Genomic DNA, 71806 nt, shown 5'->3' on the forward strand with positions numbered 1-71806 from the left:
GCATGAACCAGAACCCACGGACAGACCCCACCACCCAAAGCCCAGAGCGAGATCACCCCAGGATATGATGTTCTCAAAGCACATGCCAGCAGGTGCTTCACTATTAACGTCAGTGGGGCCCAATAGAGAAAGCCACAGCAGATCACTCTCTGAGTCTCCCACTGGCTCTCAAGCATCTAAGCTCCTGGGCCAGAGATTTTACACTGGGGCCAAAGCGTTGTGGCGTTTTCGTTTGGAAGGCTTTCTGCAGTTGGGGGCAGTGGAGTCGGGTGGACAGGGCATTGACCGGGGAATGGAAAAGACACCAGTTCTCTTCCCGACTGACTGTCTGCTCTCACTGCTTCCTTTGCCACCCATGTCTGCCTTGGCTAGACTGAAAGCTCTTAGGGGCAGGGGCTCTTAGTATTGTATGTATCTGCCCTGATTCTTCTCACCTCTCCTTTTACTAGTCATAGCCCCTGGCTGTCTTAGTAGGGAGGTCAGGTGCCTGATTTTTGACTGGAAAGTCCGCTCAAAAAGGGGACCTGACAGTGTCTGGTCTGCTCTACTGACCAGCTACCCAAAGTCTGGTTACTGCAGGTGGGGGAAGCCGGGACCATCACCAGCACCAGCCCCTACTCAGCTGGGGCCACCTCCTACCTTCACTGGGTGGCGTCAGCTCCCAGCCCTGTCTCTGCAGGCAAGTCCCTCCTGACGTGGATGGGGCTGGGAGGGGAAAAGTAGCACGCAACAGGGGAGAGGGAGGAAGAGGTGTGGATTGGGACAGGGCCTCCGGCAAAGAGGCGGGGCTGGGGCAGAGGCAGGGGCTCGGTGGGACAGGGGAGGGGCTTTGGGGGGGTGGGTTGAGGTCTCAGGGGGAAGAGATGAGGCAGGGGAGGTCCCAGCACCCCGGCTGGAATGTCTGGTTTTTAAATATTACCAAGTTGGCAGCCCTATGATTTAGCTGTAATGTTGGTACAGTGATTTGGAGAGGTAAAGCACCGTATAAGTGCTAAACGGTATTAGTCGCATATGCTCATGTTCCCATGGGAGCTGCTAATGTGCAGCCATTTTGTGATGACATCAAAGAGGAACTGGATTTGAAATTATACTACTCCTTCCTGTAAGCCAGGAAACATTGGGTTTAATTGGTTGTGTGGGACTTTTATGACCCAAATCACAGAGTCCTTACCTTTCATCTCAGCGATCTAAAAGAGAACGTGGAGGAAAGGAAATCGAAAGCACTAATCCAGCTGCAGTGTACTTCCTTTTGTTGTAGAGCCTGAAGTAGGCCATTGGAGGTTAGACGTAATGGAATTCTGCTTGCCACAGCCCCTCTCTCCCCCACCTTGTACCTCCTTTCCGGCCATGATCCTGATGCCGCCACCAGTTTTGCACCAGCACGCTGTTCCTTTAGGCGAGGAAATTTTCTGATGGCTACTTACAGCTGGATGCTAGCTCCTTTGTGGCACCTGGGTGATGCAAAGGGCTTTGAGCTCAGTAATGGATCTGATTGGCTTCGTTAAATGCTTTTTTGATCCTCATTTGTCACCCCCTTGCTGGAGTTCATCCCAAGGTTGTTGGTAAGATTGTCTGTGCAGACTGACTTGAGGGGAGACCCATGTGAGGAGATCTTCCTTTCTTTCTTTCTTTCTTTCTTCCTTTCTTTCTTTCTTTCTCTTAGAAAATCTAGGCAAAGAACTACAGGAAAAATGGTTCCATGTTTGCTAACTTGCTGTCCATCACCTTAAAATTTATGGAGTTTCCTTTTTATATAAAAAAATCTGCCTACCACAGTGAACATTTTGAAATATTTTCTGGTAAATTAAAGTGGTGACATGTTTGTAGGGTTCATTGTTAATTTCATTTCCTTTTGCTCAGCCAGTCAGACAAACTGTCAAGTCATTAATCTTTGTTTAAAAGACGATCCTTTGCTGAACAATCATGAATGATCTTGATAGATTTGTGAGGAAAATGAATGATAATCATTTGCTGATAGACACAAGCCTAGCAGGGATGATAAATAAGAAAATACACATTGGCATGATTAATAATGTCTGCTGCCAATGGACTTGTGTACCCATTACAATTCTGAATGCAATGCAGTCTTTTTAGGATATTGCCATTTATCACAAGCTCTGAACAACAAGGATGTACAAGGCCTTGCAATGCAGACAAGTTATTCCGTGAGAAATGCTGGCCTGGAAGATAAAGCTTTACCCGTTCAAGGATGGATCTGTGTGTATTTTTCATCTCTCCTTTTTCATCCTTCCCCCTTTCCTAGGCCACTTGAACGCGTTACGTACACAGGTCCAATTGTACTAGTCTCTAACCTGGAGCAGTTCTCTGTTAAAGCGTTTCTGAAGCACCCACGGGCTTCATCTGGGCACCGTTCTGCACAACCGCAACTGCTCGGGCTTGAGCCACGACTGGTGTAAATCCACATAGCTCCTTTGACGGTAGTGGAGCATTGCCAATTTGCACCAGCTGAGCAACCGAAGCCTAGGTGAAAATAGCTCAGCTCTCAGTGTTTGCCAACACGCCGTCCTGTGTGCTACCCCCGACGCGTAGGTCACAAAAAGCTCCCACCAAGCTCTGCCCCAGAAGTTTAAGCGCTCGTGTGTCTTCCTCTCTCACAAGTAAAAGCATCTCTACTTTCTTGGACATACAATGTTCTGAGAGGCAGAACGCCTCCGTGTCGCAGTGACATTGGGGCTTGTGGTGAGTCCGAGAATCTCTATTCCTTCCCAGTTGTATTTATTCCTGCCTAATAATCATGCCACTGGTGAAAGACACACTTGGGAATTGTCTTTTACAAACCTGTCACGCACTCTCTTAAATTGCACCAGTCTTTCTCCACTCATCGTTGACTCCTTACGCAGTCATATCTGAATCCCGGCCGTGTTACCTTGCCTTTGTCTGAGCTCAGGCTAGGGCCAGTACGCTATGTCCCAGCCCCAGATAAGGTAGGAAAAGAAAACACCCCATTGCATGGCACTGCTCTGATACTTGTAAGGATGGCCTGTTCCATCCCCCTCCTAGTACGACTGAGAGGGCTAGCACGGGCTTATTGGCAACATGCGGCGTCCCTGGCCCCCGCTGCCGTAACACAGAGAAACCTGGCTCAGATGCAGAACTGGCATTCGGCTGCTAGGAGGCCACCACAGGGCTAGATGAGTCCCAGAGCGGATGGTCCTGGTTCCCCAGTGGGAGTGCTGGCCGCACAGGGGCTCAGTGAGCTGCAAAGCCCCTACGTGCAAGCATTGCACACTGTCTCTTAAGTAAGGCCACCCAAGCGCAGCGAGATGTCTCAGCAGGCGGCCCCCTCCCCTCCCCCCCTTCCCGGGATTGCAAAGCCCGGCCCAGCAGCCTGTGCAGCATAACCAGCCAGCGCAAAATATGCTCATTTTAATATGAAAAGCACAGGCCCTAGCCCACCTGTCTGTGATAAGCATGGCAGCCCAGCAGACTGTCTGGCTGCAGCTCTGGCCCTGGGTCTGGTTATATCACGCTGGGTGCAGAATGTTTAGCTGCGAGGCCGGATAAGTTGCTTCATTCACCATCCCAGTGCTGACAGCAGCAGGAACCAGACGCTCTAAAAACCCTCTTAAATTTTTGTTTTAAAGCACCATTATTTCCAATAGGGAGTCTTGGTAATTACATAATGATGCAGCTCTAGACAGGAGCGTGACCCCCTTCCCCGGAAGCCCCACAATACCGGCTGGCTAAGGGCCCCCCACACTGTAACTCATTTCAGGCCTGACACATTAATTGCCCCCACAATATAGGTGAGTATTAGAATCAGACTCTGAGGATGAAGGTGTTGTAGGAAGAGAGCCTGAGACATAAGCCTTTTTATTAGAGGCTTGCTATGAGGCAGGACCTGCTCTCAGAATCTGGCAAGAACAGGGCAGATATTGTAGAAATACACATTCCTAAGAAGTCACAGAGTACTCACACAAATACATCCTGATATCAAGTGGTACCAGAACATCCTGATATCAAGCATGGTACAAAAACATTCCCCAAGGATAACAGGAACACACTGACCCCTCCTAAAACATAAGGTCAGGATGACAGTACGTAATAGAAATGCTTTGATTGAACCAATGTCTGCAAGGTAATGGGTAAGACTAACTATGTCAGGGGGCAGTAACTAACTGTGTCAGAAGGGCAGTATGTAACTTGTTTGTATCGGGGTATAAAGATGTATCTCAGAGGGAATATTTTTGTCTGGCACAGGAATGGAAAATCCCACCGTTCACTGACCCGGTCCATTGTTATGGGCATACATGTATTAGTGGTCCGGGATACTAGTACCGTGCTTCATTGACAATAAACCTGGCTGGGTGCCTTCGTCCCTTACTGGATCTTGTGGTCATTGGGTGGTTCGCTTGAGGTCTGCCGTGCCAGCTGTCTGCGCAGGGCTGGGGTGGCACACAGAGGGAGCACACACGCAGCCAAACATCTATCAACATCTAACCACAGAAGGTACCGATAATAGTGCATTGCTATTGCCAAGAGCAGCAAGAGAAAGGCAGATCCACATCAGCCAAAGACAATGAGGAGGAAGTGTCACAGTTTTTCAATCACACGTGCATATGTTTGTCACGAAAACAACGCCAGAACTAAAACAATCTGAAAACTGCAGAACTGTTTTATGGCTGTACTATTCCCTTTTCAGTGACTGAACATCCACTTTTTTCAAGCACTGATCAGCTGCTTAAGGCCAGGCTACAAAGCACCCAGCTGAAAGCAGGTAAACGGTTAGATGCAGTTACTGATGGCTTAAAGGTGGAAGCACACAACAAATTATATGGAAAAGCAGTTCCATGACTACAAGATGGCTGGCATAACGTCCACATTGTCCCAGTGATAGCTGACTGTGGTTTCCTTGCAGCAGTTGATATAAGAAGACTGGAAAGTATTGTGCTACACCGATAAGAGAAGCCAAGGCATTAGCAACGAACGGTATGGTTGTGTTAAGAGCTACCCGACAGACAATGAGGAAAAAATGCCAAGTATGGGCAGTGATTTGGAACAAGCTAACCACACTGGCTAAGTATGGATGTGCATCACATTGGCTCAATCGACTTGGACAAGCCCTTACATTGAGTGCTTTGAAGAAACATGTTGGCGATTTACAAAAGTATTTTCGTAATCACCTGGAGCCTGGTTAAAAGACTGTCAAGTTCTGTAAATCCCTGGTAACACATACTGAAACAGTCAAACAACATGTCTGGAAACATATATTCAAAAATTGGCCACATTATCTCAGGATTATGAGTGAGCTAGAGGCGGAATTTCAAGATAGAGTGGTCAGTGAAATTAATAATCAAAGGATTTACCAAGAAGCAAATAACTTGATCAGTCAATTCAATTCAGTTTCTGCAGCACTTAACATACTCTAAAAGGGACATGAGACGGATCTATTGATAAATGAAGATCTTGCCCCACATAAAGCAGACGTACCAAAGAGATTTCATGAGGCAATTACAAATGTTGGCCGACCTCCTTCAGCCAAAATATGCAGGCAAGAAATGTGTCATCGGAACAAGAAGAAATTGCAAGCAGTAGCTGCTGAGCAAAAATCCCGACTTTCTGCCATATTTACTTGCATTTAACATAGAAGACTCACTGTAGCTAAAATTGACGTTTTCATCCGCTACAAGGAAAAAATATTCCCCTTTAGCATGGTGGAAAAAAATCTGAAGAATGCCAAGAGTCCCCCTGATGTCACAGAACCGGTGGTGCAAGTCCATCGGTGTCCAGCCAGCTCAGCAAGCATAGAATGAATCTTTTCAGACTTTGGATACATCCATTCAAAACGGAGAAATAGGTTCCGTCTACCCACTGCATCCAAGTTGGTCTGCTACAGCAGGCTCCGTGGCCAACCAGACCTGTACAGGTTGTCTGCAGCGCTGCATGCTTCTGATTGCTTAATGCTTCGTGGCTACAACTCTGCATTATTGTCACTGAAGGCTTTTGACTTTGGGTTATAGAATATAGAAAACTGAAAGTTGTCATGGCCTGTATAACTTCCTGGAGAAAACACCAAACTAAACTGTTTACAGACATTCTGACACTATTCTCATTACATATATTTGTATTATGCTCACTGCAATTTTACTTGTTTATTTGTACAACCCTAAATTAATCTCCTAATCGAGTGCCTTATTTGACTACATAATGCAATTTGACTATGTAACTACAACTAAGTGTGATGTGTGTGATAGTAAAACAATTTTAAAAACAGAAAATATCATAAACTGGGCCCAATTCATTTTTCCCTAGGTGACAAAAAACATGATTTTACCTGATAAAAATGCTCCCTGGTAAATGCTATGCTATCCCTGCCCACTAGGTTTGGTCTTCTAGATTGTAAGCTCTTTGGGGCAGGGAATTCCATTTACTGTATGCGTGGCATCAAGAACAACGTGGTCCTGACCTGCTTGAAGTCTCTAAGCATTACTGCTATATTCTAAATCAAAGCCAAGCCAGCCGAGTACTGTCTGCAGCCCCGTCTTCAGCCAAAGTATCCCCACAGAAAGACGTTAAAAGCTAGCAGGATTATAGCATTAATGTTGCAAACAATCTTTGATAAGTGCTTTTCCACAATGCTGGTGAGCTTCCTTTCCAGGACTGCTTTCTCTTCCTTGGTCAGTGTGGGTCCTGGGCTGCTGGAGATCCCGCAGAACCAGAAATATAACTTCTTCCAGCAAGGAGGGCTCACTGCTGTAGGAAATACATACAGAGAGGGGGAATTAGTCCCATATTCTAAACGCTGGGGTATTCCACTCGCCTCACCTCTGTCCCATGCCCTAAATGCACCATGTCACCTGTCTGCACATCTCCCATGCAGCATTACTGCTTGAGGTGTACGGGGTGAAAACCAGCCACACTGAGCCACATCCTCAATGGAAGGGAACGCTTCACCCTCTCAGCTGATGATAGGTCCAGGAACCAATGGTTGCAGCTCAGGAACGGCTCTGCGCAGGGGTATGCCCACCCACTTTTTACTGGCCGTAAATGCGAGCGATGCGGGGGGGTTTGGGGAGAAGAGGCAACACGAGGGCGGGGTTTGGAGGGAATGGGTGCCCATGGACCCCCCCACTTTTAGGGACATTCCAGCGCCCCTGGCTCCGCATTAAAGGATTCACCCCAACCAGAGGAATTAATAGTCCAAAAATGACCATGATTGTGGTTAAAAAGTTGTTCTCTTCTAAGAGCACAGAGCAAAAGCCAGACCTAGTCAGTGCTGCAAAGGAAGTGAACGGGTAAGCTGGTTAAACAGCACGGCCCTGTTCACCCTCACAGCACAAGTAAGCTAGCTGAAACCCAGATGAAAGGACATTTAAAATAGCACATTGCATCAGTAGCACTTGATATTTTCCAAGTGCTGGGCAAGCATGAATCAGTCCTTTTCATGGGCTGGAGGTAGCCAAGTGAGTATAACGTTGTACAGAAACTGAGCTGCAAAGAGGTTCGGTGATTTGCCAAAGTGGCTGCTGATTTTCCGCACCTACGTTTTTGGATGCACCTCTTGAACCATTTCAAGAAGTTCCACGTGCCCATATCTCCCAGAAGCTGACCCGACGCTACAGGTACTCAGCTACTTGGACAATCAGGCATAAAGAATCTCAACGTGAGCATCCCAAAACCAGTGGTCACTTTTGAAAATAGTTGTCCTAAATCAGTGGCCCAGCCACCATTAGGATTGAGATGTTCCTGGATCCCAGCCCTGCACTCAGGCCCCAAATCCAACCTGCCCTATTTTGCCCCAGCATTCTTAAAATGAAACTAAAAATGACAACGAAAATCTGTCCTCCAAAGAGGTTAAATAAGCCCTGTCGATTGACATATAAAGCATTTGTTGTTTAATGAATAAAAACCCTTCTTATTTCTCCACTGTCCAACTTCCACCAAGCTCCACAAAACTTGTAGGATTTCATGGTCTCTGACACAGAACTCATGGCTTGTTTATCAGGCGTGAAGTGCTGTGTGAATTATGCCTTTTACTTGTCACTTGCTGTTCCTTCCACGCTTTGAAAGGTAGCCTGTCTTAAAAGCTTGAAAAAAGATGTTACCAAAACCTCATTAAACTGTTGTATAAGCTGTTCTGCATTTCCTTTCCCATCATTGCTAATTACCAAATTACCAAGACGTCAGGCTATAAAAAGATGAGCTGGGTCAGGTATAATAAGAATTGATAAGAAACAACATCAGCACCCTGAACAGCTACACTAAACTTGAATCCCAACTGCTGCCATTTCCAAAAAATGGAGGAGAACTTTTGTAGTTTCTCACTTCTTCATTCTGAGGCTGTGGCGAGAACTAATTCAAGCATGGCCAGTCTAGACTAAGCAAATGTAGAAAAATCTCACAAGAGAGTTCCCATCTCGCGAGATCTCCAGTTTTGTGGACTCAGGAGGGTTAGGTTCAAAATGGGCGCCTGAAATTTTGGATGGTTTTCCAAAGGAAACCTCTGACCATGTTGAGAAGGAGTGGGGGGCTATTTTCGTTCTAATAAACTAATAATTAGAAATGTGCTAATGGAATTCGCTGATACAGTTGGCAGGCCTTGTCAATACGGAGGAGGATCGGAATATCAGACAGGACAATCGGGATGACCATGAAGGCTTGAGTAACAGAAACGGGATGAAATTCAACAGTGCAAAGTGCACAGTTATGCATTTAGGTCTAATAATAAGAATTTTATTACACAAACTGGGGGCTCATCAGTTGGAAGTGATAGAGGAGAAGGAAGACCTGGGTATGGGGGTTGATCTCAGGATGACTATGAGCCACTAATACAATGCAGGTGGAAAAAAGACCAATGCGCTCCTAGGAAATACCTGGCGAGGCATTTCCAGTAGAGACAGGGCCATATTAATGCCATTGTACAAGGCACTGGTAAGACCATATTTGGAATACTGTGTACCATACTGGTCACCCGTGTTCAAGAAAGATTAATTCAAACTGGCACAGGTGCAGAGAAGAGGATGATCAAGGGAATGGAGGACCTAGCTTATGAGAAGGGACTGAAAAAGTTTGGCTTTTATAGCCTAGCAAAAAGAAGACTGAGAGGGACTATGATTACCCTCTGTAAATACCAGGGAGGGTGAAGAGCGATTTAAGCTAAATAGTTGGTTAACCACTGGAACAAATTACCTTGTGGCGTCTCTATCATTGGAGGCTTTTAGCAGCAAGTTAGACAAACATCTGTCTGGGATGGTATAGATCAGTGGTTCTCAACTGAGGGGGGGGGATGCGAGCTATTTCAGGGGGGACCACGGACCCCGCAGATGAAGCCCGGTGCCCCAAGTCCTGGCACCCCAAAAACCTCAACAAATTACCTAAAACGGCGTGTCTGCATCTAAAAATGTCCTGGCTTTAAAGTCCATATCTCAGGCCCTTTAGAGCTTAAAAGCAAGTGCTTGGTTGGTCTATCTCAGTGGTTCTCTGGTCCCCATCATTGGTCCATCTCAGGCTCTGCTGGGAAGTTTCTGCATCCAGCTGGCCTGGCAGATGCAGGGATCTGCCAGGCCAGAAAAGCTGGGATACTTTTAAAGTTTAAAAATGCTGTTGCTGAACCTGGTTCTGAGGCCGAGGCCATGTGGGAGAGGGAAATTCCACATTTCGGGGGAGAAGGAGGAAACACGTCTCTGGAAAGTTGGGGGTTTTTTTGGTTTTAAATGGAAGCTCTCTGGAATGAAACAGAGGGTTGGAATGTTAGAATAAACCCGAGGGGGGATGGGGTATCAGGCAGAGTGCAGGTGTGGTGGTCTAAGATAAATTAATTTAGCATGTAGCTGTCACCGCCACAAACGTGGTACCATCAGATCCATGGAACGGATGCCACTGAAGACACTGGAAGGGTGCTGGTGGGCCTTGGACCAGGTCCCCTACGCCCACCCATGCACATATTTGGAAGACCCAGCTAACCTACCTCCATGTTCTTTGCTCCCTGAATCCGTGTTCTCCCACGTCGGCACGTCCCCGTCACTCTCGCCCACTGAAGGATTTACCTCCGGCGACTCGCTCTTGTAGCTCACCAGGTCAATTGCGGGAGGTTTGCTGTGTCTAGTCCACCACGTCAGGCTAGCCAGCTGGATGCAGCGATGCAAAACAAGACAGGGAAAGCAATTTAAACAGCTGTCAGTTCATCGAACAAGACCAGTGTTGGTGACTCGGCTGGGAACAGGAGCTGTGATTAGAATGGAGAGGGTTTGACCTCACAAAAATCTGTGTTCCTTTTTTCCAACAGTTCTTGTATTTTCAGTTGACTTGTGCCATTTTAATCCTTTTGAGACGAGCACACCTTTCTGTGTGAAGGCTCCTCAATTTGGGAAATTACTTGATCAGTACAGGTCGAGATCTGGATTGGGGGCCCAAAACATGTATGTGTTGATGATGTAGGCAGGGCCAGTACACTTTGTAGTCATATATGGTGCCCCCTTCTCAGATACTCCCTTCTCCCCAAAATATGATCCAGTTAAAGCCAGGAAATATTCAGCTTTAATTAATTAAGTTGCTGAATTCTCCCCCCCTCCCCGCAATCTGCCAAATCACGGTCTACAGCACAGGTTATTAACTGCTGGTGAAGCAGGCTTCCAGTACAATAACACAAATGGCTGGCTCTCCATAGAGATGCAAAGGGACAACAGCCGTGTCCAGCACCTCAATCCTGCTGATATGGAATGACCTTTCACAGTGGAACCCGATCAAAGGAACCAAGCCCAAATCCTAGGCACAAAGGTCCAGAAGCTCAAGGTTACAGCAAAGGAACAACCAACGGAAGAAATAACAACGGGCTAGGGCATGGCAGAGACAGGACCTTCTACCCCTCCCACACCCAGGGCACTGGGCCAAGACAGACCTTGACAACATCATGTTCATTCAGGGTCCCTTATTTGGGCACATAGGAGAGACAGAGAGAATGTCCCTCAGATCCCCTGCCTGGCTTGTGACTCCAGCCACAATATGCCCTGCTGTGATGGGGGTGGAGGGCGAGGGGCTGGGAGTGGGGCCAGCCCTGGCCTCCCCCTCTTTCTTGCTGGCTATGTGCTCTCCTCCCCTGGAGCAAGAGTAAAGCAGTGGGGAGCAAGTGGGACTGCTGGAAACACAATCCACTCTCTGCTAAGGCTATGTGCTGTCCCTTGTGCAAGACAGATTATAAAGTTACAGCCTAGGTGTCCTAGTGTAGGGCAACTTCACCTGTATTCCCCATGGTCCAGCAAAGGCACCCACTCTAGGGTCCTGGTTACCCCACCATCACCTCTCTTGGGCAGAGACTTGCCTGTCTCTGTCTCTCCCTCCTGATTGGGACTTTTCCAGGCTGCGCAGTTCCTTATCTACACTCTGCTATTCCCAGCAAGCAACACTAGCTGACTGGGCCAGCATCTGCACTTAGCTTTCTATTCGAAGGCTTACGAATAGCCTACGTGCCCACAGTTATAAGTTACCACATAGCCTTTTCTAAGCAAGCACATTTTATTCTTAAGGTGAAAGCACGACAGAGAAATCATATTAGAAACAACAAAAGAACCTACATGCATGCTAGAAAACTGATGAGAGACCAGCTCCCCCACTACAAGCTCTGGTAGGTATCAGTGCTTCCAACCCTTCCTTAAGGATTTGGGGTCCCCTGGCCCTTGGACAAAAGGTCCTGCCCATTTGCTGGATCAGAAAGCAGGTCCTGTGTCCATTTAAATGCTGGCTATTAATCCACAAGTCTGTTGGCCTCTGTAGAATCCGGTTTGAACCAGTAAAGGTGAGCCTCCCCAGGAGGAGGGATCTCTCTGGAGGTGATACAATCTGAGTCAACTTGCCTAATTCTCTCTCTCTGTCTCTCTCTCTCTCTCTCTCACACACACACAGGTCACCTGCCCCCCATGGAATTATATACAGTCCCTGGCCCACAACAATCCACGAATGTAAGGCAGTCAGATCTCCCAGACATGTTGTAGGAAATTGCCATATCTGCCACACTAGGCCTCAGGGAAAGTCGGCAACCGGGACAGGGACCTGACACTATACAGACCCACTGGCCATTCCCAGCAAAAGGGCGGCAGTGTTGGCATCACAGAGGATGCTGCAACTGCTCTTTGACAACTTGGTGCGGAGGAGTCCTCTCTTTCCTATCTGTCCGTGGCACCCACCCAGGCCCAATATGCACCCAGGGATTCAAGGCACCCTGGCATTTTGTGCTAAGTTCTGGAAAAGTGCTAATAGCCGGTAGGAATTGGTTGCAGATAAAGGAGAAAGCTGCATCATCATTGTAACTTTACAGAACAGCATCTTGGCCTGGCACTTTGCGTGTGCATTGACTTGGCACAAACAAAAGAGACATTCAGATAAGCAATCTCTTGCTTTCAACAGAGCCAGCTGATGTCTGCCCACCTGCTTTTTATTAAAAGCCGGGAGGTTTTACACTTGCAGCCTAGGACTTGCCACTTCCCCATTTCTCACTGGCTTTTGGCAGGCCTGGGAGGCCTTCTCCTGCCTCAGCAAGGAGCAGAGCAGCTGCTGACTCCAGAAACGTGTGCTCTCATTCCCCCTCCCTTTCGATGCACATTGCAATGCCAGGATGGTCCATAAAACTCAGCTCGTAGCAAGAGACTCGACGCCCGGCTCATGTGTGTGGTGTGTAAGCACAGGAGTCAAAAAGTCTGGACCTTCCAGGGAAATGCACAGTGGGGGCTTGAACTGGGCTAGGATTTTAATGGACCTGGGTCCTTAACTATCAACACACTGTGGTTTATATGGTCATACCCTACACAGCCCAGCTGGAGGTGTTGGTGTTTGCACTTCCTTCCCATTCTGTCCTGGAGTGGTGGGGGAAGGGAATTGCTGCTTTCCTCTGGCATCCCTTCCCACGTAACATTACTGAGAGAGAGATGGTGGAGTTAATTCTGATCTGCTGAATTCCCATGTGTTTGTGAGAGGGGAAAAGAAGCCACTGGGAGCAGCTGACACTGGCCAACTACACCCATCGGAGCGGCTCTTCTGCCAGACAGCTCAGGAGAGGGCAAAGTCACTCATTTCTCCCGACAGCAGATTTCTCCTCTCTGCCTCCATGGAAATTAAGTTCTCCACTGGGTTGCACACACAGTATCACCAGTAAAAATGTAGATTTTTTTTTTTTTGTAAACACGCAAAATCTAGATGGCAATTTCCAACTGACACAAAATGTTCCAGAAGATTTATAGCTTTATTTAAATCATTTTCAACCAAGATGAGCATCAGGCAAGGCTAATCTTTCTTGTCACATTTTGCTAAATTACTTTGATTTGATGATCCACATCTTTACTGAGGATTTTTTTTTAAATCACTTAGGAAATGTCACTGGAATGTTGCAAAGTTTCTGAGCACAAAAGAATTCAAGAAACTATGCAGATCCCATCACCCCCACTTCCTCCCCAAACACAAATGGCTGCTTGTGCATGAGCTTTCTCTTGGAATTAATGTATTAAGGCCAGAATTTTCCTAAGAGCTCAGAACTAATCGCCTATTTTCAAAACAGTCCCATTTCAATTTAGGCCTCAAAATATGGCCAGATTTTCAAAAGAACTCGGAAGATTGGAGCTAAGGCCCAGATCCTCAAAGGTAGGCTCCTAACTTTCATTGAAATCAGTGCAAATTCAGAGCCTACCTTTGGCCTGAGTGCCGGCGATGCTATATACCTCTTTTGAAAGCCTGGGATGGAGGGTGTGTGTGTCTGAAATCCTGGCCCCTCACTGAAGTCAATGGGAGTTTTGCCCTTGACGTCAAGATTTCACTCCTGACCTTTACCTCCCTGCCTAAATGAAAGCGAAGCTTTGTGGAGAGCTGCTGGTGCTGAACACTTGAGAAATCTGTTTCTCAATTTTTGGGAAGGGCAGAAACCCAGTTTGGTAGAGAGGGGAAGGAAGGGGAAGTTACAGAGCAGAGCCTAGATATTCAAGGTGCATTGAGCTTCGTGCTCCCCCCCAAAAAACTTTACTTTCAGAAGTAAAGTTTTTAAGGGCAAGAGTTGCTAAGTCACTAATGGGAGTTCAGTGCCTAACTCCCATGGCCAGTCATTTGGAATTAGGCGCCTTGAAAATGTTCCCTTTCAGATTTAGCTGATTTGCCATGAAATGCCTTCCCCTGCATCCCTGAGCCCCAATTCTCCCTCCACCTCTCACCTTTACACTCAGGAGCTTGTCGACAGGCTGTCATGTTGGGGACAAGCCTTATCGTGTGTCCTACATGCCCAGCAATGTCCTAAAAACTGCAACTGCAGCAGCTTGCCTTCAACACTGACAAACCAAGGACACAGCAGTGGCATATCTAGTGAGCTGTAATCTCATTAAGCTCAGTCGGCAGGGATTTACTAAAGGGAGATCATGTCTAACAGGGCAGCTATTTTGGAGTAAGCAAAAAAAACCAAACCAACAACTGCTGACGGGGGAAAGTTAGCAGCATAATTTACATGGACTTTAGGACAGTATTTGACTCAATAGACTGGGTGTAGCAGAAGAGCTGGAATGCAGAGAGAACAGACTTGAACACGGAAGGCAGGTGGTATTTCTGATCGGAAGCTGGGCATGAATCAGTAGAGCTACAAAGAGCACTTTGTTTTAGCATCGCGGCAGGGTCTAGATCTGCTCAGGGGACCTAGATTCAGTGTTGCAGCGCCTTGCTTTTAGGCCGCCTGCCACTTAGTGGAAGCTGCAGCCCCACGTTAGACACCCAGGCTCCCTACGCACGACATGGAGGCCGTTAGGTGCCTAAGAATGGGATTCACAAAAGCCAGCACAAGTTGAGTAGGAAACTGCTTAAGCTAGCCAACAGGAAATGCTGAGGAGAGGGGCATGACTGAAGCTCCTGCCCTCAAAGGGAGTTAGGCGCGTACCAGAAGGTGCCTCCCTCCACTTAGGATTCACAACTGTGAACCCTCTCTGGGAGTTAGGCACCTAAGCCAGGTCAGTCCTGTCTCACAAATAACAAGGAGGAGTTAGTAGTGCCTGCCTTATACCCAATGGCCCAGTGGTTAGCTCACTCACCCAGGCTGGGGGAGACCTGGGTTCAAATCCTTCCTCTGCCAAATGTAGAGGAGGGGCTTGACCCCAGGTCCCCCAAGCGAGAGCCCTAACAACTGGGCTATAGCGTGTTCTCATAGGGATCTCTCGCTCAATCTCTCCTGTGAAAGCTGGTCTATACACCTCCACTCTGGGAGCATTTGGATCCCAGACTTTAGTCTGAGCCCGTGTCTCCTCTGCACACTTTTGAAGGGCTGATTTTCAGAGGAAAGGAGCATTTCCAGCTCCCATTGGCTGCACCTGGCACTGTGGGAACTCAGCAACTTGGAAAACAAGCCACCTAATGTATCAATCTCACTCTCTGGAGCAGAACAGTTGAAGTTCCCAGTGCACTAGGCCTCTAGACAAGCACAGGCCTTGGGAGTGTAGCAGGCGGATCAGCCCAGGTGGCCCTGTTCATTTGCAGAACATTGCCATGTTACTGTACCATTTCCTTCCCTCCGTGGCCCCTCTCCCCCACGTTCTCCTTGCCCGAGGGACTTTGAGAGACGTTGGCAAAGTGAGAATAAATCCTTCTGTTCCAAAATGCCATCTGGCACCTGACAGTTGCATTTCAGCTTCACCGTCTCAAATTTAATTGTAAGCTCTTTTGCAAGGTTTTCAAGGACGGCGTGACACAATATGGACTACCTACAATGAAGACATATGAACTTCGGAGCATACCAAACAAATTCTTTGCATATTTGTTTCCCAGCACAGCATCAATCACCCACAGGGATGGGAGAGTGTCCAAAACAGCAGGGAGAAATGCTACTGCTGGCAGTTCTTGGATTGTAATTCATTTAAAGCCTCAGCACATTAACTGTACCACTCCAACATCAGCTACAAATCGCTCTTTCCCCTTCTATGTGTAAAGCACTGAGTCATTAAAGGTGGCTGGGCTCCATCCTCCACTGGTATAAATCGTCATAGCTTCACTGAAGTGCTGGTTTTAGTATTTTAAATCAATGCAGCTATGCCAATGTACACCAGAGCTGAGAGTCTGACTTGTTGGTATTTTTCTTGGGCTTTTTGGTGGCATGTCTTTTTTAGTTCACTTGACAGAATAATAATAATTCCTAGCTCTTATGTGGCAGTTTTCCTCAGTAGATCTCGATGCATTTTACAAAGGAGCTGAGCAGCAAGCAGAGCTCTCTCTAATGCATCACACTGCCTTCCAGTGATACTAGCTGGGTTGGGCCTGGTAAGGAGATATGGAGCCCTTTTATCACACGGTTTATTCATAGATTCATAGATATTTAGGTCAGAAGGGACCATTATGATCATCTAGTCTGACCTCCTGCACAACGCAGGCCACAGAATTTCACCCACCCACTCCTGCGAAAAACCTCTCGCCTATGTCTGAGCTATTGAAGTCCTCAGATCGTGGTTTGAAGACTTCAAGGAGCAGAGAATCCTCCAGCAAGTGACCCATGTCCCATGCTACAGAGGAAGGCGAAAAACCTCCAGGGCCTCTTCCAATCTGCCCTGGAGGAAAATTCCTTCCCGACCCCAAATATGGCGATCAGCTAAACCCTGAGCATATGGGCAAGATTCATCAGCCAGATACTACAGAAAATTCTTTCCTGGATAACTCGGATCTCACCCCATCTAATAGCCCATCACAAGCCATTGGGCCTATTTACCATGAATATTTAATTACCAAAACCATGTTATCCCATCATACCATGTCCTCCATAAACTTATCGAGTTTAATCTTAAAGCCAGATAGATCTTTTGCCTCCACTGCTTCCCTTGGAAGGCTATTCCAAAACTTCACTCCTCTGATGGTTAAAACCTTCCTGTAATTTCTAGTCTAAATTTCCTAGTGGCCAGTTTATATCCATTTGTTCTTGTGTCCACATTGGTACTGAGCTTAAATAATTCCTCTCCCTCTCTGGTATTTATCCCTCTGATATATTTATAGAGAGCAATCATATCTCCCCTCAACCTTCTTTTAGTTAGGCTAAACAAGCCAAGCTCCCTGAGTCTCCTTTCATAAGACAAGTTTTCCATTCCTCGGATCATGCTAGTAGCCCTTCTCTGTACCTGTTCCAGTTTGAATTCATCCTTCTTAAACATGGGAGACCAGAATCGCACACAGTATTCCAGATGAGGTCTCACCAGTGCCTTGTATAATGGTACTAAAACCTCCTTATCCCTACTGGAAATACCTCTCCTGATGCATCCCAAGACCGCATTAGCTTTTTTCACGGCCATATCACATTGGCAGCTCATAGTCATCCGATGATCAACCAATACTCCAAGGTCCTTTTCCTCCTCCGTTACTTCTAATTGATGCGTCCCTAGCTTATAACTAAAAGTCTTGTTATTAATCCCTAAATGCATGACCTTACACTTCTCACTATTAAATTTCATCCTATTACTATTACTCCAGTTTACAAGGTCATCCAGATCCTCCTGTAGGGTATCCCTCTCCTTCTCTAAATTGGCAATACCTCCCAGCTTTGTATCATCCGCAAACTTCATTAGCACACTCCCACTTTTTGTGCCAAGGTCAATAATAAAAAGATTAAATAGGATTGGTCCCAAAACCGATCCTTGAGGAACTCCACTGGTAACCTCCCTCCAGCCTGACAGTTCACCTTTCAGTAGGACCCATTGTAGTCTCCCCTTTAACCAATTCCTTATCCACCTTTCAATTTTCCTATTGATCCCCATCTTATCCAATTTAACTAATAATTCCCCATGTGGCACGGTATCAAATGCCTTACTAAAATCTAGGTAAATTAGATCCACTGCATTTCCTTTGTCTAAAAAATCTGTTACTTTCTCAAAGAAAGGTTTCAGAGTAACAGCCGTGTTAGTCTGTATTCGCAAAAAGAAAAGGAGTACTTGTGGAACCTTAGAGACTAACCAATTTATTTGAGCATGAGCTTTCATGAGCTACAGCTCACTTCATCGGATGCATACCGTGGAAACTGCAGAAGACATTATATACACACAGAGACCATGAAACAATACCTCCTCCCACCCCACTCTCCTGCTGGTAATAGCTTATCTAAAGTGATCATCAAGTTGGGCCATTTCCAGCACAAATCCAGGTTTTCTCACCCTCTGCCCCCCCCACACAAACTCACTCTCCTGCTGGTAATAGCCCATCCAAAGTGACCACTCTCTTCACAATGTGTATGATAATCAAGGTGGGCCATTTCCTGCATAAATCCAGGTTCTCTCACTCCCTCACCCCCCTCCAAAAACCCCACACACAAACTCACTCTCCTGCTGGTAATAGCTTATCCAAAGTGACCACTCTCCCCACAATGTGCACGACAATCAAGGTGGGCCATTTCCAGTACAAATCCAGGTTTTCTCACCCCCCCACACCAGGAAATGGCCCACCCTGATTAAGCTCACGAAAGCTTATGCTCAAATAAATTGGTTAGTCTCTAAGGTGCCACAAGTACTCCTTTTCTTTTTTCTAAAAGAAGGAGATCAGGTTGGTTTGGCACGATCTACCTTTTGTAAAATCATGTTGTATTTTGTCCCATTTACCATTGACTTCAATGTCCTTAACTACCTTCTCCTTCAAAATTTTTTTCAAGACTTTGCATACTACAGATTCATAGATATTTAGGTCAGAAGGGACCATTATGATCATCTAGTCTGACCTCCTGCACAACGCAGGCCACAGAATTTCACCCACCACTCCTACAAAAAAAACCTCACACCTATATCTGTGCTATTGAAGTCCTCAAATTGTAGTTTAAAGACCTCAAGGAGCAGAGAATCCTCCAGCAAGTGACAGATGTCAAACTAACAGGCCTATAATTACCCAGATCACTTTTTTTCCCTTTCTTAAAAATAGGAACTATGTTAGCAATTCTCCAATCATACGGTACAACCCCTGAGTTTACAGATTCATTAAAAATTCTTGCTAATGGGCTTGCAATTTCTTGTGCCAATTCCTTTAATATTCTTGGATGAAGATTATCTGGGCCGCCCGATTTAGTCCCATTAAGCTGTTTGAGTTTTGCTTCTACCTCAAATATGGTAATATCTACCTCCATTTCTTCATTCCCATTTGTCATGCTACCATTATCCCTAAGATCCTCTTTAGTCTTATTAAAGACTGAGGCAAAGTATTTGTTTAGATATTGGGCCATGTCTAGATTATCCTTGACCTCCACTCCATCCTCAGTGTTTAGCGGTCCCACTTCTTCTTTCTTTGTTTTCTTCTTATTTATATGACTATAGAACCTTTTACTATTGGTTTTAATTCCCTTTGCAAGGTCCAACTCTACTTGACTTTTAGCCTGTCTCACTTTATCCCTACATGTTCTGACCTCAATAAGGTAGCTTTCCTTGCTGATCCCTCCCTTCTTCCACTCCCTATATGCTTTCTGCTTTTTCTTAATCACCTCTCTGAGTTGCTTGCTCATCCAGCTTGGTCTGCAACTCCTGCCTATGAATTTTTTCCCCTTACTTGAGATGCAGGCTTCCGATAGCTTCTGCAGCTTTGATTTAAAATAATCCCAGGCCTTCTCTACCTTTAGATCCATAAATTCTTCAGTCCAATCCACTTCCCTAACTAATTTCCTTAATTTTTGAAAGTCAGCCCTTTTGAAATCAAAAACCCTAGCTGCAGATTTATTTTTATTAATCCTTCCATTCAGTTTGAACTGAATTAGCTCATGATCACTTGAGCCAAGATTATCCCCTACAACCATTTCTTCTATGAGGTCCTCACTACTCACCAAAACCAAATCTAAAATGGCATCCCCTCTAGTTGGTTCAGCAACTACTTGCTGAAGGAATCCATCAGCTATCACATCTAGGAAAAGCTGAGCCCTATTGTTATTACTAGCACTCATCCTCCAGTCTATATCTGGGAAGTTAAAGTCTCTCATGATCACACAGTTTCCATTAGTATTTACTTTATTAAAAACATTAAAAAACATTTAAAAATGTTATTGGTTCAAACCCATGCCAGGCAGGGGGCATAAAAAAATCAATGTTTAAATAAAATATTTTTAAAAATCCAGGTTTCCAAATTGTTTTTTAATTTAAATTAAATATACATTTTTTTTTAAAACCGACCTATTTAAAACGAGATTTGAAATAATGACAACCTGTGTTAAGGCCGAAATTTGTCATGACTCTATTAAAACATTTAAATTGAATGCAAAAAATAATAACATTGAGTCATATACATGCCAGCTTTTAAAGCATGTCTGGTGGACGTCACTGGCTAAGAACCTGGAACAAGCGTATGAAGTGCGAAACCAACTTTTGACAGCCGTAGCCTTTTCTACAAACACAGGGAGAATATTTTCTTCATCTCAGTTTATTCAGCTAGCTCAGTTCAGTGACTGGTTCAATCAAAGTTAAGAAACCAAGGAAAACCTGTGTGTCTCTTTCAATCAGTGAATAAAATCTAAGTGTGAGAGGACCAGATCAGCTAGTTCTAAAATCTTAAAGGATACGGTGGCAAGAAATAATCAGTTCAGTTCCCTAACTACCGATAATGCAGCCTTTGTGGAATAAAGCAGTTAGTTTTAAATGCAAAACCATGTTTTGAAAAACATTTTTCGTATGCATCCAGCACATGTAAGGTAGCTGTATTTAATAATAAATAACAAATAAAATATCATTATAATACAAATTAATAATAATACAAAATTTAAAATGCTGGTTTGGAGCATTTTAACTGAATTTGAAGTTCCATCCAAATAGAGTTTGACACAAATCACAAGTAAAAAATGAAGCATCATCTAGAAAATAAAAAATGCATCATTTTCTAACATAATGTCCAAATTAAGAATCTGAATAAAAGCACGTTAAGCTATATAATTAAGGCTAAGTTTTTGTCACGGATATTTTTAGTAAAAGTCAGGGACCGGTCACGGGAAATAAACAAAAATTCATGGCAGCCCATGACTGGTCCCTGACTTTCACTAAAAATATTGCTGTCAAAAGGGAGAGGTGGGGTCAGCACCCACTGCTGTTGGGGCTCCCGGGTCCCCCTCTGATGCAATGCCTGGGAGCTCCAGGGTTCCCCTGCCCCTGGGGCTGGGCTGCTGCGGGGGTGCCCTCGCCTGGGCAGCTGGTAGCTGCGGGGTCCCCCAGCTGCTGGCCCTGGCCAGCCTATTTAGTCTGCAGAATCTATCCCCCTGAAGCCAGGCTGCAGTAACCAAAAGTCACTATCATCTGAATACTCCTCTATGGCCTATGTCCAGACAGTGGTCTCGGCTCAGTGAGCACTTAACAGGCAATTCCATCTCTATCGACACTTCCCATGCCACCTGCCCAGTTCCAACACATAGCCCACAGACTGACTCTGACAGGGAAAAAGCTCCCTTCTGAATACCCCTGAAGCACCGGGGTGGGATAATGTAGGGAAGCAGTCGACTCTGTGCAGGGCTGTTGGGCCACCACCCATCCTAGTGAAACCCAACCGGACTGCCCTGGCCAAGCCCCGCTGACTCAAACCTCTGGGAATGTCACAAGGGCCATGTCATGGGATCGGAGGAGGCACTGGGTGGAAGATTCACTTTCCCAGGGGAGGTCAGTGGAGATGAGAATGAAACGAGTTAGGGATCGAGTGTCACAGCCCTGACCCAGCCAGGCAGAGGCCCCGCTAATTCCCCAACTCATTGTTATACTGGCTGCAGCCTAGATTCCCACGGTGAGCAAAAGGGTTGAGTGGGGCAGTGAAGGAAGAGCCCTGTCTGCACTGCCCCCTTACTCACCGGCCAGAGTAGCTGGCCAGGTGCACAATGGGGAGCCACCACAAGGGCTCCAGAGCAAAGGGGTGAGGAAGTGAGGGACAGGAAGGAATTGGGACTCAGAGTGTAGAGCTGCGCTGGAGATGGAGGAGACTTACCTGCGCTAGCTCTGCCAGAGACGACACGCTAAAAATAGAAGTGTAGCTGTGCCAGCAGGATCTAGCCTCTCCCAGTACAATCCCATCCGAGGCTGTAGGGATGTACCTGGGCGGTCAGTCCCTCCTGCTGCTTGCCCTGCCACAGCTGCCCTTCTAGCTCTAGTGCGCTAACTAGTGTGGGTACGTCCCCTAGAGCTAGAAATGGCCCCTGCCAGCCCCTGTGTTCCCTGGGGCTCCATTCTTGCTCTGCTCTGCTCCTGCCTCAGGGCACCGCCCCTTACTCGGGGCAGATTGTAAGGTTACCGTTTAGCCCATCGGGTTGATTCACTCGCTGCTCATACACAATTGCCATAATTCCTGGCAGGATTTACACTCAGGAGAAAAGAGGGGTGGATTCTTCATCACTGACCACTTTGAAATCAAGACTGGATGTTTTTCTAAAAGATCTGCTCTCGGAATTATTTTGGGGAAGTTCTATGGCCTGCGGTCTACAGGAGGTTACAGTGGTCCCTTCTGGCCTTGGCATCTATGAAGGTCATTTTATCCTCCTCCACATGGGATCAAATTCACCCCCACTTAACTCCATTGAAGACAATGGAGATACACCAGGGCTACAAGTGGCCCAGATAATCTCTATATCCCAGACCCCATTAAGAAGTTCGTTTAAAAAAACACTCATGGAACATGGTTGCACTTGATATTTTTTTTCCTTTTCCTGAGCTCAATTTTTATGCAAACACTCAGTAAACCAAACATCCTTAGACCCTAAACTACTTGACAGTATCTCTTTAAGCTGACACTCAATAAAACCTTAACCTTTATGCACAGTTCTGTTTTAATACAGTAAGTAAAAGAAAGTTGCTTTCTTCTGTCCCGTGACACTATGTTGTTAAATGTAATTTAGATCACATTGGGCTGGAATGTTATTTCTCTAAATGCCAGTGTTGCAAAGATATTAATCTTGTTTGCTTGCAAGATTGATGGGGGCTTTGCTGAAATAGGGCAGAAACTTCAATCAGATCCATTTAATTGCTTCTCAGCAACACACTGTAATATGATCCCCCCCCACACACACACACTTCTTTTCCTTCTCTCCCAGATATGATGTGCTGCGGTGTGTGTGTGCAGAGCTGTACACACAGCATGAGAACTCACACTCCATTGCAAGAGTTCATTGAGCCCCAGGCAGTGTTAATTCTCTCAGCCCTGGAAAACAGACGGGCTTGGGAAAGGTGCTTCTTTGTAGACGTACATTATAGGCCCTGAGACCTCAGCAATAGGAGAGACAGGCCTGTACAGATCAGAGAGTCCTCTTGGACCCTATGGTGGGGAGAGGCTTGCAAGATTTGAACTGGAGAGCCGCTTACCTTTTCCTCTGGGATTGGTGGGGTGCAGAGACTAATCAGGATAATGGCGATGGCAGTGAGCACGCAGAGAATGAGGGCAAAGTACAGGTAGTGTACATCCTTTAGGACAGCTGGTCTTGGGTCCTCCTCGCCACAGGAGGGCACCCCATAGGAAAACTCCATGATCATTCGAATGCCACCTACTACCAGCCCGAACATGAGGCCCCAGAAAGCACCCTGTGAAGAAAACATGGGAAGAGATGCATAAGGAAGTGAGGGATCATTGAAAGCATCTTTGTGTGTGGGGTTTGTATAGTCCCTTTCTGGGAATGAGCCCTTCTCTCCTGGATGGAGTCAACAGAGCAGGACAGCAAGGGAGGGGAATTCATTCTTGCTCGATACCTTTAATGGCCCTCAGAATTTGTAATCCACACATCCCCCCCCCCGCCCCAACTGCAAGACAGACACATCAGACCCGACTGAGCTAAGGTCCTTCCATTGATTTCAGTGAGGCTCTCTGTGGGTGCAAGGTTCCACTGAGGTTCATCTCATTGCAGGATTGGGACCCATTGGTCCATCTAGTCCAATGGTGTGTCTCAGACAGTGTCCGCCCCACATGCTTCAGAAACAGGGGTAACTCTGCAGTCCTTCCCAGGGGGAGACATTTGATTCTGGCCTCACCATAAAGGGGGAGAGACCAAACCATAAGAAAGGTTAGAAAGAAACCTTCCTTAAAGGTTTTTAAGATCAGGCTTGACAAAGCCCTGGCTGGCATGATTTAGTTGGGGATTGGTCCTGCTTTGAGCAGGTGGTTGGACTAGATGACCTCCTGAGGTCCCTTCCAACCCTGATATTCTATGTTCTGTGATGGTTTGAGCTTCATATGGGGCTGTCACTGGAAAAGGGAGGGAGGGTTCATTTTCACTTCCATCTTTGTTTTCAAGGGGTCCAGCAAAAAGGTCTGATTTTCCAGAAATAATTGGGACCCTGAGCTAGGGTCGGAAATAGAGTCGGAAATCCTTTATGGGGTTTCTCCTGCCTCAAAGGCTGAGCTTGTGTCTGGAGCAGAACGAGACTCCTGTGGAAGTTTCAAAACAATGGAATTAAACAGCCTCAGTGATGCTCCCCCTTCTTGCTGACAGTGGAAAGAAGAGGGCACAGAGAGACACAAGGGAACGGTAGAAGTTTGAGTCTCCACCTCTGCATATTGGACTGGAGGGAAGCCAAACATGGTAGGTGTTTTATAAATGAATTTCGAGCTCGTGAAAGGTGCTGGATGGACAGACTTCAATGGAGCTAGAACAAGTTTCACCAGCTGAGGATCTGTCTCCTAGAGACTAAGGCCAGATCCTCAAAGTTATGGGATTTAGGAACCCGGGTACCTTTGAAGATCTAGGCCTAAGGCCCTCTCTGTACTTAGAGCAGTTACAGCACAGACAATGGGAGTGCAAGTTTGCCCCTCACTGACTTAGACCTAGAGGGACCACTTCTAGGAGTACAAAGCTGGTTGAGTTTCCATGGCCCCTCTGCCGAGGCTGCCAATTAGCCCGAGTTGTGGTGGCTTCTGCGAAGCTGACACCCATCCAACAGAAACAGGCGTAAGGCCCACTAACTCATGCCACTAAGCCACTTGGTGATAGTCACAGCTTTGCTGGGCTGTGTTTGAATGGGTGACCTAGAGATGAAAGGTTCTATAGATCAGTCCCAGTCCCCCAACCATCCTGTCCTGTGAAATTTCCTGTTTAAAATCATTTTATTGTTAATCCCAAATGACTGGAACCAGTTCTAACTCCTCTGATTTCTAATTTTTCCAGTTAGTGGTAAGCAACAATCCACTTGCGTGTTTGCTAAGAACCCGAACACCCACACCCACACCCACCCTGAGGTGGTATTACTATTCAGACTGGCCCGGTCACTGATTCCTCACTTACGGGCTCATTGATCCTCTTGCAGAAGATTGCCAGGACGAAGAGGGCAGTAATTGGTGGGGCCAGATAACTGGTTATGGACTGAATGTAGTCAAAGAGCTGACCGCTGTTGGACATCTGAATGATGGGAATCCAGAGAATACTGATGACAATGAGGATGAGAACAAACACTCTGGAAGACCGGAGATTGGAACAAAGAGTATTAGCTCTGCATGCTTTAGAATCCACCTGGAAATGCAATCCCCAATTAAGAGAAACTTCCTTGGGTTTTCAATGAATTCTAGGGAAAATCATTGTGCACCCTGAGTGAATTCCTCATCTGAAGTGAAATCTAGGACAGGTTTCTCCTGGTAATTGCAAGCAGGAAGTAAATTTCACTCTCCTAAGGAGGATGGCTAACAACCCTTTGCTGAGATCTGGTCAGAGTGCACAAATTAAGCTGTGTGGGGCCTTGTAAGGACCTGAATGGGAGAGATCCGAGGAGAATCCAGAGTGCTGCAGGAAGTGGTACAGGTGGTTCAGTGCCTGGCAATCTCAGGGCTAGCTGACCCATTACTGCCCCATAGCCTGACATGGTTTTAGTGAGAACTGCTGGAGGCACTCACTCTTGGATGAGACAGAGACCCTGACAACCTGTGATCATGAAAATCCCACAGCCACCTTTCAGAAGAGTAGAGGTGTTTAGTGCCTTCACCAAATTCCAACAAAGTCATTACCTCCTACTTAATAAAATTCCCACCGAAGTTTCAGCGGCATACAATATCCTCCTTCATTTCTGCCTTGAGCTGGTGTGCCATGTTGCTTTCGCCCCTCTCTATCCTTCACCTAACTCACAGGGATGTTTTGAAGCTTACTTGATGTGTTAATATGTGTGACCTCAGATAAAAGGCTCTACAGACCTGCAGATTATTATTAACAGTGTTAGTGGGAAGGGAACTGTTTTACAGCCTTGGTGTAATGCAGTATTGGCATCTGCCAATAGAGGGTGCCATGATTTCACTATGGATTGTGTTTAGGACAGGAGTCTATGACACATTTAGAGAACACAGAAGAAATAGTCTCTGCAGGTCAGTGGCAAATTGAGCCTGTGTATGTAATTGAATCTACTCCAGGTAAAGATGGGAAACATAACTCATCTCAGGTTTTACTTTTTTCATTAATATGCATGTTAATTTTCACCTGTTTTTTCCCTCCCTCTAAAAGATACACTCTTGTTCAAATAAGAATTGATTCAAGGCAGTTCTTTGGCCTGTGCTGTACAGGAGGTCAGATGAGATGATCACAATGGTCTCTCCTGGACTTGGAATCTATGAATCCCGGAGCCCAGATTAGGACATTTTGGAGAGTTTAAGACCTGCCATCAAAATAACAACAAAAAATGGTCTCTGCCTAAAACACTCAGTGAAGCCATAAGGAAGTGAGAGGACCTGCCAACAATCATGAGCTCCTGCTCCGTGGCTTTCTTGCGGATCCGCTGCCAGATATCTATGGCGAAGAGCGTGCTGCTGCTGTTGAAGATCGAGGTGAGGGAACTCATCAGGGCTGCCATCATCACAGCTATCATCAAACCCCGTAGTCCTGGGAAACCAACAAGGAAAATTTGGTTCAGATCGTTGGTCTTTTAGCTCCTGCATCATGTGCTGCAGATTAACATAAACAGAGTCCAGAGAGCTCTTTGGATCTGTGGCTCTGGTCCAGGCCCATCTTGACTTTTTAGAACTAGTGTCAGGGTTCCTTCCCCACTCTGAACTCTAGGGTACAGATGTGGGGACCCGCATGAAAGACCCCCTAAGCTTATTCTTACCAGCTTAGGTTAAAAACTTCCCCAAGGTACAAACTTTGCCTTCTTCTTAACCAGTATGCTGCCACCACCAAGCGTTTTAAACAAAGAACAGGGAAAGAGACCACTTGGAGACGTCTTCCCCCAAAATATACCCCCCAAGCCCTACACACCCCCTTTCCTGGGGAGGCTTGAGAATAATATCCTAACCAATTTATTACAAAATCATCAAAGACCCAAACCCCTGGATCTTGGAACAATGGAAAAATCAGTCAGGTTCTTAAAAGAAGAATTTTATTAAAAAAAAAGAAAGGTAAAAGAATCATCTCTGTAAAATCAGGGTGGAAAATACTTTACAGGGTATTCAGATTTAAAACACAGAGGATCTGGGCAAAACCTTAAAGTTACAGAAAACAGGAATAAACCTCCCTCTTAACACAGGGAAAATTCACATAAAACAAAAGATAAACTAATCTCTCTTGCCTGGCTTACCTCTACTGGTTGCAATATTGGAGACTTGGATTAGGATGGGTTGGAGAAGATGGATTGCTGTCTGGCCTCTCTCAGTCCCAAGAGAGAATAACCATGTAAACAAAGAGCACAAACAAAAGCCTTTCCCCCGCCCCAAGATTTGAAAGTATCTTGTCCCCTTATTGGTCCTTTGGGTCAGGTGCCAGCCAGGTTAGCTGAGCTTCTTAACCCTTTACAGGTAACAGGATGTTGCCTCTGGCCAGGAGGGATTTTATTGCACTGTATACAGAAAGGTGGTTACCCTTCCCTTTATATTTATGACAGCTAGTCATAAATATAAAGGTCAAAATTGTTTAAGGTCAAATTCTTTTTTTTTTAATGTCCTTTATTCAAAATAAAAAATTTCCAGGAACATTTTTTTTCTTTAGAATTTTAATCTTTCAATTAAAAATGTGAAAACTAAAAACTTTAGTTGAAAAATTGGAAAATTTCCATAACATTTTTTGAAAAATATGTTGGTTTTTTTGGTTTCTTTTGATATTTTGCCATAGCAAACACTTTATTCTTTTCCGTTCAGTGCGGCTACTTCTATTTATCTATCTATTTATCCATCTGTTTGTCAAACACACACATACACACTTGCCTGCTACATAATGGAAAAGAAAACTTTGCTATCTTTTAATTTGTTTACCAATCCAACTGATAGTTGCAGGGCATTAGTTCCTCATATGGATAGCTCAAAAGACTACTTCATTCCAAGGACTCAGCTGTTCAGCACTAGTACAAGCCCAGACCCCTTGGAATACAGCTTTCTCACCTACAGGCATGAGTCCCATTACGAGCTTAGGATAGGCAATGTTAGAACAACCCACTTTAGCTCCGCAGACGGTTTCACAGACTTTCGGGTCCACACATCCCACTTCATCTGTAGCAGAGAGGAAAGATTAGAAACCGAACAAGCCAGCTTAAACTTCCTTTGTGGCATATCTACTCCAGCTATTGGAAACTGTCTTAAAGGAGTGGATTTCTTGATACCTTATTATTTAATATAAGTCAGTAAAACAGCAAGAACAGAGTTTTCCAAGTTATAGCAATGGGAGCCAAAGAACATTTTGGGTCCCCAAATAGAGGGGGAGCCTCATGATGACACACTGCAAACTTGGCTCAGAGCAGATGGAACGCTTCACCCCTAGATGGGTTGGTGGCAGCTGGGATTGAACCTGGGACATCTGGTTCTAAACGCATGAGTCTTGACTGACTATGCTAAAAGAGCCAGCTCATCCATCTCTCTTTGTGGCCCAGCCATCACTAGAGGAGGACAGAGGAAACATGCACTGCAGCCCAGCTTGGCTCCCCCTTCACCTAGTGCATTCACAGCAATCCCATCCAAAGCAACAGTGAGAATCTGAGGACTCACAGTTGCCTACCCTGCAGAACACATGACAAAGCGGGAGGAAGAGGGTGACTCAGGTGAAATACTTTTTACTATTACATCAACGTCATAATGGAACAAACCAGATTCCATGTCTGACTCAAAGACCTGCCCCTAAAGTCTGTATGGGTCTGTCTACACTGCATTGTAAACTCAGGTCTGTGGGACCTGGGCTTGTGGACTCAGTGTTTCCAAGCCCATGCTTGAGCACCCACACTGCATTGTAAACCTGGGCTTACAGTTGCTGGATGTGCTGACATGTCCATACTGCATTATGTAGACCTTCAGACTTGGGTTTGCGGCTTTACCTGCCTCCACACTACAAATTGACAGGGCTAGGACCCAAGTCACAGCAGGATTTGGGCTCTGATCCACCCCCAGTAGGAGGTTTCTAGGACCCGGGTCCTGAGTACTTCTTGACCTGAGTCAGACAGATTTGTGTGTGGATGGAAGGGGGAGTTGGCTCAAACCTGAGTCAGAGCCTGGGCTTAGGATGCAGTCTAAACATACCCTATGTCTCCATGTCTCTCTCTAGCCTACTCCCTTTTGTCTCCTATTAGATACATGCAGTGTCCACAAGATGGCATCCTGACACCTGCCCCTTGCAACTTTCCCAATGGCTTCTGCCACAGGTGTCCTAAAGCAGCACCCCAAACCTGGAAGTGGAGTCAGGGGCTGGGAAGCTCCATCTGAATAGCTAACGGATGTGAGCACTATCTGGAGATAAACCTTGGGACAAGATTGCTGAGCTCTGGCAGGTCTGCACTGACACAAGGACATTGTATTCACAACCCCGAACAGTCCAACTGTAAGGAACAGCAGCTTACCTGGGTAAAGAGCTCTGCTGATCATACCAGGCATGACAATGAAAAACATCGAGAGCATTTTCAAATAACCCGCCAGCACCGATCCACCCTTGGCATGGGAGAGGTTCTTGGCAGAGAGAGACCTTTGCACTATAACCTGCCGTCAGCATAAAAATGGAAAGTGTTAAAAGAAAACCCTGCAGAGAGAAAACAGAGTCATCATCTAATGCAGGATACTTTCATCTCAAAGGATCCCAAAGCACTGTGCAAGCCTATGGGAAAATTCTCCTCTCTGATCTGCACTGCAGATCTCTGTTGCATGGTTCGCTCTTGCTGACACCAGCGAGGGTCTGATTGCAGGAAATTTTCCCTTGTCCTTCACAGGCATCACTTCATGGTGATGATAGCTGCTCCCCACCATCAAAACAAGCCCCCCACCCGCAACACTCAGAAGCATTGAGCTGCACAAGCTTGAGTAGCGGAAAGAATGGGCAGAGGCGGTGGCCCCCCAAAGACAGACAGACGGACACACACATTCATCATTTTACTGACTCTGCGAACAGTGCAGCAGCCTGGAAAGGAAGATACTGGGATGAAAGGCGGAAGGGGAGAAGAGAGAGAGAGAGAGAGAGAGAAAAGAGACTTACTTTACCTGATCAGTGCACCAACACCAAGTAGCCAGCACAGAGAGGCCAAAGATAAGCCCAGGCCAAGGAATGTCCCCAGTGACAGGGTTCCTGAGCATGTGGAAGGCGTCAGCGCGTGGGAGGTGACAGGTGGTGTTTGGGACGATGACACTGGGTATCATGGTGCTGTATTTCTCTTTAAGTCCTTCAAACCAGCCGACTTTTTCAAACCCTGAGAAGGAAGCAGGCAGTGGTTTAGGTTTGATGCCCTGCTACAAGGTCTTTCATCCATCTTGTTCTCTCCCCTTCTTGCTTTTTTCCCCCTCCTCTCTTCCTTGCTGTCCTCTCACGTAGGTTTTCGTGGCCCAGTTGGCATGTGTGATGGGGGTAGCAGTACTGCACCCAGAAACGCTGGGATGCGAATGGGATCTGTGGAATTCTGCAGTGCATTCTGGGGGAGACAGCATCAGCACCGCGGAATTCCCTTAGCAGTGGCATCATTACCCGGACTGGCAAGAAAGTGCCCCTGGAAGCCAGAGTCGCTGATCAAAACCCTTTGGAAGAGCCTCGGAAGGAAAACATGAAACCACGGGAGGCAGCATTTGGGTTACTGTTTGGTAGGCAGGGCTTAGAGCAAAGTGCTTAGGGTCCGTTTTTGTTTCCAATGATTCCCTTGTAAATCCAGAGTAACTCCACTAGAGGAAAGCAGAAGAGATGGCTGAAACTCAAAGGAGTTAAGGGGCACCAGAGCAGAGTTTGACTCCGAGGATCTGATCCAGCAAGCTGCTCCGTCAACTCCCAAAGGGAGCAAAAGGCGTTCAACACCTTGTTTGACTCAGACTGTAGGTAACACAGTCCCTCGTTCCTCTTACCTATAAAGGCGAGAACCGAAGCCCCGAGTACCATGATCACAGTCTGCAGCACATCTGTGTACATCACAGCCGTTAAACCACCTGTAGGGAGAATGGCAAACAACAGAGTAAGAGAGAGCCAAAGGGTGAGGTAATATCCTTCCAACAGAATTTGGTCAGTTACAGATATTACCTCACCTATCACATCCTTCGACCAACATGGCTACAATCACAGAGTAAGCAGGTCACCATATTTATATAAATGGCCAACTCTTCTGTGTTACCTGTGGGGGAGCTCTCCCCCCTATGAGGACTGCTTCCTAGGTCTCAGTTCTGGCATTCTGAAAGGGGCAACCAGGAGAATCCTAGGTTGGTATTTATCTGGCCCCAATTATTGCACTGCCTGACCACCTCATAGTCACTAATGGATCTGAGTCCCACAACACCTCTGTGAAGCACAGGAACATCATCTCCAATTTACCGGAGGGGAACTGAGGCACATATTAAGTCCCTTGCCCACAGTCACACCAGGAGTTGGTGGCTGAGCTGGGAAGCCAGGTCTCCAGAGGCACAGTCTGGTGCCCTACCCACTAGACCATCATCAAAGGACCAGCAAATGATGCAAACACCTGGGCTAGGGTCGGGATAGGAGTTTTCAGCCTTCTATGGGGACCAAGGAGCCTTCTGTAACCTCAGAAGCACCCTGCAGAAATTATCTGTTCCTAGAGCTCTTCAAAGACTGACTTCCAACTTGGGGAGGCAGGAAGAGCAGGAGAAGTCTTTGCTTCTTGGAGCCAAATGTTCAAAGGCTCATGCAATGGCTGAGCCATGCAAAATTAATAATTGTTATTATTATATGCTTGTTTCACATGCTGCTGTTCAGGGACTGCCTCCCCTCCCTCTCTTTGTGCAGTCCTGCCCTGGAGAGGCATAACTGAGCCCTAGCATTGCCCTGTTGATCTGCACGTAAGGTTTTTCACCTTAAGTCCATTACTAGGGAGCCTGATCCAAAGCTCAAAGTCAATGGAATTCTGTCCATTAACTCCAATGGCCTTTGGATTGGGCCCAGAATGCACAGAAGTAAAATGCATGGGGGAAGCGAGTCTTCACTAGACTCCAGATCAGTGTGCTGCTTTTAAGGCAGTATCATTACCAGCTATAGTGTAGACAGCTGTCACGGCTAGCAAGATCACGGTGGACAGGTAAAGGTTCCAGCCCAGGGAGACTTGGATGAACAGCGCTCCAGAGAAAATATCTGTCTGGAATAAGAGCAAGGAGAATTTGAGTCTCTAGTGGGTTGCATTTATCAGCACTTCCCTGACATAATCGCCAGCCCACCGGAAGGCTCAAAACCCATTAGATGGGCAACCAGAAGAGAGGATGCTTTGAAAGTGAGGGAGGGGGAGACAGAGGGGAAAAGGACAGACACAAGAGGATCAAGAAGGTGCACTGGGCTGTGGAGAGCATTGGGCCTGATTCAGTATTGCACTGTGGCTCCGTGTGCCAGGCCTGAGACAAGCAAAAACCCTCCCCTTCAGGTTAATACCCCTAGTGTGGGGGGCCTTCTGGGGTGAGATCAGGTTGGCCTGTCCCTCAGCAGCTCTATATCCATGCAGTGGCTTTCAGAAACCATTACAGCACAACTTAGAGCAGCCTGCGAGGGTTGTAAGTGGTTGGCACTTCATTCAGACAGGGTCAGAACTCCCTGCGCTTTAAGTGGGAAACGGCTTCTGGCACTGGAAGGGGCAACTAAATGAATGCACTGACAAAAGCATGAGTCACTGGGAAACAAGGGAGGGTCCCAAGCACTGTGGGTGTCGTGAATAGTTAGTCTGAGCTCACTTTTCTAGTAGGTGGGGTCATCGGCATCTGTTAAAACAGAACATCTTGGTATCACCCTGGGCTTGGGAGACTACATGATCTAATGGTCAGAGTGATGGACTATCAGCTGGACAGACCATGTGTGAGTAGCCAGTGTCTTGTGCTTCAACCTATCTATCTCAAAATGGACCCTAGTCAGCTCCTCACTGGTGTAGATCAGGGCTTCAATAACATTAGGCCTATTTATGCAGGCTGGAGATCTGAATTAGAGCTGCAGAAGCTACTTGGGTTTTACTTTGTGGAGGGGGATAGTAAATGAGGCCAGATTGAAAAAAAGCAGCATTAAAATTGAGATGCATCCATTGTAAATACAGAAGGTGGCACATAACAAGTGGGGAGGTTTTGTTCTGTATTAATCAACTCAAAAGAAATCTGTAAACCTGGGATGTGGAAAGATGCAGGCACTGTCCATGGGAAAGCGAGACATAATGGAATGGTAAAGAGAGTGTTCCTCTCTGTCCCCAAATCATCTCCCTAAAATCCAACTTCCATTAGACCGCCTGATCTTTACAGCCCTCAGATACACAAAGTGGTGAGGCGGCTGGCGGGGTGTGTGAAGAGCCTCCTGTACATAATGGAGTATGAGCTTTGTCTTCCCAGCAGGAAATATAAAGAGAACTGCATCCACACACTTTGACCCCATCTCTCACTCAGCTCTCCACTCTTCCTGGCAAGCAGGAGGATTATGAAACTGAGCAGCAAAGTTATTAACCTACTTTCCAGCAGGAAGTGCGGCATGAAAAATCCCCCTCATAACCAAACCTCCTGCTGTCGAACCAGCCACTAAATACGCACTCTGAAAACAAAAGGTGTTACCTTAGAGAAAACACCTCTGAGACCAATAAGCTGAACCAGACACGCCTGTCAGACACGTATGAATTAGCCTTAGAAGAGAGGTCTCTGAGAATAAGCAGTGAATACTAAGCACACACCACTGAACCAAAATGCATTGGAAAATACTGCTTCCCCCAAAGCCACCTTGTAGCTGTGATGAGCCTTGGGTAGCTGTAGGCTCCCTCCCTCCCAGTATCTGGTACCCTGCTGTGCAGAGGAGCCTGCAGGTGACCAGGCTGTGGTTAACCTCCGATGGGGAGGTGAATGTGAGCTCCATGTGCCAGAGTCCTTAGGGCAGGACCTTGGAGCGAGGCCTTTGATGCCACAGAACCAGAGCCCTAGAGACTGAAGCTCTGTATTTGCCTATGGAATAGGCATGACACAGGCAGCCGCAGTGCAAGCTTACCCAGACTGCCCCACCAGTCTGGTCCACCCCTGGCCTTTAGGGACCACTTCTAGGGTGAAAACGTAGCCCTGTGTCCATGGCCCATTCATTCCTACTTCTCTCAGCCCAGTCTGCTAACCAAATAGCTCCTACTCTGCTGATGGCACCTACGACATACTGTACGGAGGCCAGCAACTCCTCTCACAGAAGCTGACCAGAAGTCATCAGCCCAGAAGGGCATTTGGGCCCAGATTCTCAAAGGTATTTAGGCTCCAAACTTCCACTGGCAGAAGGATCTGTGAGGATCCGGGCCTTAGTCACTACAGATGTGGGCTGGAAGTAAACTTAGAGATATTGGCTTTGAGACAAAAGACTGTAGTTCCCGTTACCAGTCCCTTGAACTGGCTAGTCCCCTGGGTAATGAATATCTCCTGTGCCTAAGACTTCGCACTCTAATCCTCCCTCCGGGTGCACAGGTAACTCCCGTTAATGCACTGAGCAGAGAATATACTCCTTTCTTTGCAGCATGCAAATGATCAGAAGCTGATATTCCTTCATGTGCCATAAAATGCTACTGGCTTGTAACTAATAACGCTTTAAGAACGCTGTGCTTCTTTGCCTTAAGGTGGAATACATTTCCCATTCATCTTACAGATTGAAATAATAGAAGCAATTCGTGAAGATGGAGGGACTAGAGATAACACTAGCTGTTTCCTTAAAATACAATTCTTAAATCTAGAAATTTCAGTAAAGAAAATAATCATAGAAATACTATTACTCTAAGATTATTTTGCAAAGAATTTAATCAACACAAGATGCAATGGATCAGCTCCGCAGACGGTGTACATTACTTTGGTGTACATGGAAGTCAGTTTGGAGCTAAGCCAATTTATACCAGCTGAGGATCTTGTCTGATCTATGGGAAGGAGTATGGGGGAAGCAAGAGGGCATTTATGGTGCATAATGTGTTCCTTAATTATTTGTAACATTACTGTAAGGTTCACAGAGTGATTACTCTGCCTCTGTCTATGAAGCCAGCTTGCTGGAGACACAATGTTGCTTTCCAATGGGATACATACTGATATCTTGGTGAATATATAGAGAATGAGGGACAGTACGGACATGTAGACTTGAATCCTCTGTCCTCCAAATCTCTTCTTCAGGTACTCGGGCATTGTGACAACTCCTGCAGCAATGTAAACAGGCACAAAAATCCAGCCGAGGGCCAGCAGCGCCCAGGTAGCCTGGCAATGGGGAGGAAGGAAAAAAAAGGGCCATAATTAAACACATGTGACAGACTCTCCACAATGGAAATTCTCTGTACATGCCATGACAGTATCAGACAGCATGAAAATATGGTATCTCTAAGGGAGAGTATTGCTCTGCCATACAGACAGGAAAATCCAGGGACTTGGGGGTTACAAGGTGGTAGATGGGTGAATGAGAACAGGATAAACATGGCTGTCAGTACAGTGACAAGCCTTTGGAGATCTCTTGTCTCTCTCTTTTTTATAGGATGTCAGATCCTGTTCCACTTCCTTGCCTCCTTGGTAAGATTTCCACTTCATTGCACTAGGTCTGTAAAAGGAGATGTAGTATTTGGTGACCTTTGGTACCAGCAGCATTACCACTTATGCCAAGGATCTAAGGCCCGGGAAGTTAGGAGCCTAAATACTTTTGAGGATCTGGGTCTAACTGACCTTCAGGCTCCCGGCTTCAGAGAAGCCTTTGAGCATCTCTTGATTTTTGCAGGACGGTATGACTTGGTTAGCAGATGAGGATGCTGAATGAACAGAATCTCTCTGAGCAGCAGAAAGAGAAGCAACAGAAAGACTCTGATGGACTTTTGGACAACTTTCTGTGTGATTGAACTGGATTTGCGCCCGCACATGGTAAAACCAGTGGCAATGCAGATCCAGCATGACATGGATTATTTGGTTTGGATGAAGTGTCTTTTGGGAGTCTTTTGGGAGTCTTTTGGGAGAATAAAGTCTTCTCTCTCCCATCACACTCTGCTGCTCCAAAATCCAGCCCAGGCCAAAATGGAGAAGTTACAATGAGTGGAGTCACGTTTGTTCTCCATGGTCATCAAAATATATCGATATGTCTGACGGTGCACTGGCCTGCACTTAGACGCCATGTTCTCCTGAAAGGGCTTGTTAGTGCAAATTGGAATTCGCAACGGGACCCAAATCCCAATTCCCGTAGGCGCCTTGAAAATACCAGTTGCAGTGAAAATATATACAAGAAAACTGATCTTGGGTGGATTCCTACTTGCCCCTTGGGGATAAATTGGCACCATTACCAGGCTCTGCTCAAGGGAGGCCTTGGAATGGAACAGCAGAAATTCCGAGTTATCAGATTGATGAGTACTGCAGGAAAGCTAGCACCAGACTCACTCCTAGCCAGTGCAGCTAGTAATTCCTCTTGAGTTGTACATGCTACACCTCGTATTCATGCTCTTAGAAGGGTCAGCGGCTAACCTCCAATTGATTTCAATAGGCCCCAATTCACACCCAGTTGTTGAACACAGAAACACACACTTTGGAACCTGAAATGTTATTACAGTGTTGCTAGCTCTTGTGGTTTTATGGTGTGTGTAGGGTTGTGTGGGTGTGTAGGGCTGCCAACAGTCCCTTATTACAGGGTTTCGCAACCTTTTTCTTTCTGAGGCCCCCCGCAACGTGCTATAAAAACTCCACAGCCCACCTGTGCCACAACTGGTTTTCTGCATATAAAAGCCAGTGTTATGGATTAGTAAGCAGGGCAATTGCCTGCGGCCCCACACCACAGGGGGCCACGTGAAACTAAGATGCTCAGGCTTTGAGGGGCCTCAGACTTCAGCGGGGGCCCAGACTTCAGCCCTGCATGGTGGGGCTTTCACTTTTTGCCCTGGGCCCCAGTGAGTCTAATATCAGCCCTGCTTGGTGGCCCACTAAAACCTGCTCGTGGCCTGGATGAGAATTACTGCCTTGTTACAAGGGATGTCCCTTATTTTTTCATCTCTGTACAACAAGATTGGGAGTTGCTGAGCACTGCAAAAAGCAGGAATAAATACCCCTGGCAAATGTAGGCAAGTACTGCTTATTATTAATTATAATAAAAAACAATAATATCAGGAGGAAGGGTGGGGAGGGGGTGCTAAGGACACAGTCCCTTATTTTGAAATACAATGTTGGCAACCCTACGTTTGCGAGATGTGTTGTTTTCCCTAAAGCCCCAGGTCCTGGAATCCTGTAGCTATGTGAGAATTTCAACTTTTATTTAGCCTTCATGGCTGCAAAGCACAGCCTAAAAACATAACTTGGGAGCTCCCTGAAGGTTCAGTAAGCAGCAGTTTAAAGAAAAAGAACCACAACATTTACATATTTTAAGTCTCTTGATTTTTAAGACAATCTCATGATTTTTAGGGGGCCTGATTCAGGAGTTGTGAGCACGGGAAAGCGGGGGGTGTGACAATACTGTTAATAACAGATTCATGGAACCCACACCCCGTCCCCTTGTAAACTGTAACTCCAGGGCAGCCTGGATTCTTACATTCCACTCAAAGCCCCCGACGGCGAGGCCCCCAGCTGCTCCTGTGCCTGCTAGGCCGATGAACAAGCCACTGCCCACGTTGCTTGACATCAGGGAGGCTCCAATCTGGAAGACACCGCACAGGCAGAGAATGCAGAGAGTCATTGCAAGTCGTTTCTAAGCAACATAAAGCACTTCCCTATGGCCCATCCTGCTGTCACGTTGGAGCTGCTGTCTGATGGATTTTTTTTTTAAAGGATACAGTGCTTTGACTTCTTAAAGTACTCTACCATATGTGAGTCTGCCCCCTGGTGCCGCCCCTCATCCAGTCAGTTTTCATTCAGTCACTGACTTCAGTGGGAGTTTTCCCTTCGACAGACACCACGGCGGAGTTGTCTTCGTGAATTCCAAGGAGCTCAGATACACCAGTGAGGGATACCACAGCAGTTACATAGGTAAATAGATGGATAAGGTCCGAGCACAGATTCAGGATGGGGCCCATTTGAAACAAGCTCTTGTTCCCTTTTAAGTTTATGTATTGTAAACATGTACATTATTGCGGACCCTCTTTATGGCTTATTCCAATCTATGGGTATTCCATGAAGTGCAAGGAATCTCCCCACACATTTATTGCTTTGCCCCCAGAGTATCGATGCAGGCTGCGGGACCCGCCCCAGACGCTGTTGCTCCCTTGGGATCCATCCCACTGGAGATCCCCTTCCTCTGCTGCAGCTGTTGCCCTATGTGCCACCCTGACAAAGTGGGTGAGATGGGAGTCGTGTTAACAGGGGTGCCCTCGGTTCACCTCTAAAGGGGGATCCCCAACCACAGCAGAGTCCCCAGGGAAGAATGAATGCAGCTCCAGGTGGTGGCATGTTTTCTGGACGAGGTCTGCAAGCTTGGGGTGAGGGAGGTGCATGTGTGAGAGCAATTTGCATCCTTAAACTCCACCTACACCTCCCTTGGTCTATTCAGTCCCCACCCACTGTGCAGGTCCCGCCTCCCAGACTAGCAGAGGGGCTAGTTGCAATGTCTGGGGAACGGGCTGGCACCATGGCAGTGTCTGAGATGCCCTACAGGGAGGGAAGGCCCCCTCCATGTGTGATCAGCGTTTGAGTTTAGCTGCTGGTTTGTAAAGCACTTTCAGCTTCAAAGTGTGACATAAATGCACCATGTGCAACGTAGCCTCATGTGATCACTCCTCATGCTTATGCCCAGGGCGTGACTCTGCTCCTCTTATTCGCGAGGTGCCCCATTGAAATGCAACCCAACGGGAGTGATGGATGCAGAACTGCCCACATTTGTGAGTGCCTTTCACGTTAGCAGGTGTTGGGCTGATACCACATCTGCAGGGCAGCGCCGCTCGACCTCCCTGGGCTGTCTTATTGGCTGCTGTCCGTGCGGCTCAGCAAGATAACCGGAGGGGCAGTTATAAAAATGTCCATTCAGCAGAGGTTATGCAGATCAAACACTCCCTTGCAGCTGGGGCCCTGGCTGGTGATAGCAGACACCGTGCCCCTGGGGCTCCCTTAAGTTCTGTTCCTTTCGTCACCCTTTGTTAGCAGAAAGGCTCATGTTTGACAAAGATCGATGAAACGCAGGAGGCTTGGATACGCGGGGTGAAAAGGGAGGGTCTTGCGGGCAGACCTTATTCAAATCTCCCTGCTCTCAGAATCTCACAAAGTCAGGGGGTGCAGGCATTTGGCACTTTCCTCTGGAAATACTGTGAGACCAACCCCCTTTCTCCCGGTGGGCCAAACTCTGATGTCCTTACAGGCCCAGAGCCCCCTGCCCTGGTCAGATCTACACAGGGGATTGTGAGGGAGGAAATCTTTGTGAGGATCCCCACACTGAAACCCCACCTCCCACAGCATTTCTCTTCCCCCCACCCTTATCCCCACCCAACAGTCTGTGAAGACCTGTCCCCAAACCTAGCATCTCTCTCGGGAGCAGGCCCTGAGCCTCTGCATTGGGCCTTGTGCCCCACCCCAGCTTCCTGGCCACATGGATCTATCAGAGCTGAAACAACAGAGTGTCCCCATTGTGCCCCAGAGGGAACCATGCTGAGATGACACAGTTTCAGCCTTAAACTCCAAGGGATTAGAGGGATGACATTATGTGTAACCTCCTCACGGGTCCCCTCCATCTCCACCCCGTCCCTGTATGGCCCCCAAACCCATGGAGACGCCATTGCAGGGTCTAGGATGGGGTTAGGGAGGAGACGGCAGCTGGGATGTGGCTGAAGGAAAGCAGAGGAGCCTCACCTACAGTGTGCCCTCCATCTATGGGGCAGCTGAGGATCATCTGGGCCTTAGTTTTTCCTCCGGAAAAAGCCAATGGACTTCTGACCAAGTAGGAATGGAGGTGAAATCCTGTCTACATGGAATTGAACGGCAAAACTCCCACTGATTTCAATGGGAACAATGTTGCCCCCTGAGTAGTTATCATGCCAGTATTCCCACTGGGGTAGCCAGGAAGTGAAGGCTTGCAAAAAGAAAAAAAGAAAAAAGGACTTTTGCATTTATAACCTGAGAGAATCCAGTACCTTTCTATAGGCAAATATTTACACTCCAAGCCCGGATCTTGCGTGGTTCAAGAAACACTTGCGTGGAAAGAATGTTGCATGGATCTTAAAGAATGTGTGACCCTGGGAAGGCTGCAACCCATGCATAAATGTGGGTTCAAACACATATAGATGGAAAACTGCAGCAGTCTGGAAAATGCTAACACCTCAGGTTAATTTAACACTGCCCCTAGCATGGTCCAGTGATCCCTTAACTAGATGAAAGCAGGATACGCTGCTCTTCCCATAGAATAAAGCACCCCTGGCTTTAAGTATCACTCTCCTTTGGGACAAAGACTTGCCACACCTCTACACAGGCCGAATTCATCCCAGGTGGCCACTGACATCAGTGGAGATACACCAGGGATAAATCTGGCCGTGCATTGCCAAAGCTTTGGCTTCCCTCCTGCGGAAAGTTTGCTTTCCAACCACACCTTGTCTGAACAGCAGATTCCTAATATGAGCTCTGAGCAAAGAGTAATAGAGTTTGACCTGCTCCTCACCTTCTGAGAAAGTTAAAATATTAATATTGCATGAAGCCGGAAGCCGTGGCCAGAACGAACACTGCCCTGCTTCTCCATATAGTAAACTGCCGATTAAAAGGCTGACTGGTGTAACGTGAAATTGTATCTTGGGTAAATATACTGATTCCCAAGGAACGTAAATACCTTCTCTAATCCACACATCCGACTGTATCGGACACCGATGTAAGAAACACAGAAGATGTAGAGCAGTGAGACAGTGGCCCTGTTATTTATTCTGGTAGTGCGTGTGTCCAACTCACAGGAAGACACAGATGCTCCAAGAAAAATAATCCTGAAGCCCTGGAAATGGTTGTCTGCGGTTCCACGGCCCATCACGAGACCATGGGGAGGGTGCCCATTTGACCCTTGTCGCCACTGTATTTACCCTACGGCTTATCCCGGGGTGGACAAACTTTTTGGCCCGAGGGCCACATCTGGGAATAGAAATTGTATGGCAGGCCATGAATGCTCACGAAATTGGGGTTGGGGTGCAGGAGGGGGTGAGGGCTGTGGTTGGGGGTGCGGGCTCTGGGGTGGGACCAGAACTGAGGAGTTCAGGGTACAGGAGGGGGCTCCAGGCTGGGGCAGGGGGTTGGGGTGCGGGGGGATGAGGGCTCTGGCTGCAGGCTCTGGGGTGGGGCTGGGGATGAGGGGTTTGGGGTGCAGGAGGGTGCTCTGGGCTGGGACTGAGGAATTCAGGGCACAGGAGGGGGATCAGGGCTGGGGCAGGGTTTGGGGCACGGCAGGGAGCTAGGGGTGCAGGCTCCAGGCGGCGCTTTTCTCCAGCAGCTCCCAGAAACAGTGGCATGTCCCCCCGCCAGCTCCTATGCAGAGGCACAGCCAGGCAGCTCTGTGCACTGCCCCATCTGCAGACACCGCCCCTGCAGCTCCCATTGGCCATAGTTCCTGGCCAATGGGAGCTGTGGGGGTGGTGCTTGGGGTGGGGGCAGCGTGCGGAGCCCCCTTGCTGTCCCTACACGTAGGAGCCGGAGGGGGCACATGCCGTTGCTTCCGGGAGCTGCGGCATGCGCGTGCGGAGTGGCCCCCGACCCTACTCCCAGCTGGAGTGGGGCAAGCTCCAGACACTGCTCCCCAGCAGGAACTCAAGGGCCAGATTAAATCAGATGGAGGGCGGGATGGGGCCAGTGGGCTGTAGTTTGCCCACCCCTTGTTTATCCTCAAACCCCACTCCAGCTCCCATTAAAGTCAATGGAGAAAAACTTCAGTGGGAGAGGGATCATGCCCTCTGTTACACTAATGTAAAATCATGAGTAACATCATCAAACTCAATGGAGATACATGGGGCGGGGGTTGGAATCAGTGATAGAGGAAAGGCAGGTTCTGTGGGTCTGACTGCCTTCACTGAGAGTGGTTTTTACACAGAGAGGACTGCAGGCTTCACTGGAGTTACTCCTGGTTTACATTGGTGGAAGAGAACAAAAGCTATAGGCCAAAATCTTCAAATCTGGCTTCCTACCATCAGGCTCCTAAGGCCATGCTTAGACAGCTAAATAAATGAGACTTGACCTTCAGGGTAGCTGAAGCTCGCACCTCAGTCAATGGGAACTTCAGGGCCCCTAAGCCTCTGAAAGGCCACATTGATTTAAGTGCCTGAATCTGGATTCAGGAGCCTCACTTTGGGTTGTTTGCCATTTTTCTTCCACCTTCAGGCTGTTGGCTATGGGATGGAAATACTGTAAACAAATATGGGCTCTGTCAGATCAGGAGGGGAGATTAGTTCCAAAGTTGGGGGGTCATTAGGTGGCAATGCGGTTTGGCCAACCCTTTTGGTTAAACTGGAGGGGCTATTGGCACCTCAGCTGATCTCAGCTGCTGTGATATCACATGAGAGGCCTGCCCTGGAGACCATCTCTCATGACCAAACCCTTTAGGGTGTTATTGCTCAAAGCTGAAACCCTGAAGTTGCCAGAATGTTGCCACCCAAACTGGAATTTAGCTGGGACGCTGGGGTTAACCTCCCAACTCCTGCAGAGAGTGCCGGGATGCTTCAGTTGTCAAAAGTGGTCAGAGGACAGCACCTTCAGCAGCAGAGCAGACCTCCTGCCATGTTGCATCATATGTTTCCTCAGGTGTCAGTATTAAAACAGTCACACCTGGACTCAAGTGGGGCTCAGCGCCTCTGAGAATCAAGCCCAAAGTATCTCAGGTTGGGCCTGGAAAACAGAAGCAGGCAAACTCAGAGGCTGCTTTTGATCTAAGCAACTTGCCAGATAGTGAATCAGTAGGAGATCCAAGGCTGGAACCCAGCCCTCCTAGCACCCACTCATGTGTTCTAACCACTTGGCCATATTAGCTCCTGGAGTGAGCCGAGCCACCAGACACAATGAGAAATAAGAACAGTAAGGATCCTGGGAAAAGCCAGTTTCCTTTCAATATCTTTTAAACCTTCCACGCTCTAGTCACAAAAACACCCCCTACGCTTTTCCCTAAACGTCACCTGGGAGAAATTGGAGCACAGAGCACATGAAAGCAATGACAGTTGTTATATATACGTACGCCTCTCCAAGAGAAGAGGTTGAAAACATAGCCTAGAGGATTTATGGGCACTGTGTACACAGAGAAAGAAGTTTTTGGTTGAAAACTGTATTCTGATACCAGCGACTCACTAGAGAGAGATATGGCTGTATATTTTGCAATTGGAGGAAAAGATTATTTATTCCTGTGACACCTTTATTCTTTTAAAACTTTTAAATAACTTTGAGGTGTACCTTTCGTTCCCACAAAAGCATGCCCTTTTAGAGCTTTGTTCCTTTCTCGTGAATCATTTTGGAGATTTGTATTTTTGTGGTTTGGAGCCGAGTTTTAGTCCTCGCACAGTCAATAGCGTAGACTTTCCCCCACCCGGGGAGGGTAGAGGCAAAGGGCTCTGCTATACTATTGTTTTCTTTGTAGTTTCTACATGATTTTTACAGCATCATGCAGACCTGAGTCATTTAATGCTCCCATGGCTGTTCTGCAGCTGTATGTGAAGTGAGTTGGGAACAGGGGGAGGATCTAAATCCAGCTCCTCATGGGCAGCTGGGGCTGCATCACAGAAGCCACATCACCAGGTATCCCCTTGCCTCTGACCTGAGCAAAAAAGCTAAGAATTGAAAAGACCAGAGAGACTGAACTGTCTGTTTTCTCCAAGTAGGGGTCTCTGTAGCTCAGGGCTTAGGCTCCTGGGCAGAGCTGTGGGGGGAGGGTACTTTGTGGTTGGGGGTCCCTGTAGCTCAGGGCTGAGACTCCTGGGCAGAGCTGTGTGGGGTGGGTACCGCCTTGCTGTGCCTGTCCCCAGACCTTTCTATCAGGTACCTGGATTCGCTTGAAACCCAATTTTTAAGTAACAAGTGGAAGCGTCAGACTCACAGGCAACCATGTCATGGACCGTCCAGCCAGGAAATACCCTCCAACTGTCCCCCGGCTTGCCCGTATGGATGACTGAAAAACAGAACAAACATTAAGTGCTTCCCCCCCACGGGTTCCCGTCCATCACACTGGCCCCGCTCTCCAGTCGTCCTGCCAGCAACATGCTGGGAGTCATCCCAGGTCTGCCCTCCCAGCAACTGCTAGAATTAACTACCTCTCCGTGTCCAGGCCATCCAGTGCTTTGGCTTCTGGAGGATTCAATAAACCATTTGGCAGACGCTCAAGGTGCAGTTAAAACAGGGGAATAATGCACAGTGCTCCAGTACCGTCCAGCGGGATGAAACCTCCGGCTGTAGCCCATCCATTCCTGGGACGTCGGAGAGATCACCTTGTCGGAGACCCCAGACTGCGTACTACATAGTTCACATGGGATTGCACTGGGGCACTGAAGAGTTGCCCCATTCTAGGGGGAACTCTGAGTGGAACTGAGCCTTAGGAAGACCAATCCTTCCCGAGCTTCCCAGGAAACGTACAGCTTGTCCCCTGCATGTTCCCAGCCAACGCTTCTGGCCAGTGAGAAGGGGAATGCTTCCTGTTAGCTCATTATTAACACTAGCCTGAGCTAACAAGCCTCATTGGTTTCTGAGCTGGAGGCCTGCTTGTTACTTTGCAAGTCGGAAAGCCCCTTGGTTTGTCAGGACATTGTACCCAGAAGTTACCAACCAGCAGTGAGTTGTTGCTCCGCTCTGATTTGTGCGGCAACCTCATCTGCATCTTGGTACCCAGGATATGGAGCAGCATTGCCACTCGGAGGAGTCAAAAGGTTTGGTCCATGCTTGCAGCAGATGCATGGGGAACCTGAGACTGGGGTGTGAAGGCCTACGTTTTCCATTTTCCTTCTCCCCATTCCTATGTATGCTGGCTGCCGGCTTGGATAGAAGCTACCCTCTGACTGGGTGATGGGGCTTCTGAATCCATTTAACAATCTCCCAGTGAGTGCGCATGTGAGGAGTACAAAAAGACTTCCCCAGCCAGGCCGCTAGGTCACTCTTCCAAGTAGGCTGGGTCAAAGAAAATAGGGATCAAATAATCATCTTTCCAAATTTTCCAATGCCTGATTCAGTCCTTTTCTCTTCATTCCCCCTCTTACGCCAGGCAAGTCTCCCAGCTCGTCATTCTGCAGCCATTCCATGGGGAGCCTCACCCCTTCTCCCCAGTCCATTATGGGATACTTTGCAATTCTGGTGGCACTAACCTTCCCTCAATGCCGTTCAGGGGATTGCAGGGAATGGAATCAGAGCTGCCTGGGAGTGTAGGGGAAAATGTTCCTACTCTCAACGCCCTAGCATACCAGTCAAGTCCTGCTACTATCTGGCCCTACATAAGTGCTATGTACATATAAAACAGCAGGCTGATTATAAGCAGATATCTTTGCACACACACGAGGCCCATAGCTGATTACACACACTGCTTGTCTTCTGTCCCCTAATGGAAGCAAATCATTGAGCTCCCGGACTCACCCATATCCCAACGGCAAGGACGAAGACAAAATAAATGATGACAACAATGATGTCCACAACCTCGAAGGTAAGGTTCCTCTGTCCAGGCTGGCCAGGTGGCTCTGTGGTGGCTGGGGTGGGCTGGCTCATGGCTGCAAATGAACTGCTGATTGTCTCTCTCTCACACTGGACTTTGATGTGTGTTTTCCTTCATTATTCTCCTTTAATAATTAACAGGGTTGGGAGAGTGTCAGTGGGGGAGATCGAGAAACACAGGGTGGCAGATAACACTGTTGGCACACGGGCAATTGGTGGATCCCTGCCTGCAGCATACATCGGCATCCTGTACTGAGCCGGTCATCTCAGTCCTGCCTTGTAATATGCCAAGCTAAGGATGGGCAAACCCTCACAGGGTCTGGAAGGTGGCTCAGATAAGCGAGTTCAGGGAATCAGGATTAAAGGGACTTGAAAGACCTTGAATTAACGAATAAATGGACTTAGGATGTCACGTTTATTTTGATGGGTACCAAACAGGAATCACTCCGAGAATATGGGCTGGGGAAATATAATTGAACCTACAACATGCTGGGACTAGATCTTCCCACAACATACTTAGACTGGGGTAGGGGCCAACTTTCTGCACTCTGAGGTTCCATCACAATACAAAGAATAAATTGTACAGGGCCTGTTCTGGCTTGGGTTGCCAATTGTCTAATCACACAAAACCAAACACGCTGCAGTTGTTTGCAGGGGTGCGGGCTCTGGGAGGGAGTTTGGGGCAGGAGGGGGCTCTGGGCTGGGGCAGGGGGTTGGGGTGCAGGTGGGGGTGCGGGGTACAGGCTCTGGGAGGGAGGTTGGGTGTGGGAGGGGGCTCAGGGCTGGGGCAGGAGGGGTCGGGGTGTGGGCTGTGGCAGGGAGCTGCTTACTTCGGGAGGCGCCCGGTTGACGGTGCTGCAGGGCTAAGGCAGGCTCCCTGACAGGCACTGCCCCCGCAGCTCCCATTGGCCACAGTTCACAGCCAATGGGAGCTGCGGAGTCAGTGCTGGGGCAGTGCGCAGAGACCCCCTGCCTCCCCAGGGGCCGCAGGGATGTGCAGGCTGCTTCTGGGAGCAGCGCAGAGCCAGGGCAGGCAGGGAGCCTGTCTTAGCCCTGCTGCACTGCCGGACTTTTAGTGGCCTAAAAATCTCATGGATTAGCTTCAGTAGCCTCCGGGAAATAGGACCTGATTCTGGGAGGTTGGCAACCGGGAGGGTTGGCAACCTTAGTTCCGACTGCTGTTGAAGTGACATCGTCAACACTCATGATTCTATCCCCAGCTGCTGGAGTCCCGAGATTAAGTGAGAACAGCAGCAGTTATTATAAAAAGAGGACATTTCCCGCCATCGTGGCTGCAGAGAAAAGCTTGAAAACATGACCCAAGGGTGATTTATAGGCTCAAAAATTAGAAGGAGAATAAAAAGAACCCAAGAGTTATTATTTTTTTTAAATTCATGATTTTAAAGACAAGCTTATTTGTTGGGGGAAGGGGGGCTGAAGTGATTTTGGAATGCTTGTGGTTGGCCTTTCCATTCTACAGGAGTTGGATCAGGCTCAGGGTCCCGAAAGCTGCAGAGTGCATATTTAAAACAGCCACACCGGCTCTGGGACCCAAATTTAGCTTTTTTTTTTTTTCTTTTTTTCAAGATAAACTCCATCAACTTCTTTTTTCAAATAACTGGCAGGTGAAATAAAAATGTACCCCTGCGTGCCGCTGGCACGTATTCATACATGGCACAATGCCACCTGGTGCACGAAGAGAACAGAGAGTTGAATTGAACGAGAGTCCAGGACCTGTTATTTAGATAAGCAAATTTTCTTTCAAGCCCTTCATAAGCAAAGAGTCTTGTTGGCAAATCACCCAAGTTAATGAGACACAAACCTGAGGGCCTAGCCACCTGCAGTCATTAAAGATCCCCGGGCACTGTTCTCCACAGCAGGGCCATACATCCTGCCTTAAACGGCCGTGTGCTGGTTTTATGTGCTGCAGAAAACTGCAGCATTCCATGCCAGAACCAGCTGCATTTCAGCAGCGGGAAAAGTATTATTAGGACAATTTATTATTAAAGTGATTTCTGTGCAGTTTGCAAGGTGCTTCCTGATCTCTCAGGAGGAAAATTGCTATATGTATAAATATAAGCTCTTAATTATTATTGTATTTTCCTACCTGACATCAAATCAAACCGCACACGGCGACCCTGGACCACTCGATATGAGCTTCTAAATTCCATTCCCATCAACAGGAATTAAATGCAGATAGCGAGGAGTAACATTTGTATTACCCTGTCTTGGGAGCCTGTCACATACATATTTGGCACTGACGGAGTTAACTCGCCTGACTTGCATGAGCATCAAGTACAGTCACCAGCAAAGAGCTGGGGAATGAACCTGGGAAAGCAGCTGTCTCTGGGCGTTACTAGGGGGAGCAGGCATAGATCACTCTGGGTTTGTCAGGGAGCTGTAATTGCTCTCAGGTGTGGCAAGCTGGTAACTCCAGTTCCTTCACTACATCCTGTCAGTGCCATGTACCACCTGGTGCAGCTCGGGACATTCCCTGGCTGGCAGGTGGGACTTCTGCATTTATGGGCGTGCAGCCCTGTATCCTGTCAATCTCAAGCCAAGCAGGACCTGGCTGCTGCTCCCATTATCTTCAGGGTAGCCCTCCCCGCAGGGGAAAGGAACGAAAGGAATCCAACACATTCAAAGAGCAGCTGATTCCTCCAGCTTCTGGAACTGCCCTGAAACATCTGCTGCTCGCGCAACGCAAGGAGAATGAAGGCGAGGGAGCAAGGTTCGTGGCTAGAGCAGGAAACCAGCCCTTGCCATTCCTGATTCTTAACAAGTGTGCCACTGACAAAGGGGGAGTCACTTCAATGGGTTGCCTCAGTTTCACCAGCTGTAGGCACGTAGGGAAAAATAAGGAATGTATCTGAGACCCTTTAAGAGCTGAAGGGAGGGAGGGAAGTGAAGTGAAGGGAGGAAGCAAAAAGAGCTGGGAGCTCCTGGGGCGTGAGACCATAAAGATGTGGGAGTAAGTTGCTGTGTGGGTCGCTCTCAAACCATCATGGATGTCAGCTTGATTTTTCACAATGGGGAAGTCTCCCCAGCCATCATGGAACTGATGGGCTTGTATGACAGCCTGGCCACCTTCTTGGCTGACACATCATGGAGTGAGCCAGGGACCTCCAGAGTGTAGTGTGAGTGGCTACAGCTTGAGCGAAAGAGCCAAGCCACTCCAGCGAGGGCAGGAACAGACTCACATCCTCTGCAAATGAGGCACAGAGAGGCCACCTGGTAACATGCACTCGAGAGTGGGTTACACTTGCACAGAAGATTTTCACTGTAGTGATTCAAAGTGCCAACAAAACCTCTTCCCTAGCACCTCACTGGCTAAGAATAAGGGCTTGTGTGCACCCCGGCTTGAACGCCGGCACCTCCAATTAGCTCCATGACTGAAATGACAGTGTTCAAAGATGTCCAAGCTGCTGTGTCAATCCAGTCTCCAGTGGCTACTTCTCCTTCTCCCAAAGTCACGTAACACGGATACCACGTAACCCACATCTGGGATGTGACTGGTCGGGGGATTTGGATAAAATAGCAGGGTGCTGGGTCAGGATGCAGGCATATTGCCAGAGCTCACACACTAATGTGTGGTTGTAGCCAAGAGGTACTCAGCCCTTGTTTCAAGGAGCTCAGTCCCCAGCAATTTTAATAATAAGAGGTCCAGTTGGTTGCTATTCCAGATTTGTAAGCTTCCCTCCCAGCAGCAAAGATGACCTGTAACTTACCCTACCACAGCAAGGGGTTTTGCCTGCATAGAATGAGAAGAGTTTACTGCTCTGGCCAAGTAATGGGGAGTGCTGGGGGAGATACTATTCCTGTCCCAGGAGGATTTTCAAGATTTTGAAGTGTTTCCCATCCAGAAACAACCCCCCCTCCCCACCCCAAATCTCCATCCAAGTGTTTAATTTCCTTTTCAACCTTTTACTTCTTTTTTTTTTAACTATAAATTAAATTTCATTGTGAAACAAAAAATCATTTTGGATCCTAAAAATGGGTTTCAAAATGGGACGTTTCAACAATTTTGAAACTTGAAAAAAAAAATCATACTGGGGGAGTGGTCAGAGCTGACCCTTGCCCAGGAAAAGATTCGGTTCCGACAAATTGCCCTTTTCCGGCTAACAATGCTTGTTGAAGAATTCCCGACTGTGGAGCTGCTCCCTTCCTGCAGGTGGAAGAGTCTTGTGCTGAGGTCCCCGGGTTCAGGATCTGCCATGCCTCTCGAGAGAGTGCCCCAGAGGCTTGAATTTTCAATAATGCCTGCAAACTTTTGTGCATACCTGGTTGTATACAGGGTCCCTGCTTGAGTCTGCACATTGCGCAGTGGGTACACGCTTGCCAGGCACATTCTCTCTCTCTCACACACACACACAGAGATGCACATGCCCACACACTCATTAGAAACCCTGTCTCAAAGTGTCCAGGTGAGTAACAACGATCCCAGACATGCTGGGTGGCTCTAAACTCCAAAGAACCAGCTTCTCAGCACATAGGGCAAAATCCAGCCTGGACATAAGCGAGTACCATTCAATTGGCTTTGGCACAGTTGTGCTTGAGGATACCAGGGCTGTATGGTTCCTGTAATCTTCAGGCTCACAGACTCTGCTATGACCAAGCGGGCCACTGAGAGCCATGCAGTCCAGTATCCTTGCCCCAACACCCATTGACTACACAGCATTCCAGCTCCAGAATGCACTTTGCTAACTGGGCAACACTAGACAATCGACCAAGTGGGTGGATTTCCCTCCTGGCCCCGGCAGGCAACTCTAGTGCACCCTTGTGCATGAGATTTGAGTCCATTTATCTTATGCTGTGCATAAGGGCCTAATCTGGAGACATGCCAAGCAGCTGCAGCTCCCACTGAATTAAATCCTGTACCTACAGCGCCTAGCACAACGGGGTCCTGGCCCATGAGCAGGGCTGCAAGGCATTACAGAAACCACAAAATAAAAACAAGAGTCTCCCCCAAATCAATGGACTTCAGGAATTGGCCCAGAGTGGCTCCCCGATGCTCAGCATCTCTCAGGACCAGCCATTTCCTAAAAAGAAAAGTTCCTCTGTTGCTCCATTACGGGCGTGACCCCTCTCTAAGGGTAGCCCACTCACACACACACAGAGCCCTAGAGCAGGGCAGGCTTTTCCCAAGCCCAGCATTACCAATGGCAGTCTGCTGGCTCAGAGAGTGGGATGCGAGGCCGGGCTTGCTAACCCCCTGCAGGGCCCTCAGCTCTGGAAGGAGCCCTCCCCAAAGAATGAGAACACACCCTTGGCATCTACACTCTTCCATTGAAATGCCAGGGTTGCTATTTGAAATTAGTTTTGTCTGATTGCAAATGGGTCCGTGGCTTGTTTCAAGGAGGTGTTTTCTGCCGAGGAGCTGAGCCGTGCCAAGGCAGTGCTTGCCTGCTCTTCTCCTCCCTACGAGGAGCCACTTTTGGCAGCACGCTAGTTCTTTGGATCTGTCTCTCCCCCCATCCCCATTACACCATGGGCTGACTCACACCTACCCCACTCCGTGCCAATATGCTAACACCTCAAGATCTCTTAGAGCTTTGAGGTTAGTTTTCTTTGAAATGCAGGCTGCCAATCAATTGCCTTTCCCCAATAAGCCTCATTTGTATAAGGCTTCCTAGCAAAAGCAACGACCCCCCCCCAAAAAAAAAACAAAAACAAAAACAAAGCCCACCAACCAAATCCATTATCCAAAAGAGGCTTTTCAAGCACAAGAGATTCCAACCCACTGAAGTATAATGATTTTCAATTACATATGCAGGGCTGAGACCCTCTGCTGGTGAAAACCGGAATCTCTCGATTGACATCAGCATTGCTACACTGATTTACATTGGCCTGTCTAATGCCCTAAACTGTTAACAGGGGAGCACAAGGTGCAAAGACAATAGCATTGTGATGCATAAAGTTCCTTCCCGAGCCACAAAGGAATTCTGGTAATTGTTAATATGCCTCAAAAGTGTACAATACCTTGAGCCAGTCTCCTGTGGGTTTCCTTCTGGGACTGTGTATTCCCATAACCTCCGTTTTCCTTTTGGTTCCTGATGCAGAGGCGGAGTGCCCTGAGGGAGGCACGGCAAAACAGTGGCACACCCATGAGGCAATCCAGTTTCCCTCCACCTCCAGCACTGGCCCTGTGACATGAACTTGTTTTGCTCCACATTTGCTTTGGCTCAGAGTGTTTACATTCACGTTGCCAATCCATTCCAAGCCACCCATCCAGAAAGACGGCTTATTGTGTACACATTGAGCAGCGAACCTTAACCTGGGACTTCTGACAGGTTGGCTTTGTCCAGCGGTAGTATTTATCTCATGTTCCCTGGCTCGCCTTGCCATTAAATTACCATTTGAGTCAATTACCTGAGCAAATGTGTGCCCCCCACCCCCGCATCAATAGAGGCTAAGGATGGTAATCAGTGTTAATTTTACAGGCACCGGAAACAGTAAAAGTTTAACAGAGCTAGCATGTGAGGGGGTAATATAACTTCCATCGCCTAGTGCAACTGTGTGAGACATTGACACAAATGTTATCGGGCCAGTGCGGGAGTGGTGTAAATCAGCCCGACTTTATTGACTTCAGTGTATCTGCTTCCATGAGGTCTTGCTAAACCAACACAACTATGTTTAATATTATTTGCTATCCTTTCACAGCAGCAAAACTGGAAGGACATTTGTCTCCTCTTGAGGAGTATAGTTTTCAGCTCATGTCACAGCAGCAGAGAAAGAGACCTTCGAGGGAATGGAAATTACAAGTGGCATTTCAAGAAGTGCAGCTAAAAAAGTGCTAAAGAGCAAGTGTTCCAGGGGCAAAGCATGTTCGGTTAAGTGACAGGCAATTATTTTCCATAGGTTAACAAATACATGGGCTTCCTCTTCATTATGGAGCTATTTCAGAACCGTCAGCAAATAGCTCCGGTGATAATTAGTGGCTTTATAAATGTATGGAGAACTAACATATCTACAAATGACAGCATAGCCAAGACAATCCAAGAGGACAATTGCACACCTAACCTCCTACCTAAGGCATTATTATTAAATCCTTCCTTTGGGTTTTTCTGGAATGTTGGGCAGTTCATCCGACCCTTTGTTTTTTCTTAGTCTTTGCTCATTGGGAGTTTAGCTTGAGTAAAATCAAAGTCCGCTCTGGTGTAAATTTGGTTTACATCCATAGCAATTCAACTGAAGTGACATCAGTATAGCTGAGCTGAGCATCTGGCCCTGATTTAGCTCAGTCTTAGCGGACAGTAATTTAGCAGGATCAGACCCTTTATTAAGTTAATACCCTCTTAATAAGAAGAGGACGTTGCGATGGGCTTGGTCACGTCAGAAGAATGGAAGGAGATCGTACCTCTAAGAATATTTTGTACAGTGAGGTTTGTGATGGCTCTAGAAAGCGGGGTTGCCCTTTATGGCAGTATCACGGTGTGTGTAAAAATGATATGAAGTCAATGTGGAAAGCTGGGAGGAGCGCACAGAATCCTGTTCAGCCAGGAGGGAACATCTGGCACTGGGCGCAGCTCACCAGGAAGCGGCTTTGACCCAGAGGATGGAAGCAAAGCAAGAAAGAAGAAAGCAATGTGCTGTAATCTTGGAGTCCAACTCAGACAATACACGGATCAGTGAAACTTGTAACAAGCGGCGTTGCTCTCGAATAGAGCTTGTCAGTCACAAGCAGATTCAACACGCACCTGGCTAGGCCTCTTATGCATACACCATGATCCAGCCATCGATGGTTGCCTCCCAGACCCTCTTGAGGGGGTCATCAGAGGGCAGAATGAAAAACCTCCTTCCATCTTAGAGGGGTTACATGAGGATCTGTCAAGGTTCCTCCCCCACTCTGAACTCTAGGGTACAGATATGGGGACCTGCATGAAAAACCTCCTAAGCTTATCTTTACCAGCTTGGGTCAAAACTTCCCCAAGGTACAAAATATTCCACCCTTTGTCCTTGGATTGGCCGCTACCACCACCAAACTAATACTGGTTACTGGGGAAGAGCTGTTTGGACGCGTCTTTCTCCCCAAAATACTTCCCAAAACCTTGCACCCCACTTCCTGGTCAAGGTTTGGTAAAAAGCTTCACCAATTTGCCTAGGTGACTACAGACCCAGACCCTTGGATCTTAAGAACAATGAACAATCCTCCCAACACTTGCACCCCCCTTTCCTGGGAAATGTTGGATAAAAAGCCTCACCAATTTGCATAGGTGACCACAGACCCAAACCCTTGGATCTGAGAACAATGAAAAAGCATTCAGTTTTCTTACAAGAAGACTTTTAATAAAAATAGAAGAAAATAGAAATAAAGAAATCCCCCCTGTAAAATCAGGATGGTAGATACCTTACAGGGTAATTAGATTCAAAACACAGAGAACCCCTCTAGGCAAAACCTTAAGTTACAAAAAAGATACACAGACAGCTGTAGCTCACGAAAGCTCATGCTCAAATAAATTGGTTAGTCTCTAAGGTGCCACAAGTACTCCTTTTCTTTTTACAGACAGAAATAGTTATTCTATTCAGCACAGTTCTTTTCTCAGCCATTTAAAGAAATCATAATCTAACACGTACCTAGCTAGATTACTTACTAAAAGTTCTAAGACTCCATTCCTGGTCTATCCCCGGCAAAGACAGAATATAGACAGACCCACAGACCCTTTGTTTCTCTCCCTCCTCCCAGCTTTTGAAAGTATCTTGTCTCCTCATTGGTCATTTTGGTCAGGTGCCAGCGAGGTTACCTTTAGCTTCTTAACCCTTTACAGGTGAGAGGAGCTTTCCCCTGGCCAGGAGGGATTTCAAAGGGGTTTACCCTTCCCTTTATATTTATGACAGGATCCTTAAAGAGCAGGTGGTGCTTGGGCCATCAAGCCACGGCTCTAGGGGTGTGTACATCTACACGGCCCGTGGCAGCAAGTCTCCCAGCCCGGGTCAACAGCCTTGGGATTGTGCGGCTCATGCTAGTACTCTAAAAACCGTGGTGTAGATGGTGCTCTGAGGTTGCAGCTCGGGCTCTGAAGCCCACCACTCCCACTAGGATACAGAGACCTGAGTGCCAGTTCGAGTCACAACTTTGAAGCATGGTCTACACAGCTCGTTTCAGAATTTTAGTGCAAGCCCAAGTCTGTCAAACTGGGCTGGGAAGCTCGCAGCGGTGGGCTGGGTGGACTTGCCCTTGGAGGTCCTTCCCACACCAGGAAAGGGCACGAAATTCAACAGGGCCAGCTGCAAGACAATCCATTACTTCCTCAACCGTCAGCGTCAAATACGGGGGCGGGGGGAGGGGTGATTCCTGGTCATGGTAGCTCAAGCCAGGGAAGGAGGACTTGTGGCACCTTAGAGACTAACCAATTTATTTGAGCATGAGCTTTCGTGAGCTACAGCTCACTTCATCGGATCAAGCCAGGGAGAGTCCCTGCTGTGAGCACTAAGTGAGAGAGCATTACAGCAATCAAGCTTCATGGTATTAAATCTGCACCATCATTAGCGCTTAGTTTCCCCTCATTATATAGAGGTGCCAAAGTTTTCTCCCTGTCTCACTGTACAGGCTGGCCCGGCGCTGAAATCAGAAAGTGACTGCCACGGTATTATTCCTGGAAGCACAGTGTGTCCCCCAAACTTTGGGCACCATTTTTCTGGCTGTAAAGTGCCTGTAAGGCATCCAGGATCTCTCTCTCTCTCTTCGGGGCATGCTAATGGTCAGAGGCGATGCCAGCATAGTCAGCATGCAAGGCAGTCTTTCCAGGCCTATCCTGCCCATATATCCGCAGACATGTTCATCTGGCACGTACAGTGCAAGGTCAGCATGTTTCCTCCAGGAGATCGTCATGGTCACTAGCAAAATGCTATCCACAGCCAAAAAACTCAGAGGGGAACTAAATGCCACTAGATACTATTGGTCAGAACCTGAGCTGGGGTAATTTGTCACAGCTCCATTGATGTCAGAGAAGTGAATGCAATTAAAACGTCCTCTTTCTGCTCTCTGCAAGCCTCATTCTGATCTCAGTTATTGTGCATCAGCATAAATATGCAGTAACTTGATCAGGGTTGATTCTGGTCTTCCTTGCCTAGGGTGACCAGGTGTTCTGATTTTATAGGTTTCAGAGTAGCAGCCGTGTTAGTCTGTATCCGCAAAAAGAAAAGGGGGACTTGTGGCACCTTAGAAACTAAAAAATTTATTCGAGCATAAGCTTTCGTGAGCTTATGCTCAAATAAATTTGTTAGTCTCTAAGGTGCCACAAGTCCTCCTTGATGTTACAGGGACAGTCCTGATATTTGGGGCTTTTTCTTAAGGACACATCTATTACCCTCCCACCCCCTCTCCCGATTTTTCACACTTGCTATCTGGTCACCCTATCCTTGCACCAGTGTAAATCAGGTATAACTCCATCAAGCCAATAGGAGCACACTGGCATAAACACGGCACGAGACTAGAATTCAGCATGCTGAGTTCAGTGGTGTTTCCCTGGATTGACTCCGCGTAACTACCAAGATCATTGCTTCAGTGAAGTCCCTCTGCATTGATTGTCATGTAATTAGGACTGTGGAGGTCAATTGAGTCACTGTAGGTTGGTGTAACTGAGAGTGAAATCTGGCTCAAACATGTGACTTCCACTCCCATCTGCTCACTTAGTGACACAAACAAAGCCCTGCAGAGCCAACTCAGCTACAGGTGACTAAACTGGATTCTACTCTGCCTCATTCCCCACACAGCGAAGTCTTCATTACTGCTCATAGATGAAGGAAGGAAGGACGCAGTCAGAGTTTCAGGTTGAATTTGCAGCAGTGGCCAGCTAGAAAAATCATTTTAGGAAAGAGTAAATTTAGCTTGGTTGAAACTGAGAGGCAAAGTGAGTGGGAACCCATCATGTCGTATTTACGGAGCGATTGCTCTGTCCCAGAACAAGCCTTTGGGAGACCGGTATTAACAAGAGCACATTGTTCAGTGACTCAAGAATAGGGACACTTGGTGTGATGGATGACACTTTGCCTTTCACTCACTCTCTGGTGTTTAAGCCCTGCAAGGATCTCAGTGGAGTGAGAGTTGTCATGGGACATAACATACTGTAGGTGCTAGCCTCCAGAGAGGGGATGTTATGGGTATTTATAACCTGCATCCTATAGCTGTAGCCCTCACCCCTGTAGCAAGAGGACGGTGCCCGAAGAGAACAGACATGCCTTTGGGACCCACCATGGGGTCTGCGACAGACCCCGGCGCTGGTGATTTCCCTGGCAGCACAAAAGGGAACGGGAGGGGGATGCAACAAACCCCACTCCCAGTCACCCTGTTGCCCCTGAGCAGAGGGCAGAAGACAGCCAGGCAGATGACAAGCAGAGTCCCAGGTGCTTGGGAAAGCAGGAGGGAAGCTGTGAATAGTCCGGCTTTCCCTCCATCTGGGAGAGACCAGCCAGGGAGCGGAGAGGAGAGGCGGTCTCCCTCCAGCACTTCCAGGCCCAGCAACGGGCCTGCTGGAACCTCAGCTTGCAAAAAAAGCCTAAGGAGAGGACCAGCTGACCCTCCTGCCACCAGCCTGCCAGCAACAGGAGACAGCCTGGCTCTCCTGACACTGCCTGCAGCCTGCTTGCCCTGCAGCCAGTCCACACCAGATCTGGGATTTGGGATCCAGAGACCCGACCTCCTTGCCACTGAGCTTGTGGGTTCCAAGCTGGAAGAAGCTAGGGAGAGGGCTGCTATGGCTGCTGCTTGCCAAAGCAGCTTGGGGCTGTAAGGCAAGACGCTCGGCCCTGGTTTTGCTTCCTCCTGTGTTCACAGAGGCAGGACTTCATACGTTCCTTGTAAATAAAGACGACTGCCTCCAAGAAACTACCGGAGTCCATTGTCAGTTTCTACTCCCACCTGGAACACCCCCAGGTCCCTGACTAGCCACTCAGATCAAAAGGGGGTAATGATAGGTTTGTACAGCACTGCCTACCCTGTCTGGTTTTAGGCTAGCGGCTGCCTCTGTCTCTCCTAATCCAAGTCAGATCTCCTGACCTTCCAGCCTGGTTTGGTTGCTGCAGTGATGTGGCCCTCCAGCTAAGTCATTCATAAAAAAAGCCCACTCTTTCCAGAGTATCCAAGGCTAAAACAAACACAGAGTCTTCCACCCCTACCCTTACCTTAGGGTCGGTCTTCTGTTCAGCCCGCCCTCCGTGCTCAGCTTTCCCCATCAGCTCATCCTGGGCTCCTTTTTTGTCTCTCCCTGCTCTCTACCAAGCACCAGCTCCAAGGGCTTCATACCTGGAGTCTCCCCCTCTGTCTTCTCTCCACCAGGAAAGGCCTGGTTTAGCTGCATGTCTCTCATGTGATTTGGATCATTTTCTCTACCCGGGCAGATGAGCTAAGTGTGTTACAGGTGGGGCTGGACCCTTCTCCCCTTAAAAAGCCTGTCAGCCTGTAGTGCACAATCCATCCTGGCTGCTGTGGCCTTTAGGCACTATTGCAATATCAATGTTAAATAATAATAAACAAGGGGAGGGAGTGAGGGTGGCAGGATAGAGCGAACTGGGACAGGAATGTGTGGGGAACAAACAAGAGACACTGGTGTTCCCAGGGATCCCTCCTGGATCAGTATCCAGAGAGACGCTAAAGAGAAGCAGCAAATTTATGTTACTTTATACTGGTTTTATTATTATTGCAAGTGAATAAATGCCCAGCCAAGGAATGACTGATTGACTGACAAGCAAATACCTAATCCATTCTCCTCCTATCTAGTACATCTCAGTTGGTGGACCCCACATTGCAATGCAGACCCCCAGGTATGGGACCCCAGATGCTCAGGTACTACCATGCTCCCGGGTGGGTCAGTAGCAGGCCGCCCGGAGCCTCTACATCAAAAAGCCAGGATTCATCGTACGGCATGTGTCAAAAAGTGGGAGGATGAAATAGGTTTCAGTTGAGGGATGGATTCGGAACAACACAGAGGGAGGGTAGGCATGTTTGTGAGCACTTTTTTCACTCCAGCAGCATGGCTGGGCTTGGCTAAGCATCCCCTCCGACAGGTCTTCCTCTTCTGCCTTGTGCTCAGCGGAATGATTCTTGACAGCCCGGATCCTGAAATCTCTGCTCCCGTCGCGTTCCTCTACGTCTGCCTGGTGCTGATCAGACTGAGAGGTCTGCACGCTTTGTGTTGTTCCCCTAATTAGGGAGAGAGACTTGCGGGCAGGCGGCGAATGCTAAATGAGCATTTCTCAGCCCCAGAGGCAGGCCTGAGTCAAGCAGCACCCCAGCCATCTGTGACAAGGCGCACCGAGCAGCGTCTGTTCTGAAGGACACTTCAGTCTCCACTGATGAGATGACACATTAGCAGCATCCCGTAGCGTGCAACCATTACTGGGGCCAGCTTTTCCCTTTGCAGAGAGAGCAACAGCTCAGAAACATATTGTTCAAGTGTCTGGAGGGCCTAAATAAAGACGTGGCAATGTGTTAGCCGGCAGCATGCCTGGGCACCACTGCCCTCTACTGGAGAGACTATCAGATCTGGTCAATCCCGTTCCCCTTGCGAGCCCACAGAAACTTTCAGCCCCAGTTCTACAGAGCCGGGCGGGGGGAAGAGCAGGGTTCATGTAAAAGGGAAAAAGTCAGTTAAAAAATCATCTGAGCTTCCTGGTGCTTGCCGATACATTTGGGATTGGGCTAATTGGCTATATTCTGGATGACCAACCCCCAAAGTTCAAAAAGCATGAGTTTGGCTCCAGAATCATGAGGGTTCTTTTAAAGATGAGGTTGCGTTTGGGGGCTTTTTGATTTTTTCAACGCCCCCCTCCCGCCCCCCACACAGTGTGTGAGTGAGTGGGTAAGTGAGAGAGAATTTGTATTGCCCACCCTCCGGACTGTATTGGATACAGCGATTTTGGCTCCCATCCCAAGAGCTCTCCCTAGCTGCCTGATGGTGCTGAGCTTCCAGCTTCTCCCCAGACCCCAACATTCTCATTAATTAATTCTGTGGGTGCCCCCCAGCCCCACATCTGCCTCTCCGCAAGGCTAGCAATTAATTACACACTCCTCCCAGCCTCCACATCAGTTCTGCTCCCTACCCCAGCCCCACATTTGTTCCTCGTGGATTTCTTCATCCCCCACCACGGGGGGTGGGCAGCTGCAGGGATTCATCGCCCTGCCCCCTCCCTTCCCAGGCCAGGTGCTGCAGGAGGGTGGAGGGAGGAGCAGAAAAGCCACCCTCTTGCTCACTGGAGGGGAGGAGGGAGAAAAGGGGAGACATCTTGAGCTGCGGGGCACTTTCTGCTCTCTCCTCATCCCTGAGGATGGCTCCTGAGGACAGGGCTCTACCTGCAGCCGTCCTGACTGGCTGTCCTTCCCCAGGAGATGAACAGTGAGAGCTTTTGGGCAGAGTGCTGGCTGGAAAGAGGGTTGGAACTGTGAGCAAAGAAACTCTCTCCTGTTCATCTATCTAACATCCTCCCTGGACTTTTAGATAGATGGCAGAAGGCAGCCAATGAGAGGGGGTTTTCTCCCAGGGCAGAGGTGACATTTGCAAGAGGACACAAGCATCTTGGTGCATGGCCAGACTGACTCCAGCCCCGGGCACACTTGTGAGGAAATCACAGAGCACCCAGGGGCCCAAGGACAGGGCCTCCTTGTATCAGGCACTGTACAAGTATGCACAGTCCCTGCTCCAAGCAGCTTACAATCTAAAAAAAGACAAGACAAAGGAAGAGTTACGATACCCTAATTTTATAAATGTGGTATCAAGAAAGGTGTAACCCTTTTTGGCCCAAGTAGTCAGTCAGTATATGGGGGGTGGGGGCTGTGGAGGTTGTTCCTGTTTGACAGAGTAATTGATGATGGAGTCAGGAATTTCTTTGTTGCAATCCTATTTACAAAGAATGTACAAAGTCCTGCTGTGTTCAGGAAAGCAGCAGACAGTTTCTCTGTTCCAAGCCTCTTTCCAGCCAGCACTCTGCCCAAAAGCTCTCTCTTAGATTTTTCTCAAGGTCACACTGCAAGTGCTTTTCTGGGGCTTCCTTACCACTTATTCTGTGTGCTCCTGCCCTTTCCCTCTCTCTTACACACACACATAGCTCCACCAAATAATACTCAGCCCCCCATGTTTACATTCAGACCCCAAGGAAAACCCCTCAGACCACATGGCAGAAGAACTCTGACTCCAGCCTTGCAAGTGGCTTATGGATTTTTATTTTTGGTGGGGTTTTTTTGTGGGGGGTGTCTCCTATTGTTTCAACTATCTATTCCATCAAGAAACTTCATTGCTTCTTACATTTATTCTAAATGAGGGTTGGCTGTTACACTAACCAGCTTGCAATTGGTTTCACCTAACCTCTAGCATAACAGAGGGCTCAAGTGACATGTCCATAGTCACACAGGAAAGCTGTCAGAGCAGGGAATGGAATCCACATCTCTTAAGATGAGTGCCTTAGCTACAAGACCATTGCTTCATTTCTAGCCCCAGCCTTCAGAAAGTTTGGTCTGCCCATCCCCAACTCAAACAATCTGTGAAGTGGGCAGGGCAGATCAGACACCCTGCTTTCGTAGCTTGTCTTAGTATACTTAACATGAGATCTTTTGAAGGAACCTTAATTTCTTAGGATTAATCAGTAAATAAAATAGGTGCATAAATAATTTCAAAGACTTTCAGAGGCTGCTGAAGCCAAGAGAGTCCTGGGCGTAATTGCATGTGACTAGAACACGCAGTGAATGAAGGACCGGCCACGGCTGGTGCTGGAAGAATGAAAATCAAACATAATGAATTGCTACAGCTTGAGGGTGTGAGAAAAACTCTGGAACAGTCCAAGTTGTCAAACTGTGAGGTAGGGTTACATTCTCCCCCTCTGCCCCCCCCCACCCGCCCGCTGGGCTGTCCTGATTAGGTGAATGAACTCAGGCTCACTACAGGGTAATCAGTCTTGCTTGCTGTAACCTTGCAAAAGCTAATCAGCATCCAGAAATGACAGCTCTCTCTAGGGTGCTATTTCTGTAGAAAAACGGCCCCGTGGCCGAGTTTAAATCCTGGGAAAAAATACTCTGGCATTCTCCAGTAATAGCCCTGAATGCTAATCAGCACTGTGATCGTAATAATAATAAATACTCCTAAACAGCGCCTGAATCCAGAGGAATACGTCAAACTGCTTTTCAAAGTTGATACACAGCGATGATCCACCACTCAAGTATAAAACTGTCTAGGGTAGGCTGTACAAGCCCTAGTTCCTAGTACACAGCTTCACTGAAGAAATTTAGAACAGTGATCAAGAATTCCATATTCAATTGAAAGTCCGAGGGAGGATTTTAAATAGACAGAATGGGATCATCCAAATTGGGATTTGGCCAGGACACTGGGGTTCGACTTACTCTTGGGGAAAGTGTCATGGGAGCTCCAATACTGCCAACCCAAGCATTCCAAGATCACAAGTCAGGCTCCAAGAAAATACTGATAGATAGAAAGATGAGTCTTATTATTTGCCTTCTGATTTCTGTGCCTTTAGTGGGCCCTTGGGGCACATTTTTAAACTGTTCTCCACAACCACAAGGGCTAGAAATTTCCTTTTCTTTTTCATGCAAGCTGAGCATCTCACATAGTCACCTGATTCCAGGAGCTGGGGCTTTAAGAAAAAAACCCTGAATATCACGAGATGTGTGTTAAATTTCTGAATGCAGGCAACGCTAACATTATGAGGAACATAAGTGGTCGGAGCTCAGTTTCACATCTTGTCTAAAAGATGGCATGTTGTACAACACAACACTCCCAAATGCTATGCTAATGTAACCCACTGGTTTGCACATGTTACATAAATTTGTTCTCCCACTCCACCTTGGTGGCTGGCTCACAGAGCTCACAGAGAAATTGTGGAAACCCATGATGGAACTAGTATACTAGGGCTTTGAGAAAAATGCCACCCAATGAACCCCAGTGCCACTTCTTGCAGAGCCTGGGTTTTTCTTTTTGCATCCAAGGCATAATATCTGAGACTGGAGAAATTCACCCAGAGCCAGCTGAACATTAGGGAAGCAAGATCACAGATCAAAGTGCTGTTTGGGGCCATTTGTGCGGTATATTTTAGTATTAGTTTTAGGGTCTCTGTTTGGAGGATCATAGTAGGGTCACTTTAAAGCTAAGCTCAACTGAATACAAAACACTGGGGAAATACTAGCAATATTAATATCAATTGTACTTTATTCTAGCTTTTTTTCCAGATCTAAGCTGTCTGGAAAGGAAAGTAACATATTGTTAAGGGGATCAGTAGAATTGCCTTCTCTGTCTCTGGCCCCAGACCAGCAAAGCTATTAAGTGTGTGTCCAACTATAAACATGAGATTGGTCCCCTTGAAGTCACTGAGGTTGCTCAGGTGCTCCAAGTGAAGCATGTGCTTTCCTGGATTGGGAGCTGTTTTCTTTCTTAAAATTGTTCTACTTTTTCAGGAATCTCCCTTGCCATTGTGATCTAGATTCCTTCTGCAAATCACAGGGTTAATTTCTAGGCTGAATTAGGAGCAGGTCTATGCTACACTGTAAACCCAGCTCTGTGGAACCTATGCTTGTGGACTGGGTGTTTCTAAGCCCACACTTGAGTATCCACACTGCATTGTAAACCTGGGTTTACAGTTGCTGGAGCCAGGTCTCACAACCGTGCTAATGTGTCCACACTATACTACACAGATCTCCTGATGGGGAACTGGGCTCAAGCTACATCCACACTGCGAAATGATAGTGCTTGGACCTAAGTCACAGTGGGACTTGGGCTTGGACCTCCTCCGCAGCAGGGTCCTGGAACCCAGATCCTGAGTGCTTGCTGACTTGTGTCTGACTTATCATAGAATATCAGGGTTGGAAGGGACCTCAGGAGGTCATCTAGTCCAACCCCCTGCTCAAAGCAGGGTCAATCCCCCATTTTTGCCCCAGATCCCTAAATGGCCCCCTCAAGGATTGAACTCACAATCCTGGTTTAGCAGGCCAATGCTCAAACCACTGAGCTATCCCTCCCCCCTATTTGTGTGTGGGGCTTGGGCTCAAACCGGAGTCAGAGCCTGGGCTTAATGTACAGTGTAAACATACCCTAAATGACCACATAGAAAAAAAATATGAATGCACCCTGCTCCAAAACATCAGCCAGTGAAATAATCCTGCTCTCTACACTTGACAGCAGATGGCAGTATTGGCTCATTAAGTTCCTCTTCAATAAATGCAAAGCAGAAAAGCCTGGTTCGTTCCCCCATCTGCCTGTCTTGTATTCTGGTATAAATTCTGACCCGGGTCATGCCACTCGCAAAGCAGAGTGGGAAGGGAACCCTGCTATATATGGATGTCCCTGCTTGGGCATATGGTCAAGGGTCTGTGTGGGAGAACTGGTCTGGCTGGACTGCAGGACTGCGTTGGCTTGTAGGCAGGAGTAGATGGAGCTGGGGTTAGATGAGCATCATGGGGTCACTCATCACACTGGCACCTCCTGCTGGACATTTCAGGAAGTAGCTCAGTCCCAGCAGGTGCACCCTCGGGTGGTGGTGGCTCTCCCGTCCTCGCCTCCACCTGCAGACCCATTACAGCTCCTTCCTCTTGGTGTCTGCTTCATGGCACAGCCCTCCAGCTGTGTCACCATCCAGTTTCCCCTCCCCCATCCAGGGGACTCCTATACCAAGAGTCCAGCCAGTCCTCACAGTGGCTTGGCAGTCCCCAGCCGGGCCACTCCTTCAGCAGTTGCAGGGGAGGGGGAGAAGGAAAGGCCCGCCCAGTCCTCCAGGCCCAGCCCTGGGACCCTGCACCCAGCAGCTTCCTGCTGCCTCTTCCTTCCATCTCACTGTCTCTATTCCCTGGGCCACTTCCCCACATTCTCAGTTCCTTCTGCCTCTGGCTCCAGCTGCTTTGCCCTCTTCCTGTAAGTCCTGGCAACCCACCAGGAGCCCTCTAGGACCAGTCTTCTCCCTAGGGCTCCCTGCATCAGACTCACTCATGCTGGTCTGCAGCTTCCTTTTATATGGGCCGGCTGGGCCCTGATTGGCTGTTCCAGCCACCACCCTAATTGTTGGCAGCTGACACCCTCATTGGCTGTCTCCCCTGCGGCCCCTCCTTTGGCTGCCTGCCACTCAGACTCCCTAGGCTCGTTTTAACCCTCTCAGGGCCAGTGCGGGGCAGGCGCCCTGTCACAATGAGCATCATCCCCTCTCCAGTCCCTATGGAAGCCAGTCAGCCCCAGGCTGGACTGTCTATTCTATGTTCCGTCCCTCATCCCCACAGGGGGCCTAGGTGCAGCCGTGACCAGTTGGCACCATGCAAGGGGAGCTCAATGAGGAAATCCTTGTGGAGATTTCAGTATGGCCAACCCCCAAAGTTCAAAAGTGATTGCCCCCCAAATCATGAGATGGTTACAAAAGATAATACTGTGAGGTTGGGTCTTTCAGTCATTGAAATCCCTCCCCCCCACCCCCCACACACACTCCCACACAGCATTTGACAATTAGTGTTATTGGCTCGTCCAAATTTATTGAGCAAGGGGATTCCGGCCCTTGCTGCAGGAGCCCTCGGGTCTCCTTGGCTGCCTGATGGCTCTGATCTTCCTGCGTCTCCCCAAATCCCAACATTTTACTGAATTAATTCTGGATCCCGCCCCCACAACCCCACATCTGCCTTTCCGCAAGGCCAGCAATTAATTATACACCCTTCCCAATCTCCACATCAGCTCCTCCCCGCCACCCTACCTCACCTCCTTCTTCTGCAGCTCCAAATGTCTTCATACTCCCATTCCCAGGCCTGGGGGAGGAGCAGCTGCTGCAGGGTCCTGTTCTCCCCCTTCCCAGGCGGTGGGGGTGGGGGACATGTGCAGAGATTTGTCCCTGCCCTCCTGCTACCAGGCACGGGCTGCAGGGGGAGGGGAGGAGCAGGGAGCAGACTGACCTTGAGCTGCTGGGTTCTTTTTGCTCTTTCACCCCCCCTATTCCCTACCCCAAAAGTCCTCTGGCCCCTATGGGATGGGGGACAGAGCTCTGATGCCCTGTAATGCTTAGGAATGGTGTTTGCATGGCCCAGCACAAGGTGGGGGGGGATAATACAAGTGTGGAAGATGAGTGAATAATGGGAACATAGTGGATAGTCCTTGGAGAGGTGAAATGCCCCAACAGCTGATGTAAATGAGACGGGAGGTGGAAGACACAGTGACGGGTTGTGCATATGCATGCTTACTGTACGCAGCATCTAATAAAGCTGTATGAATTCTGACGTGCCCCCCTACATGTGCCTTCAGCTGTGGAGCAGAGACTGTATGGATGCGCCATGGTTGAAGCACAGTAAATCAGCAACAAGCGGCTTGACCCCAGTGACCCGCATTTTGCCTCAGTGGCATGCAAGGGATTTATGTGAAAAGGGTTCGGAACGTTCTCTTGGACCCTAACGGAAGTGTCCTAGCACCAGCTTCCGTGTCTATGGGAAGACCACCCTGCAGGGGGATCCTCTGGTGTCATGTAGCTTGAGCAGTGACTCCTATGCCCCCTCCCTCTCCCCCTCCCTGTCGTTGGTGTATGGGGCATAGTCAGGAGAAAGAGGCATAGCCAGGACTTCCTCACTGATCATTAGCTGCTGCCTAAATCCTATTAGCAACCAGCATAATTTGAGCAGCTTCAGATTTGGACCCAGGCCCAACCTGCCCAAGGTTGGGGGAACTCAGTCTTTGCATCCCTCTTCTGAGCTGTGTTGTGTATTTTTCAGCCACAGCTGAGGCCCTGGGGATAAATATACTTTACACCATTTGTTTCTGCTTGTGCTTAACTCAGTTTGGTTAATGAAAATAACTTTCTGGTTCTCATGCTGTAGCTTGAGACCGTCAGGTTGGAGGGGAAAGTAAGGAGGGGGTACCCTCTTCAGTCTCTGACCACGGTCCCAAACTGTATCTCTAGGCCCAGAACACTTGCTAAAGACCTCAGTGAAAGAGTCAACAAATGCTGACTTATGCATTGTCATCATTAGATTTCAGAGTTAGTACTACATTGAGATAAATTGGGACGGTTCACACCTTTTCCTCTACTGTTGTTGTCAACCGTTTATTCTAAGTTATTCTATTGAGCCTATCAGTGTAATTCGTATTACTAAATGCACAGTAATAAGGGCAGGTTTCAGAGTAACAGCCGTGTTAGTCTGTATTCACAAAAAGAAAAGGAGGACTTGTGGCACCTTAGAGACTAACCAATTTATTTGAGCATAAGCTTTCGTGAGCTACAGCTCACTTCATTGCCTCAACCAAGACTAGAGCCTTTTACTGTGCAAGACACTGTACACATACAGTAAAAGATGGTCCCTGCCTCCAGATCTTTCAATCTAAATAAACCAGACAGACATAGCTGAACCCAGATCTATCGAGTCCCAGACCAGTGCCTTAACCACAAGACTATGCTGGCTGCATTAGCTCTTTGCAAGCCCAGGCAGACAGCACGGCAATGATCCACAAGCAGAAGGTTTTCCTGGCAAAGAGAGGGCTAGAAACTTTTTTTTTTTTAATTCAAAAGCTTCAGGTCTACAGAAATTGATGGAGGCCCAGAGAAGCAGCATATTAGCCAGTACTAGTTCCATGGGCTTTCCTCTCTCCCTCTTATCTGAATGAGGTCTCAGATTTGCCCCTTATAGTTGCTAGCACTTTGATCTCTTGAGGCGCTGTAATACACAGCTGAAGCCGGGGAGTTTTGCTGGTTTTGCTGCTGCAACATTTAAAAACAAAAACAAAAACAAACCCTCCAGAATTTTTTTTACTGAGCCTTCTGACGGGCTCTCCATGTGCAGCAAATGGACATTTTACATCTAACACCCATTTATCTGTGGTCTTACCACATATACCATTTGCCTTCTCCCAGAACCTTTGGATCTTGGGGCATTCCCCGCGTGCAGACATCCGTGAACGGAATACAGCATAGTATTTCCATGATGCTTCCTACTCTCTTCCAACATATCACAGCGAGGATGCCCTTGTGCCCATATGTGGCCTCTGGAGTCCTGCACTGCAGCCCATGGCTGTAATGCTACATTTACTTGCAGGACATTTTCCAGCCATTAGATGTTGCTGTGTGCTATATGGAGTTCTAGCCACATTGGGAATGTCCACGCTGCAGCCGGGCATATGCCTCCCAGTCTGGGTAGACAGACACAAGCTAAATATAGCAGTCTGAGAATCATGGCACTGGTGGTGGCACAGGCTAGCCGCCTCTGAACAGATCCAGGGGGTCAGATGGGCTTGTACATGGGTGGCTAGCCCATGCCACAACCTCCACGCTGCTACTTTTAGCGTGTGTCTGTCTACCCAGGCTGGGAGGCACATGTCCAACTGCAGCATGGACATACCCAGTGTGAACCCTGGTAAACAAGGCAAACAAAGTTGGAACTAAAGTTGTGTGCAAAACTGTATTTTTGGTCCATGGTTTCTAGCTGTTTTTTTTTTTTTAAATTCAACATCTCACATTAAAGCCAGATTGTAATGCTCTGTTTCACACTCATCTGATAACAGCGGGGCAAGGAGAAAGCTGATCAGCTGCAGAATGGTGAACTAAAAGCCAAATTCTCTTGAGCCATTATCAAAGCTGTAGTATACACAAATATGTCTGTGGCTATACTGCAGTTACTGTAGCAGTGTCCCTTCCATCACCGCTCAGTCCAGGCACCGGTTTAGGGAGACCCCTCATGGCGACTCTATGCACCACAGACTGTCTTTACCTAGACTGCGACCTGGAAAGCCACCGAGAATCACAGGATGTGTATGTGTCCACTGGTCTCAATACCAATTCTCATTTACAATCACTTGAACTTTGTCCAGTCTCTGCTGTACCAGACGGGACAACTACAGTGGGCAATTGTATGTTCAAATTAGAGTCGTCCTTTGGGTTCCTGGCAACTTGCTGATGCAGCCCCAATGTATGGAAAGTACTGGGAAGAATTTCACCATTCATTTTAAGGTAAATCTGCTCCCAATTTTCAGCGACGCAGACCAGTTTTAGATCAATCAGTTCATCTCACTGATCAATTAGTTCATCTCAGCCACTGTGGCATGGATGGAAAGACCCATCTCTTCTCCTTTCCTGCTGGCCTTTCACAGTGGCCCTGCTTGTATCAAACCAAATTTCTGCTTAACTTTGGCATCAGGGGGCAGCAGCTATTCACTGATGCCAGGAGATCAGCATCTTGAGGAGCCTTAAAAAAGTGCAAAGGCTGTGTCTCTTCACACTGATTCCTTTTGAAAACAAGGTGCATAGCATCGGGGCTGTGTTTATTTTCCCCTCAAATTAGGGCCGCCTGATTTTAATTGAGAAATCTGCCATAATAAGTCATGTTTGTGCAGCTGTCATCAGAAATTCACATGGCTTTTTTTGGGGGGAGGGGGAGATATTTACTCAAGCCCTAACTCTGATCTCAAGCAGGGCAGGTTTGCAGTTCACACAAGAGCTCTCTATAGCTTGATTTTACTGGACTTTTTTTCTCAATCTGTCATTGCCCTTGCTCAGTGTCAAAATGTGTTTATGAAAGTGCTATGCTGCAGGTCTAAACTGCGTCAATTTTATGTGGTTCCGCGGAACACAATACTTTGAACGGCTGCTCCCAGTTTCTCCACTTTACCTTTTGAGGAATCTGCCATGCTTTTCCTGCCTTCCCTAATCCTCTTCTCAATGTGACTTTTTAAAGAGATTACTGGGGCAGGGGGTCGCTCAAGTTATAGGACTGGTAAGAAGATGTAGAGATCTCCACTAATCACTGTAATGATATACTTATTTGTAATATATGATCCTGCCACTAGATGTCACTGTGTGCCGTGTAGAGATGTATTCCCTGGTGAACAAAGGAGACAAAGCTGGAACTCAATCTCTGTGGTAGCCTGTTAGTTTGTCTGTAGTTAGTGGCTGTTTTATTTAATAAACACTTTCTTCTTCTACAAGCAGATCTGTGGCTCCAGCTAGCATGGCAGTGCAAATGCCACCCACTGGCTGGTCAGTGACTATGTTAAAGTAGTTGGCATCGGCAGTCTACTTTTACATCACAAAACCACCATCTCTGTTAACACCTTTGAGGTGGCTTTAATGATGGAGTTGGCCATGGGGGCGACTGAACTTTCTTTCCTCACTCTTAAAAGTGGTTCTTCTAAGCCAGTTTTGAAGCCCATTGGTGTTGCAGGATAGGAAAGCCTGTGTTACTGCTGTCTGGAGTGGAGTGGCTGTGGATTCCTTTGCTCCTGGAAGTGAGAAGACCTAATACCCATCACTCTTAGCTGGGGCACAGGACACTATGCTGGAAGCATGGGCTATGGTTTATGTGCCGTATATTCGGCACAGTTAAAGTTGCTTTGACGAGCTAACAGCATAAACCACTTTAATGCCTTATAGTGGCACAGGCATCTTTAAAGTGGTCTATCTACTTCTTTTCTGCCACAGGGGTGAAAGGGAGTCACCACCACCGAGGTTCACTCACAAGGGAAGTGATGAAGGGAAACCACATTTCAGCCATCTCATCCTTAACTCTTTTCTTCTGTTAGATCTATCAGTCTTTCCACCCACCTTGGGCTCATAGCCATGGTATCTTAGGGTATGTCTACACTGCAATGTCAGCTGAGGGTTTGAACTTAGATTCAAGCCTAACCCTGATTTTGTCTACACACAAATCACACTAACCCAGGTCTTGAACTCAGAGTCCCAGGATCCCCTGGGAGTTGAGGGTCCTGGCCCGAGTCAAGCTGGGACTCAGGGTTCAAACCCTACTGCTTTACAAAGTAGACATACCCCACTGGACTCATGCTCTGGGAGTCTGCCCAAAGTATCCCACAATCCCATGGGCTGAGTTTCTTTGTCCTCTGGACAGTCACGTTTGGTGGACTGTCACATTTTCCCACGCTGCACCACGAACAAAGGGCTAGAGTGGCAAAATTTTGTGAGGACACTAGAAAGTCTGCGATATGGATGGCTGGACTTGGGCTCACATAATTCAGTGTGGATACTGGAGCCCCAGGTTGGGACCCAGGGTTCAACAATTCCTAACTTGGGGTTACAACTGAGTGTAGATTGTCAAGTTCTAGGTTAACAAACCCAGGGTCTTCTACCATGAGTTCCACTAACCCTGGGCTTACTTTGCAGTGTAGACATACCCTAAGTACCATCTTGCTTCTCTAGCCTTGTCTGTCTCCATCTTCTCTCTCCCTCACATACAATCAAACCTCAGCCACTAAGGGCAGTGCCCAAGGTGAGGGAACAGTCCAATCAATGTCCTGGCTGACCCCAGCTGTCTTCTATTGCCCAGGACAGGAGTAGAAAGGCCAGGATAGATTTAGCCTCCTAAGCCCCTGGGCCAATCTACCTCCCTTTGGATTAATGAGACTCCTACTGGTGAATGCCAAGGGCTGATTGGCCATGAAAGGAATGGATTCTAGCTCTGCTATACTGCTATGAAGAGCAGTCCAATGGGGACTTGAAGGACTTAACAATAGCAAGACTCTGGGTGGAGTTTGGAGTCCCCATCGGGAATGGTACTAACTGTGCCAGTCGGTTTACAGGGCACAGCTCCTGGAAGGTGATTGCTTTAAGGTGAATTGAAAAGCTTCGAATGGAAGTTAAAACCTTGTTATGAGATCTCACGGGACTGGGAGAAAGAGTCTAGCTGCTTAAATTAATGAGAAATTCCCCTTGACGAAGTAGAAAGGCACTTTGCCTAGCACAGGGCGGCTTAACCTAGACATCTACCTTCCCCATGCAGGAATGGGTGTGGGGTATAATGACAGGAGGAAAGTGGCTGTGGTGGTGGCTACCAAAGGGGTAAGGTGTGTTTTCCCTTGCCAGCTGGCTAGGAAGCTGGGAGGGTCTCTGGAAATTGGGACTTGCTCTTCTGAGTGACTTATTTTTGTTTGAAATCATTTGTAAATCACTGACAGGCAGCCTTGAGGATAAGGATTTAAATTCTGCCCTTGAGGAGAGTGTCATTCATCTTCCCTGGCTGGTGGTTCAGTGTTGGCCTAGTGGATGAAGTATTACGCTGGGCCTCAGAAGAGCTAGATTCTGTTGCTGGCTCTGTGACTGGCCTGTTGTGTGACCTAGAGCCAGTCATGGCCTCGCT

At 47.7% G+C, this 71806-nt stretch overlaps 1 protein-coding gene across 1 annotated transcript; it reads right to left on the reverse strand.

Moving 5' to 3' along the window:
- Positions 1 to 6505: 6505 nt before the first annotated feature.
- Positions 6506 to 45831, reverse strand: SLC5A9 (solute carrier family 5 member 9). The gene is made up of 14 exons (XM_077823991.1): positions 45703 to 45831; positions 44183 to 44254; positions 37748 to 37852; positions 35290 to 35454; positions 32264 to 32369; positions 31132 to 31212; positions 30286 to 30491; positions 29655 to 29790; positions 28213 to 28320; positions 26572 to 26722; positions 25148 to 25316; positions 23238 to 23453; positions 9929 to 10088; positions 6506 to 6714 (listed from the first exon to the last, which is right to left on the reverse strand). The coding sequence occupies exons 1-14, from the start codon at positions 45829 to 45831 to the stop codon at positions 6506 to 6508; spliced, it is 2013 nt and encodes a 670-aa protein (XP_077680117.1).
- Between the last annotated feature and the right edge of the window lie 25975 nt (positions 45832 to 71806).

Source organism: Eretmochelys imbricata, chromosome 8, assembly GCF_965152235.1.
Source record: "Eretmochelys imbricata isolate rEreImb1 chromosome 8, rEreImb1.hap1, whole genome shotgun sequence".
NCBI classification, from domain to species: domain Eukaryota; kingdom Metazoa; phylum Chordata; order Testudines; family Cheloniidae; genus Eretmochelys; species Eretmochelys imbricata.

Coding starts and splice junctions, on each gene's coding strand:
- SLC5A9 (XM_077823991.1), bottom strand. CDS start 45,831: ATGAGCCAGCCCACCCCAGCCACCACAGAGCCACCTGGCCAGCCTGGA. Junction 31,213..32,263: donor AGCTGTCTACACTATAGCTG/GTAATGATACTG, acceptor TTCTCCCTACAG/GTGGTTTAACGGCTGTGATG. Junction 25,317..26,571: donor GAGCTCATGATTGTTGGCAG/GTCCTCTCACTT, acceptor CCGGTCTTCCAG/AGTGTTTGTTCTCATCCTCA.